Below are 72,089 nucleotides of genomic sequence, written 5' to 3' on the forward strand. Positions count from 1 at the left end.
TTTGTTTCCCTCCCAATACATGCATTATGATAGAGTATTCATGGCAGGCAGTGTTTAACCTGGCTTACAGCTGGATTTTAAGCAAGGCACTAACAATAGAAATCCCTAAAGCCCCCCCACAGCAATGAGTACTCTGCTGAGTGCGATAACTCACTAGAATCATAGAGAGAACCCTCCATGAAATTCCCTGAAATTGACCAACTTTATTGAATTTGTGGAAGAGATAACCAAACGAGGACAATGCTTTTGATATAGTCTACTTGGACTTCAGCAAGACTTTTGATAAGGTCCTGCATGGGAGACTGATAGCAAAGGTAACAGCCCATGGGATCCAAGGAAATTTGACAAATTAGATCCACAATTGGCTGAGTGACAGGAAGCAGAGGGTGATGGTTGAGGGGTGTTTTACCAACTGGACGTCTTTGTCCAGGAGAGTCCCACAGAGGTTGGGGCCTGTGCAGTTTGTAGTTTATTTAGACTTGAATGTAGTAGAGTCGATCCGTAGGTCCGTGAGACAGAAATACAAAAGTTGGTTGGGTGGTAAATAATGAAGAGGGTAGACTTTTATTATAGGACAGTATAGATGGGCTGATCAGAGACAAATGGAATTCAATCTAGGTAACAGTGACATAACACCTTGGGCAGGACCAACAAGATGAGGGAATGCATGATGAATGGTAGGGAAAAACCAAGGATCAGAGGGACCTTGGCTTGCATATACACCAGTCCCTTAAGATATCGGGACACATGGATAAAGTTGTTAAGAAGGTATTCAGTGTGCTTGCCTTTATTAGCCAAGGCATTGAATTTAAGAGCAGAGAAGTTATGCTGGGACTGGATAAGATGTTGGTTAGGCCATAGTGTGGTGTGCAGCTGTGGAATCTATATTATAGGAAGGATGTGATTACACAGGAGAAGGTGCAGAGGAGATTTACCAGGATGTTACCCAGGCTGGAGATTTTCAATTCTGAAGAGAGACTGGATAGACTGGAGTTGTCATCCTTACAGTGAAGGAGATTGAAAAGGGACATGATTGAGATATGTAAAGTTATAAGGGGCATAAATTTAAGGCAAGAGGCAGAAGGCTCAGAGGAGATGTCAGGGAAATATTTTCACCCAGAGGCTGATGGGATTAAGAACTCACTGACAGTAAGGGTGGTTGAGGGGGAAACTTTCGTAACATTGAAGAAGTATCTCGATGTACATTTGTGATGCCAAGACATGCAAGACCATGTGCTAGAAAAGGGATTTAAATATTTATGTGTTTATTTTTGACCAATATGGACACTATGTGATGAAGGACCTTTCCCTATGCTGTAGATCTCTCTGACTCTTTGTCACTCTGCCCAAGTTTTGGTGAAATTCAGCCCAGAGAAATATATCAGAACACTGGAGCAGAAGTACATCAATCAGTCCTCAAGCCTATTCTACCATTCAATCAAAATATGATGATCTGCATTTGAGATATACCCACCTTTGTTCTTTATACCTTGATATTTTAACATAACAAAAATTTAACAACCTCAGTTTTAAATTTAGAAATTGATCCAGTATAAATTTCCATTTGCAGAAGAACATTGTGAACACCAACCAGCCTTTGGATGAATCAGCGTTTTCCTCATTTCACTCTCTAAAGATCTGACACTATTTTTTACATTGCACTCTTAATCCAAGACTCCCAACCAGCAGAAATAATTTATTGCAATTTACTTCCTTGCGTATTTTGAAAATGTTGCTCAAATCATTCCTCCAATCCTTAAATTCTTGAGGGTGCAACCATTTTTTTGGTAATCTCTCACTTGGTTTCAGGAATCAATCTCATAATGAAACATTGCACTCCCTCCCTCCATGGCCAATACATTCTTCCTGATGTGTCTATCCAGAAATCTTGCAGTAGTGAGGTGTGACCTAATCAAAGTCTGTATAGTTAAACTATGACATCAACCCCTTGTGTCCCATTCTCCGAGAAATCAAGGCTAGCATTCGTCTAGACATTTTGATTATTTTCTGTACCAGTTCATATCAGTTTAATGATAGAGTCATGCAGCATGGAAACAGATCCTTCAGCCCAACTCATCCATGCTGACCAGGTTTCCAAAACTGAATGAGTCCAATTTGTCTGCAGTTGGCCCATATCTTGTATTCTAAATCTTTCCTATCCGTGTACCCAATCAAATAGCCTTTTACATGTTATAATTGCACTCGCCTCTACCAGTTCATTCCATGAACGTATCATTCACTGTGTCAAGAAGTTGCACCTCAGGTCCCTTTTAAATCTTTCCCTCTCACTTTAAACCAATGTTCTCTATTTTTGGACACCCCTACACTGGGGAAAAGACCATGGCTATTCACCTTATCTACACCCCTCATGATTTTATAAACCACGATAAGATCACCACCCCCCCACCCAGTGATGGGCATTTATGAAAGATTCCAGCTTTTCAGCGGCATTGAAGATCAGGTTGACAACAGCTTTGGAATTTAAAGCTCTTGGACATTAACAGCCCTAATTTCTGTGCATTGGAATCCACAAATTGAACTTCCAGAAGATAAAGCTATGGAGAGTCATAGGGTCACAGAGAGATACAGCATGGAAACAGACCCTTTGGTCCAACTCGTCCATGCCGACCAGGTATCCCAACCCAATCTAGTCCCACCTGCCAGCACCCGGCCCATATCCCTCCAAACACTTCCTACTCATAAACCTATCCATGTGCCTTTTAAATGTTGCAATTGTTCTAGCCTCTACCACATACTCCGGTAGCTCATTCCATACACGCTCCACCCTCTGCGTGAAAAAGTGCCCCTTGGGTCTCTTTTATATCATTCGCTTCTCACCCTATACCTATGCTCTCTAGTTCTTGACTCCCCCACTCTAAGGCAAAGACTTTGTCTACTTACCCTATTCATGCCCCTCATGATTTCATAAACCTCTATAAGGTCACCCCTCAATTTTCGACACTCCAGGCAACACAGCCCCAGCCTGTTCAGTCTCTCCCTATAGCTCAATTCCTCCAACACTGGCAACATCCCTGTAAAGGGTGGCATGGTGGCACAGTGGTTAGCACTGCTGCCTCACAGCGCCAGAGACCCGGGTTCAATTCCCGCCTCAGACGACTGACTGTGTGGAGTTTGCACATTGTCCCCGTGTCTGCGTGGGTTTCCTCTGGGTGCTCCGGTTTCCTCCCACAGTCCAAAACATGTGCAGGGTAGGTGAATTGGCCATGCTAAATTGCCCATAGTGTTAGGTGAAGGGATAAATGTAGGGGAATGGAGCTGGGTGGGTTGTGCTTCGGCGGGTCGGTGTGGCCTTGTTGGGCCGAAGGGCCTGTTTCCACACTGTAAGCAATCTAAATCTAAATCAAATCTTTTCTGAACCCTTTCAAGTTTCACAAAATCCTTCCGATAGGAAGGAGACCAGAATTACATGCAATATTCCAAAAGTGACCTAACCAATGTCCTGTATAGCCACAACATGACCTCCCAACTCCTATACTCAATATTCTGACCAGTAAAGGAAAGCATACCAACACCTTCTTCACTATCCTATCAACCTGTGACTCCACTTTCAAGGAGCTATGAACCTGCACTCCAAGGTCTCTTTGTTCAGCAACACTCCCAAGGACCTTACCATTAAGTGTATAAGTCCTGCTAAGATCTGCTCTCCCAAAATACAGCACCTCACATTTATCTAAATTGAACTCCATCTGCCACTTCTCAGCCCATTTTCCCATCTGATCAAGATCCTGTTCTAATCTGAGGTAACCTTCTTCGCTGTCCACTGCATCTCCAATTTTGGTGTCATCTGCAAACTTACTAACTATACCTCTTATGCTCACATCCAAATCATTTATATAAATGACGAAAAGTAGTGGACCCAGGACCGATCCTTGTGGCACTCCACTGGTCACAGGCCTCCAGTCTAAAAAATAACCCTCAATCACCACCATCTATCTTCTACCTTCTATCTTCCAGCCAGTTCTGTATCCAAATGGCGAGTCCTCCCTGTATTCCATGAGATCTAATCTTGCAAACCAGTCTCCCATGGGGAACCTTGTCAAATGCCTTACTGAAGTCCAGATAGATCACGTCCACTGAACCTCCCTCATCAGTCCTCTATGTTACTTCTTCAAAAAACTTTATCAAGTTTGTGAGACATGATTTCTCATGCACAAAGCCATTTTGACTATCCCTAATCAATCCTTGCCTTTCCAAATACATGTACATCCTATCCCTCAGGATTCCCTCCAACAACTTGCCCACCACCAACTCAGGCTCAGCGGTCTATAGTTCCCTGGCTTGTCCTTACCACTTTCTTAAATAGTAGCACCATGTTAGCCAACCTCCAGTCTTCTGGCACCTCACCCATGACTATTGATGATACAAATATCTCAGCAAGGAGCCCAGCAATCACTTCTCTAGCTTCCCACAGAGTTCTAGGGTATACCTGTTCAGGTCCTGGGGATTTATCCACTTTTATGTGTTTTCCTAGTTAAAATATAAATCCTGTTCAGTTAGAAGACCAGTCTTCCTTTTCACAAAAAAAAAGTATTATTTACTTATTTTCTGATTGAGAAATTAAATAGAAGAGAAAAGTTACTTACAGCTTAAATAGAAAGCTCTCCTGAATGAAATTAACACTTTAAAAACTGTGAAACCGTGTTTTTGTTTTCATTAAGAAAGCTTTCCTGCGTGAAGAGGCTAAATAAAAACCAATAAACTGCATAATTGGCGGTGCCAGTGTTGGTCTGGGGTGTACAAAGTTAAAAATCACACAACACCAGGTTAGATCCTACAAGTTTATTTGGAAGCACTAGCTTTCGGAGTGCTGTTCCTTCATCAGGTGATTGTGGAGTATTAGATCGTAGGACACAGAATTTATCTCAAACTTTTACAGTGTGATATCAGTGAAATTATATATTGAAAAAGACCTAGGTTATTGGTTAAGTCTCTCATCTTTTTGAACGACCATGTTGGTTTCAGTTCTTTCATATGTCAAGCCCAGAACCTTTTTTAGTTACATTCGCAAGTGAACTTTAACAATGGGTGCCATGTTGGCCCAGATAATGCATTGAAGGTGTGAGGGCCCCTGCGTGAGGCTGTCTGTGCCCCAATGTTCAGACTGCTTCTAATCCAAAAAATGGATTTACAGAATCTTACATGGATTCATGCAGTTATTGAGCAAAATAAAATATAATTCTACAAGTACAAATTCACCTCACAAACTTATATGTGTGTGCGTGTATGTGGGTGTGTGTGTGTGTAGGGGTGGCAGGGGGGAGGTTTGAGTGTTTGTGACAGAGTGTGTGCATGTGTATGTGTGGGAGTGTGAGTGTAAGAGGGTATAAGTTTGTGGGAGGGTGCATGTGTGCGTCTGAGTGTGGGAGTGTATGTTTGAGCATATGAGAGAGAGTTTGTGTATGAGAGACGGTCTGCAGGAATGTGTGCGTGTGTGTATGTCTGTGTCTGGAGGAGTGTCTGTGTGTAGTGCAGTGGGGTCACCTGTAGAGTGACATGAACCCAAGATCCCAGTTGAAGCCATCCCCATGAGTACTGAACTTGGCGATCACACCTTCAATGCATTATCTGGGCCAACATGGCACCTATTGTTAAAGTTCACTTGAGAATGTAACTTTAAAAAAGTTCTGGGATTTACATATGAAAAAACTGAAACTAACATGGCCATTCTAAAAGATGAGAGACTTAACAAACAATCTAGGTCTTTTTCAATATATCATTTCAGTTCCATCACACTGTAAACTTTTGCTATAAATTCTGTGTCCTACGATCTTACATTCCACAACCACCTGAAGAAGGAGCAGTACTCCAAAAGCTAGTGCTTCCAAATAAACCTGTTGGACTGTAACCTGGTGTTGTGTGATTTTTAACTTAATAAAACTACAGATGCTGTAAATCAGAAACAAAAACAGAAATTGCTGGGAAAGGTCAGCAGGTCCGGCAACATCTTTGGAGAGAAATCAGAGTTAACATTTCGGATTGAGTGACCCTTCCTCAGAACTAGGAAAATGTCGATTTATATGCAAAAGATAGGGTTGGGGGTTGGATAAGGAGTAATCAATAGATGGGGATAAAGCCCAAACAGTTGAACAGTTGTGTGTGGAAAGGCTGTTTGCTTATGCCATTTTGTCACTTCAAATCAGCACCAAACAGAGGAAAACACATGTGATAGCATAATTCCTTATTTGGTATGAATGCAATCCAGTGGCAGAAAACTCTTACCAGCCTGAATTCCTTAAATGAATAAGGTCAGAGGTAGCATGACACCAGCTTATAGTCCAACAAGTTTATTTGAAATGATAAGCTTTCAGAGCATCCTTCGTCAGGTGAAGCAACATTCCGAAAGCTTGTGGTTTCAAATAAACCTCTTGGACCAAAACCTGGTGTTGTGTGATTTCCTGAAGAAGGGCTTATGCCCGAAACATCGATTCTCCTGTTCCTTGGATGCTGCCTGACCTGCTGCGCTTTTCCAGCAACACATTTTCAGTTGTGTGACTCTGACTTTGTCCACTCCAGTCCAACACTGGCACCTCCATATCATCCTTAAATGAATAGTCTTCAAGTGATTAAAACCCAATAACGGAGTAGCAACCATCACAAATAAAGTAAATAGAGCAGAAAGAGGAAAACAAGAAGACAGAAATAAGAAACAAAGTAAAAGATAGAAGAAATAACAATCCTTATATTCTACTTCTAAAATACCTTCAACAAAAATGGCAAGCAAACATAAAATTATATAGTAAAGAAGAGGTCCTTCAGCCCGTCAAGTCTGCACCGCCAAGACTATGCTAAATCTATACTTGTCCCACTTTCCAGATCTAAGCCAATAGCCTTGACTGTTATGACATTTCAAGTGTTCATCCAAGTTCATTTTAAAGGTTTGAGATTACCTGCCCCAACTACCCTTGCAGGCAGTGCATTCCAGACTCCAACAACCAAACCAACAAACAGTTCATTATCGACTGGGCAATTAAAATGTTCTTGGTTGAATTACAACTATTCAAGCAACATTTCCAGTTTTTATTTTACAGAATAATTGATAAATGATTCTGGGAGGGGTTTCTGAAAACCTTGTGTAACAACAGCAATGAGAGTCTTCACAGATTAGTATATCCGGTCTTTCTGTGAAAGATCAAATAAAATCAAGAAAGGATTTAAAGGGCATTCAAAAGCTAAATCAAGATAAGAAGAAACTTCAGGATTAACAGACTCCAACTCATGTTTTACAGACAAAGACTCCAAGAGTTTGTTAAAGAGTTTGTTGCAAAATGCGACAGCAAAGGGTATATCTCATGAGAAGATCTCTTAGAAGAATTACTGAACTGGTAAGCACCACTGCACCAATTATAATCTTCATGGATGCTGTCTGGGGCAATGGAAATTACCATTGACCCATTACTTGAGGATAGACGCAAACATGAAGTCGTAGTGACAAGCCATCAGCAACTCCATGGTTTAAATACAGGTACACAGTAACATGATGCAGTTAACACCATTAGCGATGGTTAATTAAGTGCACAAACCAACAAGAGCTGTAACAGATGGGATTTGTCTCACCTACCCAAAATCCATCCAAGTTTTCATCATATAATAAAGAATGTGGCACCAAAGTACATTGGTATGTTTGTTCCAATGACCCAAGCCAGACTGCAGGACAAAACACAACCGACTGACAAGATGGTACAACAGCTACATCAGTTTAATTACTACCAACTAATCTCTCTGAACTTCAGTGACAAAGCTTCAGATGAACTGGCAGATAATATAAAGACTGTGCCCAAATTCAAACACAAAGGGCTTCATTTATCTGGTGCTATATTATTCATGAACACACACAAGCAGAAGGAGAGATAGCTTCTATTCAGAGAAGGTTAATGGAGGCAGTGTAGTTAATGCTCTTTTATATGAAGTTTCAAGGGCATGACATGAAATTTTGCAAAATGACCTTCTAGTGGCTTCACTCACACAGTTAATTATTGAAGTCAAGAGGCTGTTGTCCAAGTTGACCTGCTCCGCCAGAAGCAAAAATAATAATTGCTGGAGAAACTCAGTAGGTTTGGCAGCATCTGTGGTGATCTGAAGTTCTGAAGAAGGGTCACTGAACCCAAAATGTTAACCCTGTTTTCTCTCCACAGATGCTTTCAGTGCCAGATCTGCTGAGTTTCTCCAGAAATTTCTGTTTTCATTTCAGATTTCCAGCATTCGCAGTCCTTTGCTTGACTTAAATATTGCTTTTTTTTGGGTTATAATGGTATCATGTCCAGAGACTCAGCTTTAACTGATACAGAAGGGCATAAAGTTCTTGCATGATATATACCTAGTAATATTTTCAAAACAGTATAGTTCTTAATTATTTGGGTTTAAGTAAATTTTTAACTGCTATATCAGTTTAATTAATACCAACCAACGACTCTGAGCTTCAGTAACAAGGCTTCAGATGAACTGGTTAAGGAGTCATAGAGCTAATTTCCCTTCTCACACAGGACAATGCACTGAAATGGTTTTTGGATCACATCAGGTTCCAGGGCAAAACTGTGTAGAAAGTCTGTTGGCAAGTGTAAGTGCAATGAAAAATAGGCTGCATTCCTTAAATACTGAGAGAAAAATCCAGTCTGATAACTTTTACAGTGCAGCAATTACTCATTCTGTTTGTCGTCTGGCTGAGCCGTTTAATCAAGTCATTTTTAGATTGGGTAGCTCTCCATTTAGTCCTTAGCCAGCCAAACAAATGCCATTCACTATGAGTGACAATCATTCAATATAAAAGCATGACCTTTCCAATGCATGTCAATCTTAGAAATAAACAGATCCCTGTATCTTTCAATGTATTTCCAAACCATGTCCAGTTTCCTTATTATAAATGTCCTAAATCCTAAAAGTCGTTTCGTGTGAGAACTTTGAAATTAACAGTAACATAAATCGTAAGTAATTTCTGCTCTAAATACCAGCTGGTTTCCTCTAAAGTATTATAATTTCCAAAATTTAGTTGGTAGAATATTAGCAGCGCTGCTACCATTAAAATTAACTATTAACAAAATAAAAATCAAGAAAACAAATCACTGGAGGTAGGTTCAATAATAACGAGCAGCATAAACCAACTAATTATGCTCAAGCAAAGATGAATGTCTAACCACAACATGTACACATTTCTTTCTCGGGGAAAAATCCATTGGTCTGCAATCAGAAAGACAATGATGACTTTCACTTCTACATCAAATACCTTGCAAGTAATAAAATAATGATTTAATCGAGGAGAAATAATCAGTAATGAGGATGAGGGACATAAAATTTAAGTTAATCATTGCAAGGATTAAACAAGAGGAGAGGAAATATCGGGCTAGTTATAACTCTGGGTCAGTGAATGAATTCTGGGGGAGTCAAAAATTTATGCTTTTGCACAAAACATAGGTCTCCACAACACGTCATTATTGAAACACAGTCAATTTAAAAGAAAATTAGTTACTTAGAAAGTATAAATCTTAAGAGGAAAAGGATTTTCAAAAGAAGGGGGCATCATATTAAATGGTTCAAAGAGAAAAAGGTACAAATTTATGAGCCATTAGGCCTGTATTAGTGTAGGTCCCCTAGATGTCAACTCGTGCTCGCATTTCTTATATTCCTATGTGACCTGTGGATAAGTAATCCTAAGTGGATTTGCTTTGCAATGTTAGTTCAGATGCTCCATGTCAAAAACAATTTCCTCTTTACGCGATACAGTGTAAGGTATGGAAGACTGAATCAATGAGACAAATCAGTGACACTTGCATTGGAGTCCTCATTCTAGAAATTACCCCTTTTACTGCTACTATGAAAGGATATCATACTTCAAGACTGATGATGCAGAATGGATACTATCAACCCTGAGGAAAGGATTTGTAGACCTCAAATGAGCACAATTTCAATGTTCAAACATTAATAGGTATTGCAAGAAAATGCTCTTGTGCAAAAGTTGAATAATGTAGAAATAACTAATTGCTTTGCCGGTCGCTGCATGCTCTATCCCATCACACAACTCTGCACAAATATAAGTATATGATGTTTTTATAATCATATCAGTACATGGTGTTTCTTGAAGCATAGTGTCCACAGTAATGCCTACAAAGGTAATCCCAGATATTGATATGAGTGATCAAAATTAGTCATAGGTCGCAGAGAATCTTCAACACCTCATACAGGCCACCAGTTAACTTTTCAGCCATTTATCAGTGTTACATCTTTACCTGAGGGAGCATATATGAGAAGCATTTACTATCAATAATCACAAACATACCTACACAAGAGAAAACCATGGAAGCAAAATACACTCAATACATTTATCAATGACACTGAGAAAGGGTATTCACTTTTACTGTATTTGTAATATATTGTGCTATCATTGTATCTAGAAAAAAATGAGCAACCTTTCACTTTTAGCAGACCCTAAGGCAGAAGGTATTGAATCAGGTACCTGCAACACCCTCACTGAATTTTCCTTCCCACGGGTTTGAGGTAGTGAAAATTTGGATAATAATATGGGGAATCAACAAGAATGAGAAATGGTATGGGCTTCATGAGGGACATGGCATCAAAGATGATCATATATGAAAGGCTGTGAAAATGTGACGCTGCATTATAAAGAATGAAAGACCACAATTACATAACTGTAAATTTGGAAACATAGGTTGAATGACATTGGAGAGGCTTTTCTTTCAAGTGGAAGATGAAGAATGAAAGGAAGTTGGAAGAACATATGGTAGTATGGGATGTGAATAATATGCTTTTAATATGGCTAGGAATTCATTAAGAGATTGGCAATTGTCAAAGGAGGATGCTTTCTAACAGTATTATTTCCAAACATTCACAATCCACCTTTCTCCTCGTGTGAGTAAATTTCAAGGTATTCTGTATGTAAATTCTGGTGGTAGAGAATACATTTCAATTGTTAATAAAAAAAAGTGAAGAACTCTGGGTGCTGGAATTCTGAAACAAAAACAGAGAGCACCCAGAAACTCAGCAGGTCTAACAGCAGAGATAAAATTGAAGTAAGCATTTCAAATCAAGTTACCGTTATCAGAACAGAACGTACATTTCAATAATTAGCGTGTAATGATGTTGTCCAATTAAATATTGCATAGATAATGAATTTTGCAGCTCTTCTTTAATAACATTGATATAGAAAAAGTAAAATATAAAGGCTTTGTGCTTTTCTTTTTCTGTGTGATGTCCATGAATGTTCGGTAACTCACTATTTAACTTTATTCTATTCTTACAAGATCCAGTTTGGATCATGGGTGGATTTGCGGGAATACTTACCTTAGTACTGCCCTTAAATGTGCAAACCTCAGAAACGATATTAAAAAATGCTGAAAATGTTCAGCATGTCACTCAGCATCTGTGGAGTGAACCGACAAGTTATTATTTTGAGTATAGATCCTTCATTAGCACTAGAAAATATTACAGAAGTTACAAGATAGCCATTTCAGTATATTGTGGGAAGAAAGCATGGTGGAGAGGTAGAGATGTATAGGAAGGAAATTCTAGAGTTTAGGGACTATGAAACTGAAGATAGAACCACGAATAGTAAATAAATTAAAATGAGATACTCAAGAGGCCAGAATCAGATGAGTGCTGATATCTTGGAGGGTTATGGAGCTGCAGGAAATCAGAAAAGACAGGGAGGGCTCAGAGCATGGAGATGCAGTACGCTCTCCATCGCAGGTCTACTTGGGGAATGGGGCTGATGGTAACATGAATCTGCTAGTTGCATGAGATATATGCGTCTTCCGACTTCTTTAATGAAAATTGTTCGTAGCATGTATGGTCCAAGTCTTCAAGCTTAGAAGAATGAAGTGTGTAATGCCACTCTGCTTTGATCACTCTCAGATTTCACAAAGAACTCAAGTTTCTCACTTTAACATTATTGATCCTTAATAAAGCAACATTGAATTTGTGCACAGACACATTGCAATTTTGACTCTTTTCTAATTTCATTCGCTTTAGTGCTATCACGGGAGTTTTCTTTGGTGACATAGTGGATTGATGAGTGAAAGATTTTGGACCTAATGTAATCACAAATTCAATGAGCCACTTCTCTAGTGCCACCCACGTGAGGGAGGATAATGGAAGGCGCTACTGCTGGTGGTTGCCAGAGCTACCACAAGTTGGATAAATATATGTGCATTGGAACTCAGTGTGCCATGGTCAAATCGATACCTTGAAAGTAACTTTATAGAACGGTAAGTTTTTTTTGCTGGTTGCATGAGAATTCTGGATGCTTGGATACTGGATAATGGAGTTTACTGTCCTTGGAAGCAAAAGGAGAATTTTAATATCAAGATATCGACCACAAGGCAGTAGGTCAATGAGCACACCAGTAATAGATAATTGGAACATGATGAATTAACAGCAGAGTTTTTCATGACCTCAGATTTATGAAGGTGTTCAGTGGAAATCAGCCAGAAATGTATTAGAGCAGTAATTCTACCGATAATATAGGAATTAGTAAGTTTTGCACAAGAGTTGAAGTCGGGATGTAGCCTGGCAATGTTGCAGAGGTCAGAGTAGATGGTCTTACTAATGGCACATATAAATGAATAGAAACAAATCCTCAAGGGTAACTATAACCATGAGAGCACAAACAATCTGGTCTCATCTCAGGTTGTTACTTAGAAGCAAGATGGAGTCAGTAAGTAGCGAACAGAAATTTCAACAGGGCCCAAAACAATAAGAACATATGCATTTGGAGCTGGAGTAGGCCACTTTATCTATTGGAAGTGGAGGTCAGAGTTGAGCGTGTAGTGCTGGAAAAGCACAGCAGGCCCGAAATATTGATTCTCCTGCTCCTCGGATGCTGCCTGATCTGCTGTGCTTTTCCAGCACTACATTCCCCACTTCATCCACTGAGCCTGCTCTACCATTGAATATGATCATTGCTAATCTGATTACTCCATGTTCCCACCTAGCCCAAAAATGTTTCACTTGCTTACCAAGAATCTACTTACCTCAGCATTAAAAATAGCCAAAGACTCTGAGTTGAATCTTTTGTTTGTTTGGCTAAGTCTCATTTAGTCTTTTGGAGGTTTTGTGAGTTCTCTCACCCAATCATACCAAATTCATCTCATTAATTTGCTACCCCACCCCACGGCATCCCTCACATTTGATTTTGAACCAACCTTAACAAACATCGTTTCCACAATAGCTCGCCACTCACTGGATATCCATCAAGACTCAAACACCCTTATAACCCCAAGCAATTTTTGAAAGGCTGCTTTTTACCTGGACAAGCACTGTCAATCTGAAGATGCTTTGCCTAGTTCCTGACATTTGTCCTGGACATAGAAACAGAGAAAATAGGAGCAGCATTAGGCCACTCAGTCATTCAAGCTTACTCTGTTATTCAATATGATCATAGCTGATCATGTAACACAGTTTCCTGTTCCCGCTTTGTCCTCATGCCCTTTGATCCCTTAGCCCCCAAGAACTGTATCTAACTCCTTCTTGAAAATGTTCAATGTTTTGGGCTCAACTGCTTTCTCTGACAGAGAATTCTACAAGCTCATCGTTATCTGGCTGAAGAAATTTCTCCTTATCTCAGTCCTAAATGACCTATCCCATATCCTTAAACTATGACCCCTGGGTCTGGACTCCCCAGTCATTGGGAACATCCTTCTTGCTTTACCCTGTCTCGTCCTCTTAGAATTTTACAGGTTTATATGATATCCCTCTCCCATTATTCTAAACTCCAGTGAATATAGTCCTAATTGATCCAGTCTCTCTCCATACATTGGTCTTGCTGTCTCAGGAATCAGTCTACTGCCTCACTTTCCCTCACCTTGAGGTGCTGCTGGAATGGTGAAACCAAGACAGGGTTTGCTGTTCCCCAGGGCTAGGAGTGGAGGTTATGCCAACCAAATCAAGCCAGCCTGGTCTGAAGTGGCCACCTAGGCTAAAACAGTCTTGGCCATCTGCAGGAATGCCAGTACATTAGGAAGGAGATCAATATTTCTACTCTGTCAAGATTAAGTGCTGCCATCTTCTCTCAGATACCTTACACTCACTCTATCTCTGCTTCTGTACTTACCTCCCAATAAGCTCTACATTCTCACTATTGCCTGAAACATCTTCCCCTCTCACTCTCCCCCTCCTTATATACAAACACCACTAACCGTGCATGTCCTTGGTGCTGCCTACTCACTTGCTCAGGCCATCGCCCCACCAGCAGCAATAGCTATGCCACCCATTTTTATCTCTCTCACTTTCACTTTATTTCACTATTACGAGCTTTCTCTCTCGCTCTCTCTCGCTCTCATTCCAAGAAGAAAACAGCCCAAAATTAGGCAGACAGAGTCAAGACAGCTGATGTAATTCAGTTCCTCACACTTAACAAGGAGAAAATCCTGACTCACCATCCTGAACAGATCCCAGACTAGTATCAGAGGCTGCCTTTGACTTATTGTGCAGGTACCCCTGTGTGAAGGCTATTAGTCTGTGATGTGAGTAGGGCCTGCTAACACTCATGTCAGGCCTCTTGACTTTCTCTTTGCACTAACCAGTAAGACAAGGCAGAAATAATGCTAAAGTGTGATATCTCTCGTTGATGGGGTAAAGTGCAGAAAGACATGGTAAGGTAATGCATGACAGTAAAGGTGTGAACATCTACATAGGCACTGAGGCATTTAAGACAGATCCCACCCAGACGTTACTAAAGCTGTGCATCATGAAATCTTATTACCTCTCCGCACGTGATTTCAATTGTTCAATTGCTACTCAACCCTTGGTGGTTCAGTCCCTTCTCCCAAGATCTGGGTCCTTAGGACTCCTGATAAAGTTGCCTGACATCTTATTACTAGCACAATTTCAGCCTTTGTCAAAGAGCTAGCTTTCCTGAGCTGCTGCTGAATTTCACTCAGCTCCAATCTTACACAGCTTCATCAAAGAAATGCTGCTTGTGGGCTTCTTTTACTTCACACTCAGCTACTCTGAACTATCAATGGCTCCAAGGGACTTCTTCCTGAAGTGTGCTTACAGTGGCACCTCTTCTGCTTCAGCATCGTTTCAACTCTCTAACTGGAATTAACCTCACTGAGTAAGCATACACATATAAATTGAAAACAGAAAACCTTCGAAAGTTTCACCTATATGGCAACATAGCCTGCTCTGCTATCCCCAAATTGACATTTAAGGTTTTACTGAATGAAATTAATTTAGTTCTAAATTCTTCTGAACTTCCATGACTGCAAATGCCGCAGACCCCACATCTTTATTTAAGGAAGTAAAATCTGAAAAAACTGCGGATGCTGTACATCAGAAACAAAAACAGAATTTGCTGGAAATGCTCAGCAAGTCTGGCAGCATTTGTGGAAAGAAATCAGAGTTAACATTTTGAATTTGAGAAAAGGTCACTCGACCTGAAGCGTTAACTCTGATTTCTCTCTACGGACGCTGACAGACTTGGTGAGCTTTTCCAACAACTTCTGTTTTTGCTTCAGTTAAGTGAGCCTTAGTTTTACAGTTCCATTTCTTTTATTGTGATTTTTTTAAACAAATATGTAAGCATATGAAAAAGTTGTTTTAAATGTTTTAGTTAACATTAAAGGCCAGCATTTTAATTGCCTTAAGGTAATGTAATTATAGAATTATACAATACTAGAAGAGGCCCTTTGGCCTACCAGATCTGTACTAACAAGATTACTTTAAATCTACACTGCTCTCACTTTCTAATACTTGAGCCACAGCCTTGAATGTTATGACACTTGTAGTGCTCATCCAAGTACCTTTTACAGTATGAGAGATCTCCCACCTCCACTACCTCTCAGGTAGAGTGTGCTAGATCACTATCCCCTAGGAGAAAAAAAGTTTCCTCAAATCTGTCTAAAAGTCCTGCCTTTCACCTTAAAATTATGCTCCTTTATCGATCCTTCCACTAAAAGGGAGATTGCCTCCTATCCCCCCCTGTCAATGCTCCTTATAATCTAATTGGAACCCAGAATTACACCACTGGACATTGGCCTCAAACAGTCTTCTACCAACATCCTCTGTCTCTTGCCACTAAGTCAATTTTGGACTCAACTTGCCAAGGTAATCCTAAATCCCATGAGCTTTTACCTTCTTTTTCAGTTTCCAGTGTGAGTCCCTGTCAAAGGCTTTGTTGGAATCCATGTAAACTAAGGGGAGAAAGTGAGGACTGCAGATGCTGGAGATCAGAGATGAAAATGTGTTGCTGGAAAAGCGCAGCAGGTCAGGCAGCATCCAGGGAACAGGAGAATCGACGTTTCGGGCATAAGCCTGAAGAAGGGCTTATGCCCGAAACATCGATTCTCCTGTTCCCTGGATGCTGCCTGACCTGCTGCGCTTTTCCAGCAACACATTTTCAGCTCCATGTAAACTAAATCTACTGCACTACCCTCACCTACATGCTTGGGCACCTCCTTGACAAATTCAGTCAAATTGTTTAGGTATGCTCTCCCTCCTACAAAATCATGCTAATTATCCCCGATTAAACATTACCTCTTCAAGTGGAGATGAATTGTCTGTTTCAAAATTATCTCCAATAATTTCCCTACCACTGCTGTTGGACTTACTGGTCTATCATTCTCTGTTCTATCTCTACCATGTTAGCTGTCCTCCAGTCCTCTAGCATCTCCCATGTGGCCACAGAGAAATTAAACATTTGGGTCAGAGCCCCAGTAATTTCCTTCCTCATCTCCACAGCAGTCTCTCGATACAACTCAGCGGGCCCTGAGATCTGTTCACTTCTAATCCCACCAAAACCTCGAATATCACCTCACTCCCAATGTCAAAGTGCTCAAGACCCTCACTGTCTGTCTTCTTGAATTCTTTACCCTCCTTCCAAGTACAACAGATCTGAAGTAATCTGAAGGAGTTTTTGCGAGCAATTCAGGAGGCACAGCAGAAGTTCATCCCAAGAAGGAGAAACATTCTAAGGAGAGGAAAAGGCAACTATGGCTGACAAGGGAAGCCAGATACAGTTTAAAGGCAACAGAAAAAACATACAATATGCTGAAGATTAGTGAGAGGCCAGAGGATGGGGAAACCTGTAAAAACCAACAAAGGCAGCTAAGGAAGGAAAAGGATGGAAAAAATCAGCTAATTAGTGACATAAAAGAAGATTGCAAAATTTTTTTTAGTATATAAAAATATAAGAGAAAGGCAAGAGTGGACATTGGACCACTAGAAAATGAGACTTGCGAAATAGTAATGGGGAGCAAAGAAATGGCAGAAGAACAGAATGGGTGCTTCACAGAAATCTTCATGGTAGAAGACACCAGTCGCATACCAGAACTTCAAGACAGACAGGAGATAGAAGTGAGTGTAGTTGCCCTTATGAAGGAGAAAGTTCAGCGGAAGCTGAAAGGCCTGAAGTGGATAAATCACCTGGAACAGATTGACTACAGAGTTCTGAAGGATATAGCTGACGAGATTATGGACACTGGATTCGGGGAAAGTCTCAGAGGAATGGAAAATGACTGATGTAACACACCTGTTTAAGAAGGAACAGAGGTAGAAGACAGGAAACGATAGGATGTTTAGCCTGACTTTGCTCGTTGGCAAGATTTTAAAGTCCGTTATTAAGGATGAGGTTGTGGAATAATTGAAAGTGCAATGTATAATACGGCTGTATCAGCACAGCTTCATCAAGGGAAGGTCATGACTGTATTAGGAAGTTGAAGGTATGTACTGTACCTTTAAGAGAGTGTGAATGCTGTTCTGAACTGAGAGTTTACAAGTACCTGTGTCATATGATTAGATGGCAGTCTCAGAGTGTATTGGAAAATTGAAAATACATAACATTTGACTGTGAAATGGATACCTGAGTTAGTTGCTGTTTTGACAACAATTCAAGTTGTACCAATCAGTTTAAATTATGCCCCAGGATACTAAAACCCAATTGAGTTTGAATTTATTGTTTTGCCAACATCAAGCCAATGAGACGATCCAATGTTGGGGCTATGAAAAAGGCAGGCATTTTGAAATTAGGAAACACTCTCTATCAAAGGTACCTTTTCATGTGGAAGATATTCACAGTAAAAAGAAAGAAGATGACCCAGAGAGATCTTCAGCAAGAAGAAGACAGACACCAAAAATGACAGTGTCTGTATGGTTTTGAAGTTAAGTTGATGTAATTTTATTAACTCCCTTATTGGAACAGCATATTGTTATAGAGTTGGAGGCAGATAATAAGCAGTTAAGAGAAAAGGGGGCTAGAGTTGTGAATAATTGTTGTTTAATGTTCACTTTTAGAGTTAAAGAATAAATTGATATTATTTTCTTTAAATAGTGGAATCTGGGAGTTCTCTGTCATTCATATTTTAACAGATTATGAGGTGAAGTGAGCTTTTCTGGGTGGTTGGTTTAATTAACAGTGGGGTCACCGCTGTGTCCTAAGTTTGAATTCTTTGAGGAGGTAATGAGCACGTTAGACAAAGGAGAGCTAATGGACATAATCTGTTCAGATTTCCAGAAGGCCTTTGGCAAGGTGCTGCACGGGAGGCTGCTCAATAAGATAAGAGCCCCATGGTGTTAGGGGCTAGATACTGCCTGGATAGAGGATTGGCTGACTGGCAGGAAGCAGAGATTGAAGATAAAGTGATCCTTTTCAGGATGGCAGCTGGTGACTAGTGGAGTTCCGCAGGGGTCAGTGTTGGGACTACAACAGTCACGTGATACATTAATGATCTGAACAAAGGTACTGAGGGCATTGTTTCCAAATTTTCAGGCAACGCAAAGGAGGGTTAGGTGGAGGGTTAGCTTTGCTGAGGATGTGGAGAGGGGAAATTATTTTCTCAACAGAGAAATGCTCCAAACGTCTAAAGCACAAAGGTACTTAGGAGTTTTAGTTCATGATTCTCTTAAGGTTAACATGTAGGTTTAGTTATGCAGGTGAACAGGCAGTCAGGAAAGCAAATGCAATGTTAGCATTTATTTCATGAGGACTAGAATACAGCAGCAGAGGTGTACTACTGAGGCTGAATTAGGCTCTGATTAGACCATATGTGGAATATATTGAACAGTTTTGGGCCCCATATGTAAGGAAGGATGCGCTGGCTTTGAAGTGGATCCAGAAGTGATTTACAAGAATGATCCCAGGGATGAAGGTCTTGTCATATGAGGAACATCTGAGGACACTGGGTCTGTACTCTATGGAGTTTAGAAAGATGAAGTGGATCTTATTGAAACTTATAGAATACTGAGAGGTCTGGTTAGAATGGATGCGGAGAAGATGGTTCCACTAGTCTGAAAGACTAGAACCGAGGACACAAGCTCAGAGTGAAGGGACAACCCTTTAGAACTGAGATGTGGATGAATTTCCTCAGCCAGACTGTGATGAAATTGTGGAATCATTGCCACAGAAGGATGTGCAGGCCAAGTCATTGAGTGTATTTAAGGCAGAGATAGATAGGTTCTTGATTAGTACGGGGATCAAGTGTTATGGGGAGAAAGCAGGATGATGGGGTTGCGAAGCACATTAGCCATGATCGAATACAGACACGGAGTGCTGAATAGTCTAACTCTCCTCCTATAGCTTATAGTCTTATGGTTTACTAATTGCTTCCTTAAGAGATCAACAGATCTCCATTGATTTGTTCCCTCTGAACCTGTTTAACACCTCTCTTTTCCTTATTATCCAGTTCTGAATATTTAGACATCTCTGGGATTGTTCCTCTTACCTTTCACTCCTTAAAGGAATCTCTCCTAATTTCCTTTTTGAAAGTCCAGCAAAAATCGAACTCCTGATCCCTGATGTTCTGTCAGTTTGAGCAGTCTGAATTAGCAGCACAACAGTCGTGATCTGATGCAGGTATATATTTGCAAGGTCAACATTTTCTCAGATTTTCAAACACTGGCTGGAGAAAAAGGAAGGAGCAAAGGTTAAACTGAATTAATGTATTGATTAGTTTGAGATAATTAAATAATTTAAATAGTACATGTCAAGCTGGCAAAGGCATTGATTTATGTCCCATGTGAGCCCTGCAAGTAAATCCAGGTTAGGAAGGATGCCAAATATGACAGCTGCTGTAAGCTGCCACTTAAAATTACTTTTTAAAAAAAATGATTTAATCCTCTTTAGTGGTAAAATGGAATGAAACAAATTACCGAGTGTGACAGGCAGTAACTAAGAACGAGTAGTTACATTTGCATTTTCCTCAATTATTTAGATCCAGTTTATAAAACAAAAATTAAATATGTATTATACTTCATAATAGTCTTGATTTAATAATCTTGTTTAAGTCAGAAAAGCTTTTGCACATAACTGGTTTAGCTATCCACTGCCAAACCTTGTTCAGTTATATAAAATACTATGGTTCTATGTGCTCTTTTTTTAGAATATAAAAATAAACCTTCTTTATTCCGTGTTGTGACTATTTATTGTGGTTCATGTGACTTAGTTTTAGTTATTTAAGGTATACAGTCAGAGAGTCATACAGCATGGAAACAGACCCTTCGGTCCAAATCATCCACGTCAACCATGTCCCCAAATCAAACTTGTCCCACTTGCCTGCGTTTGACCCAGATCCTTAGAACTTTTCCTAATCACGTACTTATCCAAATGTCTTTTACATGTTGTAACTGTACCGCATCCACCACTTCGTCTGGCAGTTCATTCCACATACGAACCACTTTCTGTGTTAAAAGGCTCCCACTCATGTCCTTTTTAAATCTTTCACCTCCCACCTTAAAAATATGCCTCATAGTTTTAAACTTTCCCAACATAAGGAAAAGGTCTTTTTGCTTAATATGCCCCTCATGATTTGATAGACCTCTATAAGGTCACCTCTTAACCTTCTACGCTCCAGTGAAAAAAGTCCCAACCTGTCCAGCCTAACTTTATAACTCAAATTTTCCATTCCTGGTGACATGTTGGTTAATCTTTTCTGAATCCTCTCCAATTTGATAATATCCTTCCTACAGCAGAGTGACCAGAACTCTACACAGTACTCCAGAAGAGCCAAACCAACCTTCTCTATAATCTCAATATGACATCCCAACCTTACACTCAAAGGTCTGAGTAATGAAAGCAAGAGTCATTAAGTAATTTTTAGTTTTATGGAATTAAAGTTGAGCAGAAATTAAAGGTTAAACGCAATGGAACAACATGAAAATTTCATCAGCTACATAAGTAACATGGCATATAACAAGCTATAATCCCCCCCTAATTGGCATCTTTCTCATGCCTAGTAAGAAACTTGCCTCATTGCTCAGCAAAACCATCACAGGTGCAGTGAGATGCTCGCGATGTTGAGATGGGCCTTGCCAAATTTCTTGTCTGGTTCTTCCACAAATCTTGTCATGACCCATGTTACTCAGACCTCTATAAGATTCATGTTAAATATGATGTTGAATGGATTGCAATGCAGTAGACATCTTAGTGGGCACAGTGGCCTTTCTAATCGATCTCAATCTCTCTTGAGAATCATTTTCACTACATCTCATGCTCTGTGATCATGCACATTTCCATTGGGCCCCTGCTTCAATATTGTGGGCCCTCATTCTGGCATATTGAGCTGGTTTCTACTGCACGGACAAAGATGAGTGAGATAAGGCAATATATGTCTCTAAAAGAACATATGAGTTGCTGCCACCCTCTCAAGGATGATGCCCCAATCAGTGATGCTCAAATTCCATGAATGATTTTTTAAAAAATTGCTATCGCCAGCATGGCTTTGTGGCTGCTGCAACATTACATCAGTGGCAATGCCAGATTACCAACACTTCTTTGGGTGCCTTTCAAAGATGGTAAGGGCACAAAGGATAGCAGAGTTTTGGTGTGATGTTCTGGGAATGGTGCAAGGTAAGAGTATAGAATAATGGGACACCTTATGGCCAGAGCAATTAGTTAATTTTGTAAGATACAGAGAGATATCTCATTGTGCCTTGCTGGGACAATCTTTCCAAAAACCTTGCACTAACCAAAACAAGCAATTAAATTCAACACAAAATTGAATTGGAGGGAAGCCTCAGCATTTCAGAGGCTTTAGCTCACCTCGGTTAGCTCTTGTGATCGCTTTTTACGTCACACATAATTTCAGACTAATTTAAAATTAATAACTTTAGAGCCTGATTATATCTGTCAATTTTATTTTTATGTAGCCCACACCCATTCCTGTCATGATTGCTTTCAGCACAGCCTACCTATTCTCTCCTACTCTTAGCTTTCATTATCACTTATTCAGCTTCTCTTCTGTCCTATTAATACTTCCCTTCTCAGCCGATCCCTTTCATAGTTCTCCCTCTCTCTCTCTCTCTCTCAGCTCCATCACCACTATCCACTCACCTCTCCCTGGCACCCCATCTTCAGCATAATTAACTCTATACAGAAGCTAGGAGAAAGTTTTGCTGGAGATCAGAGTCAAAGGGTGTGGCGCTAGAAAAGTACAGCAGGTCAGGCAGCATCTGAAGAGCAGGAAGGTTGACGTTTCGAGCATAAGCCCTTCATTAGGAATGTCAGTGGGGAAAGGGCCCAAGGGGACTGAGAGATAAATGGCATGGGGTTAGGGCTGGGGAGAAGATAGCTAGGATTACGATAGGTAGATAAAGGTGGTGGGTGACGGTAATAGGTCGGAGGGGAGGATGGAGCGGATAGGTGAGAAGGAAGATGGACAGGTAGGACAGTTCAAGAGACCGGTGCCTAGTTGGACGGTTGGATCTGGGATAAGGTTTAGATTAGATTACATTACAGTGTGGAAACAGGCCCTTCGGCCCAACAAGTCCACACCGACCCGCCGAAGCAAAACCCACCCATACCCCTACATTTACCCCTTACCTAACACTACGGGCAATTTAGTATGGCCAATTCACCTGACCCTGCACATCTTTGGACTGTGGGAGGAAACCGGAGCACCCGGAGGAAACCCACGCAGACACGGGGAGAACGTGCAAACTCCACACAGTCAGTCGCCTGAGGCGGGAATTGAACCCAGGTCTCAGGCGCTGTGAGGCAGCAGTGCTAACCACTGTGCCACCGTGCCGCCCATGTGGGGGAGGAGAGATGAGGAAACTGGTGAAATCGACAATGATTCCGTGTGGTTGGAGGGATGATGAGGTTTTCTTCCTATAGTCATCAGGTGGCTAGGAATTTGCGGTGGAGGAGGCCCAGGACTTGCATGTCCTTGGTGGAATGGGAGGGGGAGGTGAATTGGTCAACCACAGGACAGTGGGATTGTTTAGTGCATGTGTCCCAGAGATGTTCTCTGAAACATTCTGCAAGTTGGCGTCCTGTCCCCCAATGTAGAGGAGACCACATCAAGAGCAACGGACATAGTCGATGAGCTGCTTGAATATGCAGGAAAACCTCTGCTAGATGTGGAAGGATCCTTTGGGGCCTTGGATAGAGGTGAGCAGGTAGGTGTGGGCGCAAGTTTTACACCTCTTGCAGTGGGAAGAGAAGGTACTTGGGGTAGTGGGGGTGTGAACTTAATGAGGGAGTCGCGGAGGGAATTGTCTCTGCAGAATGCTGAAAGAGCTGAGATGTGAAATATATCTCTGGTAGTGGGGTCTGACTGTAGGTGGCGGAAATGGTAGAGGATGATGCGTTGTATCCAGAGATTTGTGGTGTGGAAGGTGAGGACTGGGTTTTTTTTATTGCAGTTGGAGGGGTGTGGTTCAAGGGTGGAGGTGCAGTAAGTGGAGATGTGCTGGAGGGCATTGTCAACCACATGGGAGGTGTAATTGCCGTGTTGAAGTAGGAGGCCATCTGAGATGTTCTGGAGTGGAACTGATCCTCCTGGGAGACGATGCAGCAGAGGCAGAGGAATTGGGAGTAAGGGATAGCATTTTTACAGGAAGGGTGTGGGAGGAGATGTAGTCCAAGTAGCTGTGGGAATCAGTGGGTTTGAAGTAGATGTCCATGTTGAGTCAGTCACCAGAAATGGAGATGGGGAGATCTAAGAAGGGGAGGGAGGGAGGTGTCCGAGATGGTACAGATGATCTTGAGGTCAGGGTGGAAGGTGTTCATGAAGGTGATGGACTGTTCAACCTCCTCATGGGAGCACGAAGTGGCAATGACACAGTCATCGGTGTAGCCATGGAAAAGGTGGAGAATCGTGCTGATGTAACTGTGAAAGATGGACTATTCCACGTATCCAACGAAGAGGCAGGCATATCTGGGGCCCATGCTGGTGCCCGTGGTCTGAAGGAAGTGGAAGGATTTGAAGGAGAAATTGTTGAGGGTGAGGGCCAGTTCAGCCAATTGAATGAGTGTGTCGGTGGAAGGGGACTGGTTGGGTTGGCGGGAGAGGAAGAACCAGAGGGCTTGGAGGCCTTTGACATGGCGGATGGACCTGTGGCGAAGATGAGGCATTGGGGGTCAGGGAACTAAAAGTCATGAAGGAGGTGGCCTCCCCACAGAAGCTGTTAGACCTGCTGAGTTTCTTCAATAATTTCAGTTTCGCAATAAATGCTTTTTTTTGTTCAGTCATGGAATGTGGGTATACTGGCCAGTCCCAAGCCTCCAACTCGACACCGCCCTCTTGACCTGTCCATCGTCTTTCTCATCTATCCTCTCCAACCTATCAACTTCTCCCTCACCTTCATCTACCTATCGCATTCTGAACTACCTTCTCTCCCCCCCCCCCCCACCACAACCCCACTCCCGTCCCAATTATCTCTCAGCCCCCCAGCCTACAAGCGTCATTCCTGATAAAGGGCTTATGCCCGAAAAGTCGATTCTCCTGCTCCTTGGATGCTGCCTGACCTGCTGTGCTTTCCCAGCACCACACTCTCGACTCTGATCTCCAGCATCTGCAGTCCTCACTTTCTCCTCGTATACTGGCTAGATCAACATTTATTGCCCATTGCTAGTGGTGGTGGTAGAAAGTGGTGGTGAGTTGCAACTAAGGACAGCCAATAAATAGCTAACAACACCCTTGCCCCTTGGAGCTCGGGTTGATCTTCTTCTCTGTTTACTGCTTCTAACACATCCTGTATATATCTTTCCAGTCCTGAGAACCAGTGTCAGTGTTATAGGCCAACAACGTCTCTTAGAGCTGAAATGTGTTGCTGGAACAGCGCAGCAGGTCAGGCAGCATCCAGGGAACAGGAGAATCGACGTTTCGGGCATAAGCCCTTCTTCAGGAATGTTGGGGGTATGGGGTAGCCAAGAGATAAATAGGAAGGTGGGGTTGAGGGTAGACGAAAGGTAACTGGGAAGGCGATAGGTGGATGCAGGTGGGGAGTGATAGTGATAGATCAGAGGAGAGGGTGGAGCGGATAGGTAGGAAAGAAGATGAACAGGTAGGACAGTTCAAGACGGCAGTGCCATGCTGGAGGGTTGGATCAGGGATGAGGTAGGGGAGGGAAGATTAGAAAACTGCTGAAGTTGATGTTGATGCCGTGTGGGTGAAGGGTCCCATGGTGGAAGATGAGGCGTTCTTCCTCCAGGTGTCAGGTGGCTTGGATTTGGCGATGGAGGCAGCCTAGGACTTACATGTCCTTGACAGAGTGGGAGGGGGAGTTGAAGTGGTTGGCTACAGGGCGGGGAGGCACTAAACAACCCCACGACCCTGTGGCCAACCACTTCAACTCCTCCTCCCATGCACAAGTCCTGGGCTCCTCCATCCTCTATCCTTAAACAGAACAGTCACTGTGCTAGATAAGCAACAATCTTTCAGTAACATTACTCTCATTGCAGGCCTCATTCCATATCAGCTTATCGTCTTTGTTCAAGAGCTTGGCCTGGATTTTATTGTTCTTTCAGTCTCCTATGAACATGTCTCTAAGGTTGATTGCTAAGTTCGAGAATGTAAATTTCAGAATCTAATCTACTATAGTTGGCAAATACTTCCTGTGACAGAACATAACTCTCAGTGCAATTTCATTCTTAGTTATGCTATAATGAGTGCAGAATCTCATTAATTTCAGGATAATCTGTGCTACTGGGGTCTTGTGGCCAACACTGTTTTGACACCACCTCAAAAGCACCTGGATCCATCACAATGAGAAAAACATTCACTTTAACTTCACATTTTATTTAAATCATTCTGCGTCACATAACTTTCATTGGTAATTACACCAGTCCTCTTTCTTAAGATTAAATCCCCACACTGTCTCCAAATATGTTTTTTTTCTCAGTTACGTATTGTGCTGACTCACTGCCTATTTGAACATGACGTGCGTCCGGAACAATCTTTCAAAATGCTCGAACTTCTATAAAATCAACATTAGAAGTTCCAAAAACGCGTAACAATTTTTTCAGTCCTTAATTTCTCAAATGAAATGCAAGATACAATTCAAATCTCAACTTGGTTTCCATCTTTCTTTTGTGTATCATACAGCATAAAATGAATATACTTTACTAACACCAAATCAAATCAGATGCTTAGATATTGCAATGTCTGGCAAGAAGTGCAATGATTTGACATAAAATGGCTTTATAACTGACTGCCCTTTTGCTGCCATATTATCAGAACAGGGTGTGAAGTAATACACCTGCTCTTTACTGTTTAACAGTTAACATCTATATTATCTGCCAAATACTAAACTAATTCTAGCTGCTGTGGTAGGAAGACTTGTCCGTTTTAAAATTTGTCAACATCTATCAATTATTTATTCTAGTGCTGAGATTTAAGGTGGAATCTTCCAGCACACTGGAGCCTGGAATGGTAACAGGTGGGAGCTGAAAATTCCCACACCTACCGTGGGATTTCTCTTGGCATTCCTACTGCTGACCATTTTAAAACTGGGGCATAGGTAGAGCAGCTCCACTATCTGATCCAGTCAGTAATGAAGGTCAATTAAGAAGGTTAAAGTATTCATTAACAGTCCATTAAAGAGAATATTGTATTTTCACAGAGATGCAGATGCTGCATGTGCTTTGTAGGAGAGACCGGTTAAATGGAGTTGGGTCTGCATTGGGAGCCAACTAAATAGCCGGGCCCCACAAAATGCTGAAGGGTACCAAGAGAAAAGTTGACATTTGGAAATAGCTGCCAGATGTGCAGTGCAGGTGGTAAGTAGATTGAGCAGTGGGCTATTTCCTTGATTGCTCCAACTAACACCTCAGAGTATTTGCCAATTCTGCCAGTATGTGGTTTAGAGGAAGTGATGTTTGAAGTAGTTTATTGCCACCTATCCTCCTTTTTCTATATTTTACCTAGGGCCTGTCCAGTGCTCAGTGGTAGAGAATACACCAGAATAGTCTTTCCAGAAGTGGCACTGTTCTTTGTTAACAAGATGGTTAATTGCACAATAGCAATAAGTACAGTTTAATTACTAGTCAAGAGAAGGCACCTGAAAATGTCCAACCCTCTCAGAGGAGAAGAGTGCTCCATCTCTCCTAAAATGGAGATTGCTAATTTTAGAACAGTATCCCCTACCTCTGAACTTACCCACGAGAGTAAATAATTTTTCCACATCCACCTTTTCAAGACCATACACTAATTCAGTCAAACCAACCCTCACTCTTCAGAAGTCAGAGTGTTGAGTATAGGAGTTGGGAGGTCATGTTGCGGTTGTACAGCACATTGGTTAGGCCACTGTTGGAATGTTGCATGTTGCATGCCGCCCAACATTTGGGTGGCACGGTGGCACAGTGGTTAGCACTGCTGCCTCACAGCGCCAGAGACCCGGGTTCAATTCCCGACTCAGGCGACTGACTGTGTGGAGTTTGCACATTCTCCCCGTGTCTGCGTGGGTTTCCTCCGGGTGCTCCGGTTTCCTCCCACAGTCCAAAAAATGTGCAGGTCAGGTGAATTGGCCATGCTAAATTGCCCGTAGTGTTAGGTAAAAGGGGTAAATGTAGGGTAATGGGTGGGTTGCGCTTCGGCGGGTCGATGTGGACTTGTTGGGCCGAAGGGCCTGTTTCCACACTGTAAGTAATCTAATCTAATCAACTCTGGTCTCCTTCCTATTGGAAAGATGTTGTGAGACTTGAAAGGGTTCAGAAAAGATTTACAACGATATTGCCAGGGTTGGAGGACTTGTGCTATAGGGAGAGGCTGAATCGGCTGGGTCTGTTTTCCCCGGAGCGTCGGATGCTGAGGGGTGACCTTATAGAGGTTTATAAAATCATGAGGTGCATAGATAGGATAAATAGAACAAAGTCTTTTCCCTGGGGTGGGAGAGTCCAGAACTAGAGGGTATAGGTTTAAGGTGAGAGGGGAAAGATATAAAAGAGACCTAAGGGGCAACTTTTCCATGCAGTGGGTGGTACGTGTATGGAATGAGCTGCCAGAGAAGTGGTGGAGGCTGGTACAATTGCAACATTTAAGAGGCATCTAGATGGGTATATGGATAGGAAGAGTTTGGAGGGATATGGGCCAGGTGATGGCAGGTGGGACTAGATTGGGTTGGGATAGCTGGTCGGCATGGATGAGTTGGACTGAAGGGTCTGTTTCCATGCTGTACATCTCAATGACTCTAAGTCCATTGGAATAAAATCCAACCTGTCCAAATCTAATCTATAATTGTTCACCCTTGAAATAATACTCCTTTTTTTATTCTTCTTGTCAAAGTAAACAACTTCACACTTTCCCCCATTATTCTCTATCTGGCAGATATTTTCCTATGAGCTTAAGCCAGTTACATTAGTTTGCATCTTTGTAATATCACTTTCTTTGTGTCATCTACAAACCTGGCCACTGTGCCTTTGATCCCCTCATCTCAGTTATTGATATAAGTTGTAAGTGTTGAGGGCCTGATGTAGAGCCATGCAGGCCTCAATTGTAACATCCTGTCAGTCTGAAACAGACCCACATGTTCATTCTCTCGGTTTCTGTACCAACCAATTTTGGCCCCCACCACGAGCTACTGCTTTGCACATTAACTATTTATGTCAAACCTTGCCAAATATGTTCTGGAAATCCAAGTAAACATTAATAGCTTTTCCTCTTCCACAGCACATTTATTACTTCAAAGAAATCAAATAAATTTGTCTATCAAGATTTCCAATTCCCAAAACCATGCTGACACTTCTCCATTACCTTGAATTTTTTCCACCTAATTCAAATAATTGATACTAAAATCTTCTCCATGACAGATGCCAATGTCATTGGCCTATAGCAGCTTGTTTTCTACCCATTCCTTTCTTGAATTGATGGGTTATATTTGATCCACTCCAATCTGATGGAACCTTTCTAGAATCTAATACATTATGGAAATTTAACATCAATGTATCCAGTACATCATTAGCTACCTCTTTTAAGACCTTAGGGTGAAGTCCATCAAGATTCAGAGACTATCTACTATTAACTCCCATTGTGATATGTACCCTTTGGAATTTATATGTATCATGTTTTACTGTTATTTTGCGATAAGCTTGGATTTCTGCTTTTAAGCTACCAGTTGGCGGGTTTTCTGTGTGTCTGAAGTTAATAATTAACTTGTAAGTGTGTCTGTAAGCAAGCAATTTCTTATAATGAATATATTTTGAAGCCTAGCTGTGGAGTGAATGGATTTTGTGCACTAATGGGCTTTTGTTTACTTCATATTGTCTGTGATCCAACTTGGTAAATAATGGGACCTCTACAATGGTTTGTTAAAGAATTCTGGAATCAGTTTTTTTTAGCTTAGGGCAACATACTTAGCTGAGAGAAAGAAACTTTTAGTTTCACTTCAAATGTAAGTGGGTTAGTCCTGTGAAGAGAAATCGGAGTTAATGTTTTGAGTCCAGTGACCCTTTTTCAGAATATATCAAGGAATTAGGTACAAGGATTTTGATATGAGTATTATACAAGTGGTTTTATTTGGGAACTGTGCCAGGACTGGTCATAAACAAAAGCTCTGATGATTCTTTTCAGTTCGTGTATGAGTGTTCTGGGATCTCTTGAGTGCTTAAAACTTTTGAATGTGTATTATGAGTAGATAGCTTGGATTATTCTATTTTATCATTTTTTCATTTATCATAAACCTCCATTTTGTTATTAAAGCAAAATCTGCGGCATTGCATGTTTATGTTTCAGTGGGAGAACATTTCATTAAAATGAAAAGAAATTGAATGCAAAGCTCAGTTCCTGATTGGGATCTAACTTGTCTGATAATAACATCTGGGATTATAAAACCATTCTTATACATGTGAGAACCAACACTCACTTTTCTTCCTCTTTTCCTTTTAGAAACTCTTGCCATCTGCTTTTTCATTTCTAGCTGGCTCATTCTAATGCTCTAACATATTTGTCCTGATTAACCATTGAGTCATTTTTTGCATTCTTCGTAACCAGTCATGTAACCTGCAACTAACCCTTGTATAATTAAGTGTTTTTCTTAAGGTTGATGGTCTCTTTAACTTCTTCAGCTAACTCTGAATGGTGGGTCCGCCCTTCAAAATTTTTCTTTACACAATTCTTGTATAACATAATGGTTGCATTCTTGTGCAAGTCCGTATTAAAGAAAGATCGCACTTTAGAAACAGCGCTTAAAGTGTTGGCGATGTAATTGAGTTGCGGCCGACACGTTTAAAAAAGTTTGCACTTTAGAAACAACGTTCCAAATTCGTCAATCGTGTTACAGCAAGTTCACTTTGATGAAACACGTGTTACAGCAGAATGATCTGTAGTAGGATTTTACTTAGTCTGAGTATTCTGAAATATGGGCTGTTCAGCTCATCGAGTCTGCTCCAATATTCCATCATGGCTGATAGGTTTCTCAACCCAATTGTCCTGCTTTCTCTCCATTTTCGTTGGTTCCCCTACTAATCAAAAACTGTCAATTTCTGTCTTAAATAACTCAATGATTTGGTCTCCACAACCTCTAGCTGAAGAAATTCTTCCTCATCTCAGTTAGAAAGGGTCATCCTTCCACCCTGTTCAAGTCCTTCTGCAGCCTCCCTGCTTCCTAAGCCCGTTCCTTCAACTATTTACAAACTTTGTAAAAGGTTGTTAAGATATAACATGAATAATTGTAGTCCCAACACTCACCTCTGCAGAACTCCATTAGTCACTGGCTGCCATACAGAAAAAGATCCACTTATCCCTACTGTCTGCCTTTTGCCAGTCAGCCAATTCTATATCCATGCCAATATCTTGCTCCTAATACCAAAGGCTTTTTTTAGTAGCCTCTTGTGAGGCACCTTGTCAAAGCCTTCTGGAAATCCAAACTGATCACCTCCACTGTCTCTCCATTATTGAACTTGCCCGTTACCTCCTCTAACAGGTCTAGCATGACCTCTCCTTGACAAACCCGTGCTGACTCAACCCTCTCTTATCATGCACTTCCAAGTATTCTGGAATCTCATCCTTAATAATGGACTCTAAGTTCTTACCAAAGACCAAGGTCAGGCTAACCAGCCTATGGTTTCCTGTCTTCTGCCTCCCTCCCTTCTTTAACAGAAGTATTACATTAGCTATTTTCCTGTCCTCAGGGACTCTCCCTAATTTCAGTGATTGCTGAAAGGTCATGACCAATGCCTCTATAATTTCCTCAACTATCTATTTTAGAACTCAGGGTGTAATCCATCTGATCCAGATGGTTTATCCACCTTCAGACTTTTCAGCTTCCCCAGCACCTTCTCTTTAGTGATGGCCATTATACTCATATTTGCCTCTTGACTCTCGAAGTTCTGCTTTGTTGCTGGTGTCTTCCACTGTGAAGAACGATGCAAAGTACCTATTCAGGTCCACCGCCATTTCCTTGTACCCCATTATTACTTCCGCAGCCTCATTTTCCAGTGGTCCAATGGCCACTCTTGCCTTTTTCTCACAATCTTTTTATAGTATGAACTAGCTTACTCTCATATTTCATACTCCTCCTCCCCGCATTGCCTTTTTTTAAGTTATCTGCTGCTGGTTTTGAAAGGCTCCCCAATCCTCTGCTTTCTCACTAATTGTCACCACATTGTTTTTCCTTTTGTTTTATGCTGTCCCTGACTTCCCTTGCTGGCCATGGCTGCCGCATCCTCCCCTTAATGTGTTTCTTTTTCCTCAGAATCGATTTCTGGCTTGCCTCCTAAATTACCCCCAGAAATTCCTACCCTTGCTGCTCCATCATTTTCCCATTTCACTTCAACTAACTTAACTTTCATGTCTAAATAGTTGTCCTTTTATTAAATTTAAAATACTAGTCTGAGAAGTACTCTTCTCCCTTTCAAACAGGATATAAAAATAGCTACTAGCTAGGGATACCATGACTATGTGGTCATTCGTAAATCATGTCACATTATGCAATGCCACGTTTAGCATAAGCCCTTTTTTTGGCCAGTTCCTAATGCAGTGTTGTAAGAAGTGTCTCTAAAGCATTTATGATATCCTCAACAAGACTACTATTACCAATCTGATTTCTGTAGTTTATACAAAATCTCTCATAATTCTTTCTAATGCTGTGGTCATTTTGTATATCCTCCCTTTAGCCTTTGCCCTTGTCCACATTGGAAGTAAGAACCTATTGGACAAAGGATCTGCCTGAGGTTCGTCCAAAGCTAGGTTCTGGATCCCATACCTGCCTCACTTGCAATCAAACCTTCCTGGCCCTGACCATAGACCAAATTAAAAACAATTCATCTAAGGGATGTGATTGCCTCCTGAAATGTAGCATCCAGGTAATTCTCCCTGCCCCTGATGAGTCACAATGTCTGCAGTCTGGAATGTAGTTCATCAACTCTGAGCCAAAATTCCATCAGCAGTCAAAGCTTTCTGTAGATATGGTCACCATGGATTGCACCAGTGTTCCATTAGCTTCCAATACAGCTGCAACACATTACCTGCTCAGTTATCTCTGTTCCACTTATTTAATCAATTTGGATGTTAAATATTTTAAAAGCGAATTTCTTTACTGTATTCTTCAACATCTACTGCTTGGTCAATCTCTATTTCCCATATTCAGCCCTCTCTATTTCCCTACTTATGTCCTAGCATAGTTGAGTTGGAGACCAAGCAGATGCTACAGATGTTTCTAAAATCTTCCACATTTGTATCAATTTGGATCATGAGTGGCTGCTTGAAATGAATCAACATAAGAGTCCCAAAATGCAAAAGGAGGCCATTTAGTTATATGATGCTAGCAGCCTCTTTGAGATAACTTTCCAATTCATCCCAATTTCCTGATCCTTCTCCATAGCCCTACATTGTTTTTCATTTCATTTTCCAAACATTAAGATAATTTTGTATTTCTGTATCTGGAGAATAGAAGTCATTATGCTTATACGCTTCGTCAAAGTAACAAGCACTTCTATAGGAACCATAAACAAATTTCATGGAAACTGTAATAATATAAAATTATTGCTGCCCTTTCAACAGTCTACACAAATTCCTAATGACAGCAACGACTGAAGATTGTAATACAATCTGTGGGCGGCACGGTGGCACAGTGGTTAGCACTGCTGCCTCACAGCGCCAGAGACCCGGGTTCAATTCCCGACTCAGGCGACTGACTGTGTGGAGTTTGCACATTCTCCCCGTGTCTGCATGGGTTTCCTCCGGGTGCTCCGGTTTCCTCCCACAGTCCAAAGATGTGCAGGTCAGGTGAATTGGCCATGCTAAATTGTCCATAGTGTTAGGTAAGGGGTAAATGTAGGGGTATGGGTGGTTTGCGCTTCAGCGGGTCGGTGTGGACTTGTTGAGCCGAAGGGCCTGTTTCCACACTGTAAAGTAATCTAGATGTCAAATTCAGTAACATATATCACCCAACTTTACAAGGTGAGTTTGCAGCTGCTGCTGTCCTCCCTGGCAACAAGTAAATGACTTATGCTTAGACATTGGAAAGTGTTCCTACACAAGAATGTTAAGTTAGTTGTTTTTATTCAGCAAAATGAGGAAACCTTTGTGGACAGATTTTGGATAGAATAAATAATTCAGAATAAAAACAGAAAATGTTGAAAACATTCCACTGGTCTGACAGCACTGATGGAAAGAAAAACATTAGGCTGAATTTTACACAGGCATCTGAAGTCCCACTATTTAGACCTAAAGTTGGGAAATGGTCCTGTTTAGGCCAGTAGTGGGATCCAGGATAAAGCTGTTGGTAAATTTTCATGTTTCAGAATGAAAGGTCATCAACCTCAACCTGTAACCTTTCTTTTATCTTTCTACAAGTGTTTGGAGAATTTTAAAATTTCATTTCAGATTTCCAACATCCATGTTGCTTTTGCAAAATAATTTAAAGCCTAATATTCCTATTTTCACCAATTTTAACAAAATAAATGTTATGCTTCCTTCTCACGTTATAAAAAACAATGTGGACTGTACAAAAATGCCCTTATCCATAATTCATTCAATCATTTCTCAGTTTTATAGATTACTGTTTGGACACTGAAAACAAGTCACGTTGCATGTCCATATATCATTTAGCTTGCAAAAAAGTATTCGACTTGAATCTAACATCTGTCTTGTAAACTGACCTTGGCAAGTTATCAATTACATCTAATTAGTTTGAAACCACAATCAGTGACTCAACTAAGAGCCAGAACAATTTAGAATTTGAAACAGGAAGAACTGATTCAAATTCAATGTTGAAATCTCAAATGTCTGAACAACTGCCCTCCATTGCACTGACCATTTGTCACCTGATAGCCATGTTTCAGTTATGTTTACCCATATGAAGAACTTCAAATGAAAGACTGGCTTCAACTGTACTTTCTTCAGGTAACATTGGCATGGCAACCATGCCAAAAGGAACAACTTACAACAAATGGGGAGGTAGCAAAGGCCATTTTGTACCCTAACTTGAACTAGACAGCTTCTTAGACATACAGCAAAGAATTAGCTTCCATTTTAATCTTGTACTAAGCATCATGTGGGTTTTCTGTCCATTCATCTACTTGACTGTGGTTCACCCCTGTGCATTATTGTCAGGCAGATCAATTTAGAAATTGTTAATCCTCAGATAATCTGGAGAACCCACTTTTGGTGTTCTTCTTTCATCCTCTAACCTAGGATGCTCTATATACTTTTACAATTTGCATCACAAAGTGCATATACACTGATATTAAAAAAGCTCCTTCAACTGCACTTTCAAATATGGATTTTTTCCCCCCTTTTAAGAAACAATGGCTCTTTTATCTTCCACTTATTTGAATTATTCATTAACTTCCTTCCAGCACATTTTGCTTTTCGTGCATGGTGTATCACAGTTAAATCATACTTTCTTGGGTGTCACTACCACAAAGTGATGTGAATTACTCCTATATATGTCACTCCAACAAAGTGCTTTGTTTGGACTACATTCATTTGCCCTAATCATGTTTGCCCTGCTTATTCCAACAACATCTCAATGCAATCCTAGATAGAAAAAGATCGATCACCTCTTGCACCTAGAAGACAATTCACAAACATAAAACAAAGGCATATGGGTAGTCTGGTGCTGTCAATAGTGTCTAGTACTGCAACAAACCAGTTTAGGACCATTAACTTTGAAATATGACCAGTTAGACAGGGAAACCACTTTAAAGTTAAAGTCAACATTCTTCCTCCTGTTTATGATTTCTAACAAGTGATTGACTGCAAGCATCTTGTAAATATTTTGTGGTACAAATTAGTTATTCCAGCAGCAATTGAAAAACACTAATATCAGGAAACTGATTTCTGATTTGATGAGGAACAGATTAGCTATCCTCTGTAATACATCAGAGTGAATGCTGTTTAAAACATTTAATTTTGTTCACTTTACTGCAGCTGCCTTAGGCATTTGACGGATTTATGACAAAAATAATTTACACTTAAGATGAGGCTAATGGTGACACCTCTGAGCAAAGCAGACCTGCAAATCTCACTGAAAACTGTGCTTTCATTGATAGATGCTTGTTTTTGAAAATTCATTCTTTTTCAAAATATCAATTTTTTAAAAAGCTAACAAAGACTTGAATTGTTATAATCTGAAATAATACTGCTTGATAAGGTGGAAGAAGTAAATTGAATAACAGCGTTCAAAGGAGAATCTGATATATGTCTGAAAGGGAACATATTGCACGATTATGAAACAAAGAATAGGAGAGGTGAGACACATTGAGCAGGTCTTTCAAAGAGCTAGCACAGGAAAGACAGAGTGAATGGCCTTCTGATGTGCTGTATTATTTGAAGATTTTATGAACAGCAGTACTTTTCTTGCTGAACTAATTTGTGCAGAATAGTAATATTGTGTTGAACTGCCATGGGCATTTGGATAAGAAGTTAGTTTATTTTCAATGCGACCAATGGATGAGGAAGATCAGGTGTTCCAAATGCTGCCCTCAGGCAGCAAGAGAAAGCTAGAGGGAATGAGTGTTCATAACATGTCATAGCTGGAGTTGGAGCAGGAAGATTGGGGTGACTGGAGGCCCAGACTTTCTTTGGAGAGTGCAAAGGACCCCTCCTGTTCCTCATTGATTCATTTCCCTGGAGGAGCTTCACTGGTTTCCCAGTAGCTTTACCGAGCAAGGCACCTGTCACAAGTAGCGCATTCCGTAGTGACTTAATATGGCATCAGGCATCAAAATTCTTTGCAAATTCTCCGGTTCATGGACTGGCATTTATCAATCAACCTCCTGAGAGAATTCAGTTGAACAACATCACTTAAATTACAGATCAGCAAAGCAAAAAAAAATTGAAGCTACTCCATTTTAATTGTTCCTCATTCCCGTCTCACAAAACTGGCAATAGTAGCTGTCATCTCACTTCTCCAGTTTGGACATCTTGGACCATCTAAATGATGCTTACATGTTCGCAATGGTTTCATCTGAAATGTCAGCAATAGTGTGTAATTCACCCTGAGGTTTTCATCCCTGTCCTGTGTAGCACAGTAGAGAGGACTTCCGATAATCTTCCTCCTAGGTTATAAGTGCTGCTGCTTCAACCCTGCATCACCCAGATGCTGGATGTTTCATCACATGCAAAACAGGAAGGGGGGAGATGTCTAAGAGTTGGTTTCAAGCAGAGATGCTGCAGATGTTGCCAGGAAGTTAATATCTCCTGAGTTTCACACTGTCCAGTTACACATTCTGCTGCCTCCCCCCACCCCTGCTCTGCATTAACCCCAGTCCCACAATTCAGACCTGTACTGCACTGAGATAAAAATCAAGTCATAATCTAAATTCTGAATCCTAAAGTTAAAAAAAAAAAGCATTTTCACATTTCTGCATTTTCATGAATATGTAAAACTGACATTGAAATATTTAGGAGACTATTTGAAAAAATTGGGTCATGAATCATGATGCTTTCCCAGATAATCAATCAAGCTATTTCAGGAGAAATGTTTAAATGCATTCTGTTTGCACATCGATTCATCTATTCCCTTTGCCAATGATGGCCTGTTACACAGTTCTTATTAAAGCAAGGATAAGTCAGAGATTTTAATTTAGAGTGGAAGTGGATTCATTGGGTGAATTTGAAACCTGTTCTCTTCCGGATTCATTAATTGGAAGTGTTTATTCAGTTGGTAATTTTAAGTTATTTGGAAATAAAGATCTGCCTTCTCAAGGAACAGTTTAACATGCTATAAACTGGAGCCAAGTGTGTTCTCGGCTCAAAGTCCCTGCACGCTCTTTGAAAACAGTAATGTTTCACAAACACTCCAGAACACAAATATGCCGTGTGGAAGCGTTATTTTTAATGTGCCTTGTCACACCACCAACCCCACCCCTACCTGTCACTCCTCAGCATCCCATTAGCTTGAAAATCCTGTCTTCACCAGCAAGGCCTTGCTTTTAAAATGTTTTTCTTCATTTCTAAACCCCTAATTCAGGTTGTTTTTAAATTCCTCCTTAGTCCCTGTGTTCCCTACTTTTGTAACATTCTTCAGTCCTTCAACCATCTGAATTCTTTCAGCTGCTCCAATTCTGGTTCCGGTCTAAATTTCATAAATGCTATTGGCAGCTGAGATCCTAATAGAAGTCTCTACCTTACACTTCTCCAGCTCTCTTCCTCTTTCTCTACATTTTAAGAGGTGTAGTGATTGTACCAATGTCAGCCAGGTGGACCTCATAGAATATGAGTTCCCCAATTAAGGCTGTTAATCTGGTCCAATCAGGGGGTTCTGGCTGACAGATATAAACAGGAGTGTCAGAAGTTCTGTCACTCTGAGAGCTGGTTCTGAGGGAGCTGGATCAATGTCAAAGGCTCTCTATATGTAAATAAAGTGTGACTTAGTGATGGAATAGTGGTTTCTGGGGTATCAAAACAATGGCAATGAGAGAAATGCACGCTTCTGAAGAAATCCACCAGCACCAGTCTTCTTTGAGTTGTGGTGAGCATTTCTGGCATCATGCTGTAACTTGGGCAGCTTGACACATTTGATCTTGCCTATGAAGATTAGGGTGATAGGCCGGAGTGGGAGTGGGGGTGGGGGAGGAGAGGTCAGGAAGAAGATTGCAGGTTAAGAAGGTGGTGCTGAGTTCGAGGGTTGGGACTGAGACAAGGTGGGGGGAGGGGAAATGAGGAAACTGGAGAAATCTGAGTTCATCCCTTGTGGTTGGAGGGTTCCTAGGCGGAAGATGAGGCGCTCTTCCTCCAGCCGTCGTGTTGCTATGGTCTGGCGATGGAGGAGTCCAAGGACCTGCATGTCTTTGGTGGAGTGGGAGGGGGAGTTGAAGTGTTGAGCCACGGGGTGGTTGGGTTGGTTAATCCGGGTGTCCCAGAGGTGTTCTCTGAAACGTTTCGCAAGTAGGCGGCCTGTTTCCCCAATATAGAGGAGGCCACATCGGGTGCAGCGGATGCAGTAAATGATGTGTGTGGAGGTGCAGGTGAATTTGAGGCGGATATGGAAAGATCCCTTGCGGCAGTGGAGGGAAGTAAGCGGAGAGGTGTGGGTGCAAATTTTGCATTTCTTGCAGTTGCAGGTGAAGATGCCGGGAGTGGAGGTTGGGTTGGTGGGGGGTGTGGGGATGAACTCAGATTTCTCCAGTTTCCTCATTTCCCCTCCCCCCACCTTGTCTCAGTCCCAACCCTCGAACTCAGCACCACCTTCCTAACCTGCAATCTTCTTCCTGACCTCTCCGCCCCCACCCCCACTCCGGCCTATCACCCTCACCTTATCACCCTCACCTTAACCTCCTTCCATCTATCGCATTTCCAACGCCCCTCCCCCAAGTCCCTCCTCCCTACCTTTTATCTTAGCCTGCTTGGCACACTTTCCTCATTCCTGAAGAAGGGCTCATGCCCGAAACGCCGATTCTCCTGCTCCTTGGATGCTGCCTGACCTGCTGCGCTTTTCCAGCAACACATTTTCAGCTCTGATCTCCAGCATCTGCAGTCCTCACTTTCTCCTATGAAGACTAGGCCAACATGTGCAAAGAATGTGTTACTTTTACTGAGCAAATTACATTGGGGCAGATGAAAAGAAACAAGTCATTCTCCTGACAGCTTGTGGACCTTATCAGTTCTTTGGAGCCTAACTTTCGCTGAGGTACCAGATATTAAAACCTTTCAAGAGCTGATGAATTACTTAAGGAACACTGTGACCCCAAGCCTCCTCTAACTCTGAGATGCTATCAATTTCATCAGCAATTTGAAAACCATGGGAATCCATACCAGGATTTTTGACAAGGTTAATACGACTGGCAGAGGCTTGGGACATTGGTTTAACCCTTAATGAGATGCTGAGAGACCATTTGGTGTGTGGGATTAGTGATGTAAACATGCAAAAGTGGTGAGTAGCTGAAGCCCAACTGGAGTTCAAGCAAGCACTACAACTGACTTTATCCTTGGAAAATACTTCAAATGGAGCACGTGAGTTGCAGGATATTCCAATGGAAGTGGACAACCTCCTCAGTCCAACTGAGGTTGGGAATTACCACATGAGTGACAGCAAGTGCATAGCCTCACTCAGGACATGTCTTGATCAGAGGGACTCTGGGACAGTGCACAGCAAAAACACAATACAAAGCCAGGCCTCGGCCAAACGGATAAAATTTTCTTCAGGATCCAGGCCGGCAAATGGACTTGAGGTAGCAAAAGAATCCCACAAGACCTAAATTGAGTAAGAGTACTCATTGGCCAGTATACAGGAGAGTTCACACCCTGGAAAATCCACCTACACCTAATTTGGTTAAATTGCATGGCAATAACCAAATAAGAAAAAGCAAAATAAATGTCTGGTTAAATGGTCACCTATTTCTGATGGAGGTCAAAACTGGTGTGGTGTTTCAGTGATCACAGAACCAGTCTTTAACAAACTTTGCTCTGGTCTCCACTTTGGCTATTGCAGAGTGTAAATACAACCAGAAAGAGAAGGAATTTTGGTGGTCATATTTGAAGTCAGAAGTTCCACCAATAGCTTTATGGACATAAATTTGTAATGATAACGGACCATAAACCCCTGCTAGGTCGACTTAAAAAGGACAAGACAGTGCCGCCCATAGCTTCTGGCTGAATTGTACTATATGTGTATAAGAATCAGTTGGAACACCATCCACAAGGTCAAGTAGCGAATGCAGATACATTGAGCCACCTCCCACTGGCAGATACACCACTGATGGTACCACCACTGGAAGAGTCTGTAATGGTTTTAAATTTTATGACACACTTCTAATCACAACTGACAATGTCAGACTTTGGATGCAGAAAGACCTGGACTTGGCAAAACTGAAACAGCTAACAGAAACAAGGATCATCACAAACAGAATTGAAACTTTTTTGGATTTGGAGAGACCAAATCACAACACAGGGCAGCATGTTATTTTGGGGAGCAAGAGTGATTGTCCTGAGCAAAGATACTGGGTGAACTTCACTTGGATCATCCAGGAGTTTCCAAACTGAAGATGTTGGTGACAAGTTATATCTGGTGGCCAGGCTTGGATACAGACATAGCTGCATTGGTGGGACAGGGCTCAGAGTACCAACAAGGACAGAAATTACCACCATCAGCTGCCCCACATTGGTGGGAATGACTGGGTAAACCCTGGACTCGGTTACACGTTGACTGCGCAAGTCCTTTCATAGGTTCAATGTTCTTAGTCATTGTGGACCCCCACTCAAAGTGGCTGGAGATGCGCCGAGTTCATTTGTCTAATACAGGGACAGTGATTGAAAAACTGCGCACATTTTTTGCAATACACAGACTCCTGATCACAGATAATGGACCATCGTTTACCATCAGGGAATTTGAGCATTCCTAAATCCAAATGGTATTCAGCATATGAAGGTAGCTCCATACCATCCATCATCCAATGGTCTGACAGAAAGAGCAGTCCAAGCTTTGAAGGCAGCCTTAAAGAAGCAGTCTACAGCTTCACTCGATACTAAACTGGCCCAGTTCTTATTTGATTGCAGGACCACTCCTCATGCAACTCCAGGGATACCTCCAGCTGAGTTGTAATGGAGAGAAGAATCCACACCAAGGTTAAAATTTGAACTTCCTGGACCTCGGGGACATGGTGAAATGGCATCAGGAACTTCAATGTATGACACAAGATTCTCATAAGCGAGAAAGACAGTTTACTCCAGATTTATGAACCATGGGAGTAGCCCTGCATGGCTAAGAGGCATGGTCATCATGAGGTCAGGTCCAGTGACATATATAAAGTTCAGTGGGTGCAACGATCCTGAACAAGCATGTGGACTATATGTGAGCTGCAAACACGCAAACTGGTTGGAACAAAACATGTCCCGCTCCTCGACAGTCTTTCCAACTGTTCCAGAACCCGTGGGTTCTCTATCTTCATCAAGTGTTGAAGGTACCTTAGAATCAGAGATGGAAATGGCGAACATTGCAGCTTTGATGCCTTTGCTGCCTGAAGAAGAAAATGAATTTCTTCTGAGAAGCTCCGGGCTCAGGGGGCAAGTTTCTGGGTCTTACACACTGTCTGTATCAGAGGCAGAGTGGGAGAAACTGACTTGGTGATAAAATGGTTCAGGAGAGTTTCAAAAAGTAAGAACTGCCCTATGGCCTCAGACTCCGAGGAGGAGAGAGGTAGTGGCAGTCACCAAGTCAGCCAAGTTGGACATTTATATAATATGAGTACCCTGATTGGGATTGCTGATCTGGTCCAGTTAGGCAGCCCTGACTGACAGATATAAACAGGAGTGTCAGACATCCTGTTCACTCACGTGTAAATAAAGGGTGATTTTGTAATGGGGTACAAGTCTCCGTGGAGTTATTTCAGGAGGTTATTGATCATCTGTCCTGATGCCTTCAAGCAAATTGTACAATTGAGCCTTGCATCCTTTAGGATGAGAAGCCCATAACAGTGATTTTCTTTTAATACCAAGAAGATTCAAATGCAGAAAAACTGCAAGGAAATACATTAATACTTGTTACCGTTACAATTATAACAGCCGAAGAGAGGGGAAAAAACATGCAAGTGAAAAATAATGAATAAAGCTTACAAAAATTATATTCTGTTTTAGCCTCACTAATATTTTTTAGATCTTTAAACAAATTCAATACAATAACAAATGATATGGTTTCTTAAGTAACTGACACGAGCCAGGACGTAATTAAATGAAAAATAAATTCCAAAAGAGAGAGATTTTGTATTTGGATGTTTAAATGAATGCCAGCTATATTTCTGAGGCCAGAGGGTCAGTGTAATATAGTTAGGAGCTAGACAGTAAGCTGCCAGGGCATTTGATCATCTGTACTGGCTAGTTCTTACCTACCGCAACATTACCATTTACTGCGAGACTATCAAATTTATTACCACTTATTGACTGAAATAATTGTTAAGCTGCAGATGCTGCAGGCCAAGTATGACACAGAATTTATGAGCCGATGTAGTACAAGAGCTCCTAATATTGTTTATATGAAGAAAAGTTATTTGTTTGCTCTTTGGCCTTACTTCCAAAGTACTAGAACCTGAAATGAGAAACAACAGAGGATGATACTGTAATGATAATTACTTTTTGGTGCCATGATAATAAATATTCAGTTGTTTCTGTGCACACAACATGCCTGACTTCAAGGCATTCTGCAAGTCAAATTTAGAATATTGTCACTTGTGGATACAAGAAAGCAACGAGTGGATTTTTAACAGAATAATCAGAGGATATTATCGCCTGCTTCCAGCAATGAGTGACCTATGGAGCATTGAATATTTCATAGAGAAATTATCACCTGCACAGTTATGAAGGTGTTTTACCACTGTTGATCAATGCACATTTTGACATCATTAGTGACATATCATTGACTGCATTACAGTTTGAAAATAAAATCTTTCCCTTGTTTTCTCTCGCTGCTTGCCTTGTAGTTAACGGTGATGTGCATGATACCTGTGATCTCCCTATGGCAGATGTGGCATTGTAGGGACATTTAATCAGATCAAGCAGTGGCAGATGAGGACTACTCATATTAAACCGAAATTAAACAGTAGGTCAAGGAAACCCATGGAGTCCTTCCCCTCAATCAATTGACGAATTAATTGGTCAAATATTGCTCACTTAAGCAGCTAACCCAACTGCCTCTGGTTTTAACCCAGCTGCAGGCATGGCAAGCAAATCTTGACTTTTTGTTTTGGGGTTCCTGGGAGTGGTGAGAGTCAAGGGGCACTTGTAAAAGGCACTCAGTGCTAAATTAAGTGATTATGATCAGGGAGAGAGGGGTCACTGAAGGTTCCCCACTTCCCCACTTCAAGTCCCTGTTGCCAAATATCCTCCCACACCCTCCTCTGCAATCCCCTTTGCATCATTATACACATGCTCAGATCCCTCCTCAATCCAAGGCTGCAGATAGTGATCCAATAAACAACAACCACAGCCTATCTGGTAGTGCTGCTAAATACAAAAACACTGCAGGGCTCTATGTGGACTGTAGCTCTCTGACGGCAGACTGTTGCCCTTCCAACCATGCCCCAGCCCACCCCTCATTCACTCAGAACACCATCCGATCCTGATGCAAGGAGAAAGCCCATTATTGGCCTATTAAGTGCCTGTTTGGAACAAGAGGCAATGGACACTCTCAAGAATGGAAATATGGAGCTCTTGTTGGCTCTCCCATGGCAGCCTGTCATCGCCACAATATATATCCTACATCCTATCTTAAAAGAATCCTATCCTAAAAGGATAAGATTTGAGCAGAATGGATAGCAAGAGGCGATGCATAGCACAGTTCCAAAGAACATACAGGGACATGGGAAAAAAGGAGGTGTTTGTGTGCATAGATCTCTGAAGATGGTGAGACAAATCAAGTGAACAATTAGCAAAACATACGTGATCACAGACATAGGAAATTAAAATGTTGAGTACAACAGAAGGTTTGTCAAATCTTTTTAAAACTCTCTTTAGGCCACAGTTAGAGCAGTTCTGGATACTTTGTTTTTGAAGGAAAGTGAGGGTCTTTGAGACAGTGCAGAGAAGATTTGTTGAAATAGTTTCAGGGATGAAGGATTTTCCTTACAAGGTTAAGTTTGATAATCTGTGGGAATGTTTCACTGGGAGCATAAGTGATTGAGTGGAGATTTGATGGTGGTGTTCCAGATTATGGCAGGTTTAGATACAATAGACAATGAAACTCTGTTTCCATTCGTTACTGGTAGACAGAGATTAATGATTATGGTTACCAGATGCAGGGAGGATGTGAAGAAGAACTTTTTGTCAGAGTGAGTGGTAATGGCTCAGAACTCATTGCTTGTGAGGATGTCAATCAATGATTCAAAAGAAAATTAGATGGATACATACAACCAAAGGATTTAGTCATTAGTCATAGACCTTTGCTCCACCTCACCACTTTATCCCTCTACTTGTATACCATCGTTAATAAAAAAATTCACATATCTGTCTTCACATGTTAATATTTACATAATGCTACAAAAGACATAAGAAGGTGTACATTTACAAGTGAAGGAAACCACAGTGATTCTACACAATGCAGTGACCTCTCCTGGCAGGCACTTCTTGACGATGTTCTGTTGTGACCTCCAAAGGCAGTTGAGGCAGCTTCTTCCCCATTCTTGACTTGCAGCTAACATAAATGTGGTGGCTGTTCCATCATGGGTGCCACTCAGAAACCTTCTATAGGTGGGCACACTGTTATCAAAACAAGGTCATCCTCGATCACTTGGCTCTGCTGCATGTATGCATCCTCGATTGGAGGCCTTCATTGAGGAAGGCATTCTCATGCTTCTTGATGACTGCTTCAGCATATGTCTGAACTCCAAATAGCCACAAAGCCAGAACACAATTAGAATCCCCGCCAGATATCACTACACTATCAAGGTTACATAATGGGGTATGCAGGCTTTGCAAGTAAATGCATGATCCAAATGTGCTGCTACATAAGTTTAACCACACCCCCACTGAAGGAATTTCTGAGTTCAAAGCCCTGAGTCATTATGGAATACATGAGTTGAATGGATTCATCCATTCTCAAACCATGACCTTGCACTATGGTATGGAACTCCAACATGTTGCAGCACGTCTGTTGTTGCTTGTCTTGGTAGAATCTCCTTACACGTGACTCCTGAATCCTTGCATCTATACTCACCTGAGCCTCCATCTTCTGAGAGAAGTGCCTTCAACTGCATGATGGTGACCTGGTCATGAAACAGTACCATCCCATCTAGCCACATGAGGTTGCCAATAGTAGAGGATTTGTTTGAAATGTGTTACAGTTTTCTTTTCTGAGTTCTGCTTGCAGTGTCCCTGGCCCAGTGATGGTGAGGGAGGTGGACTAACTCCCTCAATGTCTGCCCCTCTGGGAGGCACAGGAAGAGACCATAAGAAGCAACATTCACAGATCTCCTCATCATCTTATTAACTAATGCATGTTGTATCTGATTGTTATTATGACAGAAACTACACCTGTGAGGACAGTAGCCTCTTCCTGTTAAGGTCAAAAGTCATGGATACTCTACCATTGAAAAATAATTAGGCTGTTAAACCCAATTTTAAAAAAAAGAAGAATAGTGCCAACATCATTCTACTCACAAACACCTCATGGTGATCAGTGGTGGGTGTTGTTGTTGCTTGACGTCACAAAGTATATTGATCCTTTCTTTTGTGGGCGGCACGGTGGCACAGTGGTTAGCACTGCTGCCTCACAGCGCCTGAGACCCGGGTTCAATTCCCGCCTCAGGCGACTGACTGTGTGGAGTTTGCACGTTCTCCCCGTGTCTGCGTGGGTTTCCTCCGGGTGCTCCGGTTTCCTCCCACAGTCCAAAAGATGTGCAGGTCAGGTGAATTGGCCATGCTAAATTGCCCGTAGTGTTAGGTAAGGGGTAAATGTAGGGGTATGGGTGGGTTTCGCTTCGGCGGGTCGGTGTGGACTTGTTGGGCCGAAGGGCCTGTTTCCACACTGTAATGTAATGTAATCTAATCTAATCTAATCTAATCTAAAACATCTGTTGAACCAATGAAAAGAAACTTCCAGAAGATCAAGCGAGTTTAGGCCTTTAAGGAATTTACCACTTGACTACTCACACAGACCATTAGCAGCTGCAAGAGCTTGAACTAACTGATGTCAGCAGGAATTTGCGGTAAGAACTTTAAGGGAGAATTTGCTTACAGATTAGATTAGATTACTTACAGTGTGGAAACAGGCCCTTCGGCCCAAAAAGTCCACACCGACCCTCCGAAGAGCAACCCATTCCCCTACACCTAACACTACGGGTAATTTAGCATGGCCAATTCACCTAACCTGCACATCTTTTGGACTGTGGGAGGAAACCGGAGCACCCGGAGGAAACCCATGCAGACACGGGGAGAATGTGCAAACTCCACACAGACAGTCGCCCAAGGTGGGAATTGAACCCAGGTCTCTGGTGCTGTGAAGCAGCAGTGCTAATAACCACTGTGCCACCGTGCGCCCATTTTTTTTATAATATTCTCTTGAGGCTAAAGCCTTTACACTTGGTGTGGAAGCACAAGAAGGTGTGGGCCAGAAGGATTTTACAAGGGCATCTTCATGTAGTTAGATTCCAGCAAAAAGCAAAGAAATGTAGGAAGACTCCTGTTTACAAGTTCCGCCTGGAAGTGAATGGATCAACATCCTAGAAAGGATAGAAAGGTGGTCAGCAGAGGAGGGGAGTGGTGTTTTTGATTAGGGATTACATTATGGCTATACTCAGGGAGGATGTTCCTGGGAATACATCCAGGGACGTTACTTGGGTGGATCTGAGAAATAAGAAAATGATGATCACCTTATTGGGATTATACAATTGACACCCCAATAGTCAGCAGGAAACTGAGAAACAAATTTGTAAGACGAGCTCAGTTATCTGTCAGAATAATAGGGTTGTTATGGTAGGAGATTTTAATTTTCCAAGCATAAACTAGGGCTGTGATAGTGTTCAGGGCTTAGATGGAGACGAATTTGTTGTATACAAGAAAATTTTCTGATTCAGTATGTGGAAATACCTATTAGAGAATGTGTAAACCTTGACCGACTCTTGGGAAATAAGGCAGGGCAGGTGACTGAGGCGTCAGTGGGGGAGCACATTGGGGCCAGTGACCATAATTCTATTCGTTTTAAAATAGTATTGGAAAAGAAAAGACCGCAACTAAAAGTTAAAGTTCTAAATTGGAGGAAGGCCAACTTTGATGGTATTAGGCAAGAACTTTCAAAAGTTGATTGGGGCCAGATATTCGTAAGTAAAGGGAAGGTTGGAAAATGAGAAACCTTCAAAAATGATAGAGCGTCCAGAGACACCATGTTCCTATTGCGGTGAAGGGCAAGGCTGCTAGGTTAGGGAATGCTGGATGACAAGAGAAATTGAGGCTTTAGTCAAGAATAAGAAAGAAGAATATGTCAGGTAGAGACAGTAGAGATTGTGAAGCCTCAGAAGATTATATGGCAATAGAAGTATACTTAAGAGGAAGATCAGGAGGGCATAAAGGGCATAATGAGATAGTTTTGGCAAAAAGGGTTAAGGAGAATCCAAAGGGATTCTACCAATACATTAAGGACAAAAAGGTAGCAAGGGAGAGAATAGGGCCTCTTAAAGATCAGCTAGGCCACGTGTGTGGAACTGCAGGAGATAGATGAAATACTAAATTACTATTTTGCATCAGTGTTTAGTGTGGAGATGGATATGGAAGATTGAGAACATGGGGAAATAAATAGAGTCATCTTGAAAAATGTCTATTTTACAGAAGAGGAGGGGCTGGACATCTTAAATGCATAAAGGTGGTTAAATCCCCCGATGAGGTGTAACATAGAACTCTGTGGAAAGCTAGGGAAGTGATTGCTGGACCCATTTCTGAGATATCTGTATCATCAATAGCCACAGGTAAGGTGCTGGAAGACTGGAAATTGGCTACCATGGTGTTACTATGTAAGAAAAGGTGGTAAGGAAACACCAGGGAGCTACAGACACTTGAGCCTCATATCAATGGTGGGCAAGCTGTTGGAAGGGATTGTGAGGGACAGGATTAACATGTATTTGGAAAAGCAAAGATTGATTAGAGGTTGTCAACATTGCTTTGTGCACAGGAAATAGTATCATACTAACTTGATTGAGTTTTCTGAAGAAGTAACAAAGAGGATTGATGAGGGCAGAGTGATGGATGTGAACAATATGGACTTTGGATTAGATTAGATTACTTACAGTGTGGAAACAGGCCCTTCGGTCCAACAAGTCCACACCGACCCGCCGAAGCGCAACCCACCCATTCCCCTACCATTTACCCCTTTTTTACCTAACACTACGGGCAATTTAGCAGGCACATCTTTGGACTGTGGGAGGAAAATGGAGCACCTGGAGGAAACCCACGCAGACACAGGGAGAATGTGCAAACTCCACACAGTCAGTCGCCTGAGTCGAGAATTGAACCCGGGTCCCTGGCGCTGTGAGGCAGTAGTGCTAACCACTGTGCCGCCCACTTCATTAAGGCATTTGACAAGATTCCTCATGATAGACTGTATAGCAAAAGTAGATCACATGGAATACAGGGAGAACTAGCCATTGGGATACAGAAATGGCTCGAAGGTAGAAGACAGAGGGTGGTGGTGGAGGATTATTTTTCAGACTGGAGGTCTGTGATCAGCAGTATGCCTCAAGGATCAGTGTTGGGTCCACTGCTTTTCATCCTTTATACAAATAATTTGGATATGAACATAGGAAGTTAGTTAGTTTCAGGTAACCCCTAAAATTGGAAGTGTAGTGACAGTGAAGAAGTACAATGGGACCTTGATCAGATGGGCCAATGGGCCGAGGAGTGGTAGATGGAGTTTATTTTAAATAAATATGAGGTGCTGCATTTTGAAAAGGCAAATATGAGCTTATGGTAATGTCCTGGGGAAGTGTTGCTGAACAGAGACACCTTGAAGTGCAGGTTCATTGTTCCTTGAAAGTGGAATTGCAATTAGACACGGCATTGAAGGCGGCATTTGACATGCTTGCCTTTATTGGGCAGTACATTGACTATAGGATTTGAGATGCCATGTTGCAGCTGTACAGAACATTGATTAGGCCACTTCTGTAATACTGTGTGCAATTCTTGGCTCGCCGCTATAGGAAGGATGTTGTGAAACTTGAAAGGGTTCAGAAAAGATTTACAAGCATGATGCCAGGGTTGGAGAGTTTGAGCTATAGGGAGAGGCTGAATAAGCTGGGGCTATTTTCCCTGGAGCAACGGAGACTGAGGGGTGACCATGTAGAGGTTTATAAAATCATGAGAGGTATGGATAGGGTAAATAGATAAGGTATTTTTCCCCGGGGTAGGGGAGTCCAAAACTAGAGGGCATAGGTTTAAGGTGAGAGGGAAAAGATTGAAAAGGGACCTAAGGAGCAATGTTTTCATGCAGAGGGTGGTACGTGTATGGAATGAGCTGCCGGAGGAAGTGGTGGAGGCCAGTACAATTACTGCATTTAAAAAGCATCTGGATGGATATATAAATAGGAAGGGTTTAGAGGGATGTTTGCCAAATGCTAGAAAATGGTACAAGATGAATTTAGGATATCTGGTCAGCATTGGATGAGTTGGACCAAAGGGTCTACCTCCATGTTGCACAGCTCTAAGACAATGATTCTAAGTGAAGTTAAAAATCTTCCCTGGGCATAAGTAAAACCTTTGCAATGACTGTTGCAAAATAAACAAGCTTAGAAGGCTCGAAGTCAAAAAATGAATACTGACACTGAGTGACACGGCTATACAAGTCTTGACCTCAATATTCCAGAGATAGCAAGTTGTGGTGTAAAATTATGTCCCAATACATGTGTGAATCATAATGTAACACATGTATTGGGCCAAGCAGTGGAATGTGGTGAAACGGTTAAAAATTATGTCCCAATACATGTGTGAATCTAACCGGAATGGAGGTGTTGCTTAGTCCCGTGTGAATCTTATTACACACCTCCCCGTGTGAATCTTCTTATCTGTATGTAACCAGAATGGAATGTGTTTTTTAGCCTTGCTCTGCTGTTCACATGAATGTTTATATCTGGAAAAGAGTATATCAGCTGGAAAAGTCTCCAGTTCGGTGAGTCTGCTCCGGGGTTACGTTTAACCGCTGAGCGTGGGTTGTTGGCAACCGCTCTACGAGAACTGACGGCTCCCAGTTCTGGTAACATGTAGAGTGAGTATAAGCCAGACCCGTTGTAAGTATGAGACCTGGTTGTGGCGACGCTGCGGGGAATAAAATGCTCATATTCTAGCAGACTCGCCTCTTGGTCGTTTGTTCTGTGTCAGACTACTCTCCTACGAACCTGACCTTGAGAATTTTTTAAAACATTTGGCGCTGCGAGCAGGGTCAATCGCAATTGAGGAGAGATTTTGATACAGAACAATGTTTTGGAAAAAGACTAAGAAACCAGAAGAACAAACTGTGGAGGTCCCGACCGTCCCGGGATGGCATGGACCGTGGCATGACGTGGCAGTTTGTTTGAGAAATGGCGGGGGGCGACCGGAGGAACCCCAGGGTCGCTGCTGTCCACCCTTGAGAGGATCCCAGTCCTGCCGAAGAACCCCTTGCCTGGGGTACAGCGGAGGATGTGGGCATGTCCAAAAAGCTGAAGCGGAGTTAACAGAATTGAATGGGATTGAACTGAACTGAACTGAGTGGAACTGAAGTGAATCAAATTGAACGGAACAAAATGGAACTGAGCTAAATTGAATTGAAATGGACGGAACTGAATTGAACACAATTGAATTGAACTGAACAGACCTGAACTGAGCTGAATTGAACTACACTGAATTGACTGAACTGAAATTAACTGAAACGAATTGAACTGAATTAAGCATAATGTAACACATGTATTGGGCCAAGCAGTGGAATGTGGTGTAAAATTATGTCCCAATACATGTGTGAATCATAATGTAACACATGTATTGGGCCAAGCAGTGGAATGTGGTGTAAAATTATGTCCCAATACATGTGTGAATCATAATGTAACACATGTATTGGGCCAAGCAGTGGAATGTGGTGAAATGGTTAAAAATTATGTCCCAATACATGTGTGAATCTAACCGGAATGGAGGTGTTGCTTAGTCCCGTGTGAATCTTATTACACACCTCCCCGTGTGAATCTTCTTATCTGTATGTAACCAGAATGGAATGTGTTTTTTAGCCTTGCTCTGCTGTTCACATGAATGTTTATATCTGGAAAAGAGTATATCAGCTGGAAAAGTCTCCAGTTCGGTGAGTCTGCTCCGGGGTTACGTTTAACCGCCGAGCGTGGGTTGTTGGCAACCGCTCTACGAGAACTGACGGCTCCCAGTTCCGGTAACATGTAGAGTGAGTATAAGCCAGACCCGTTGTAAGTATGAGACCTGGTTGTGGCGACGCTGCGGGGAATAAAATGCTCATATTCTAGCAGACTCGCCTCTTGGTCGTTTGTTCTGTGTCAGACTACTCTCCTACGAACCTGACCTTGAGAATTTTTTAAAACACAAGTGTTCACCTGTTCTAAGAGGCAGCACACAGGTGAAGAGAAACAGACTGATGCCACGTTTATTCAAAGTGCAGTCAGTCAGAGAAAAAAAAGTCCAGGGACAAATTGTTGTCATTCAACCAGTCAGGGGGCAAACTGTCGAAAGTTTCAGTGGGATTTCCCGATACATAGCAGAATCCAGATAGATTAAAATTATGTAAATTGGCATGAGAATTATTTTATACTGTCAGCATGAAAGGAAATCTGCAACTGCACAGGAGGAATGGAAATTATTTTCTTCCCTATGACAGAAATCAACAAAGTTTATGAGCAAAAGCTAATACTAACAACAAGAATGAGTAGAACAATCCACTCAAGATCACTGAGGAATCTTTAGCTGAAGTCATTCAGATAGCAAAAGCATCTGCAGAGAAAAATTGCAAGAGCAGCATTGAATTTGATGTCAGCTGATGAGATGGGACAAGTTCAAGAGGAACATTTCAATTCTGAAGCAGAATGATCAGTGCCAGTGACAGAGATAATCCACACTAGTCAGCAATCCTCCAGTACCATACTGAACACAGGAAAATGCCTGCTGCACCAAAGGGGAGGAATAAAGATGTCAAGCCTAATGGTTTAGATTATGAAGATTTACTTGAACGAAATGGAGATGAGTTCCACAGAAGCCAGACAAACACTCAGAGTTAGGACACAGTCAAGAAGAAGAAAATACAGGGCTCAGAAATGTAGAATACTGCAAAAGAAGAAATTACATGTTTCCACTGAGCAGACATCTTCCATGATGAAAATTCATGAGAATAAGTGTCCCTGAGATATTGTTGGGGGTGGTGTAACTGGCTTACTCAGGAGAGTAGACTGCCTTTGTGCATGATATTCAGGAGGTTAAAGATCCCCAGAATAAAGTTATGGATCATTGACCTGAATTAATAGGAATAAAGTCCTCCTCTAAGGACAATGAAGAAATCAAAGGTTCTGAAGCAAAAAGAGCCTTCAATGACCTCACAAGGTCAAGAACCGAACCAAGGTCAACAGTCCTCAAGCTGAAGACTCACCAATCGTCCAAGTCCAAGGGAAAACATTCAAAAAGAATTGTGAAAGGTCCAGACTGTCTGAATTTGTGAAATCAGGGACTGGACAAAAAATGGGGAAGTAGTAAATATATTTATATACATGATTGAACAAATGTTAACTAAGAGAAAAGTGCTTGTGCGGAGGTGATGTGCAAATTATTGATTCTGTAAAGCTTAATTTTGGAGACTTGATTGAGTCCTCTCCAATGTTGTGGGGGAGAGGAGGATGATCTTCTTGAAGGGTGAGAAGAGGAAGCCATGTTCCCGAAAAGCAGGCTTTGGTGGAAGTAACTGACTAAGTCAGGAAATGTAGATCATCCTATTTGACGATGTCATACAGCCCAGATGTGGTAAAGTAGAACATCTGATGATCTCTTGGAGTGCAGGCTTATATCATCATGTAGTCTCCTAGACTTAGTAACAATATCTAATGAACTGATTAAATCTGCACCTAACTGTTAGCACACTATTTTGTTAAGACCCTTTTCTTATTAACACTCAATAATGGTTGATCCTCTACAACGTTTTAGATTAGATTAGATTACTTTACAGTGTGGAAACAGGCCCTTCGGCCCAACAAGTCCACACCGACCCGCCGAAGCGTAACCCACCCATACCCCTACATTTACCCCTTACCTAACACTACGGGCAATTTAGCATGGCCAATTCACCTGACCTGCACATCTTTGGACTGTGGGAGGAAACCGGAGCACCCGGAGGAAACCCACGCAGACACGGGGAGAACGTGCAAACTCCACACAGTCAGTCGCCTGAGGCGGGAATTGAACCCGGGTCTCTGGCGCTGCGAGGCAGCAGTGCTAACCACTGTGCCACCGTGCCGCCCACGTTAACTCAAGTAGACCTATAGACCCAGTCAAAGGAAAAAGAATTGGCGGCAGTATTATTCTACAACAAATACCACAATGTTTAGGAGAATAAATGGGATCATGGAACCACTCCCTACACAGGATCCGGTTTCTGCACCCCACTCTACATTTCCTGACTTAGTCAGTTACTTCCACCAAAGCCTGCTTTACGGGAACATGGCTTCCTCTTCTCACCCTTCAAGAAAATCATCCTCCTCTCCTCCACAACATTGGAGAGGACTCAATCCACAAATTGAGGAGCTGCCTAGCCCCATGTTCCAGGCCTCTGCCTCTGCCAAGACAATCTCCCAACAGTATCTGGTGCACTGAAATGGCAGCCAAATTAATACGGTAGAGAGCCAGCTAAATTAATACGTCTGACTAAATCAAGACAGCGCTTACACAACCCCGCTTTTATTCCTGGATGTCCAGCCACCAATTGGCTCCCTAAGTAGCCTCCAAACCAATTAAGGGTTTATCTAATCTAGATCAGATTTCTCATCAGGGCAGTTTCTCATCAGGGATGCATATATACTCTAAAACAGCAGGTCAGCTTCTCACCTCTCCACAACACTACCGGCACCTTTCCCCAACCCCCAAAAAGCAAACTCCTGCCTTATAACTCTATAAATGTCATCATGTTTATTCAAACACCACCACAGTAGCAGTGTGAAGCAGTTTGCAAAGTAACTTAGAGATATTCGGAAGTAGGTTTGTTTCCAACGTAATACAAAATGGGTAGCAATTAATTGACAGCACGTTTTGTAATTAAATCGTGTTTTCTTGGCCTCAATTGAGATAACAATTAGGCAATATGTCAAACTGGTTCCTGATTTATTGAGGCCCATTAGTGCTGGTATCCAAGACAAATATATCCCCTCATAAGACATTACCTGTAACCTACAGGGCTTCAGTTATGTAAATTAAACAGACCCCAAAGAATGGGTCTGATTGTTACAATAAGTCCATGCCTATTGATTGAAATGCAGACAGTGCACCAACGTCGTGCTGCCATCTCATTGAAATGATTAATGCTCCCAGCACTAACTACAACTTTCATTGGTCACACACATTAGCAAAGGACTAACGTTGTAATTTCTCAGCACTTTGTCAAGCTAGCCTGTACTGTTTAGAGTGGCCCTATATTCTTAAACATAAGGTGCATGTTGTGGCTAGTACAAATGCTGACAGTCATTTGAGAAGTATATCTGACCAGTGAAATAGTGAAGAATGGCACAACATGCAAAAGAAGTGGGCAGCAGGGCCATCACACACTGAATACCTAATTGGTGGACAAGGGAGAAAGCAGGAGAGACTTCCACCAAACACTGGAGTCAGGAGACCTCCAGGCACAACTTAAAGGAGTTGATAGTTGGAAACCATATATCAGGATTATAGCCCAAAGGGTTTGGATGCAGTGCTTCACAAAGTTTAATAATGCCTTGGCAGTTCTACTCAATCAAGACATAGATCTGAATTTGGAGGCCACGAGTAAATTTTGCAGCAAGGGATCTGTGTTTGCCTCAATATAGGGCCATTTGAAGTTGCAGCCCCTCTCCCATGAACTGAAGGACTTACACATCATTCCCATGTTCCTGATCTTTGGCTCCCTGCTACATAGAGAAGTGGCCTCATCTGCACAGCTACTGTGCAACTGCTCCTGGGCCAGGCCACAGTGGCCATCATCCATCAATCCAACACAAGGGGATGGCTACATCCACCCCTGAGTGGACGTGGAAACAGAAGATACACAGCCCCAGATAGAAGTTAAACAGAGCTAACAGACAGGTCTACAACAGAATTAAGTTGTAACATTACTTAATTTTGTTGAGACTAACTTAGAGAATTTAATGGACCATGCAGGCAAGAGACCATAGGATCAAAATTAGACATTCAAAATTGACTCATAGCTAGAGAAATCAGGCCCAACAGAAAATTGGCCAAACTAAATTAAACAGCAGCCAGCCACTAACAGTTATAGAGAACAGTGGAGACCAAGGTCAAAGAGGTCACAAAGATTCAGGGGAACTGGTTACAACCTGCCTAAAAGTTGTGTATTAGAAAAATATCAATCAGACTTTCTAGCACCTTGATTTCCAGCCAGAGCCAGAGGACATGAACATTGCATACACTTCCCCATGCCACCATAGCAACGGTGAAGGGTATTGGTACAACTCCAATATTGGATGCTTTGAGCCCACCTCATGACCCCGTTGGCCGAAGGCAATAGAACTTTGTCAAAGGTCTGGGGTGAGAGGGATAAAAACACATAACTGGAAACTACCCCCTCAGCAAAGACTCACAGAAAGACTCATGGTAGAAGACAGTGCAGCAACCCAAAAAACCCAGAAGAAGATCCACCCTGACCTGTGAGATCCACCTTTGCAGAAGAGAGCCAGCTCTACACCAGAGCAGAAGGAAAATCCAACGGCCCAACTCAAACACGTGAATCATGGTAGATAATATCCTTTCTCAGACAGATAGAGCTGGATAGAGAGTAAATATTGGGGGAAGTTGGGAAATGCTCATATGGTGTGAGGTGAGACACTGAAGACAATTCGGTTGCGGCCACAGGAAGGGCAAGGACAGATGCCAAGGTAGCAACTTGCAGAAAGCTAGGTCATTATGCACTCAGATCAGGACTTTGTTTGGGCTACAGAAGTTGACTAATGAGTATGTACAATGAGGCATTTTGTGTGTTGAAAGCCTGAATTAAATTTTAAGGGACAGGGAGGAAAGCTTGCAGTAACTTGACAGGACTTTACACTGAAGCTATCCTTACCATGGATACAGGTAACCATTTCATTGGCACATTTGTGGATTAAACTATGATGCAGTGTCTTATAGCCAATGCTCAGCTTTTATTGTGGCACACGTAGCTTCCATTAGAACTCTATAGACTATAGTGAAAGCTTAGCCTGAATTCAGCTTGTCATCATGCAGTTTTAGGCTGCTGCCAGTGACTATGGATACTAATGTTCAAAGGACTTTCAGGTTATTGAAACAGTTCAGTAATTGTTCTCCAAGGCCAGCTATGAATCTGTAAGGAACTAATGTTCCCTTTTTTTAAATAATACCAGTGGATTGGTCGAGTAGTGTTGGTCCTTCCTGGTGCTTAACATATTTTCAGCCATGTGCAGTTGAGAGGGGATATCTGTTGGAATGTTGAACTCCAAGATGGCTGTGCTAGTGTCAAATCAGCACTTTGCATTTGTTAATCTTATGAGTTGCCTGCTCTACAAATATTATCGGTGTATGCATGAAGACACTCATCAATCTGGTCTCTGGCATAATTTACAGCATAAATACACACCAGATGGCAAATTTGTCCCAAAATGTTAACCATAGCATCTAAACAATGGGTAGTACTGATCTCGACTTTAAAAAGACATTGCTACCAAGTAGATGGTTAACTAAATAAAGGAGGTGTTGAAAAGATTAGAGAAAAAGCTCAAACTAATACAACTTTCCATTACATTTTATTGTGTCAGGAAACTAACAAGTGCAGTGAGAGATGTATGAGTTTCTTTGGATAAGTTAACTTTAATACTTTGGGAATACCCTCTATGTAATATAAGAGCTGAAACTGTTCAAGTGGCGGATTCAACCAGCCCAGAAGTTTTCCTTTGAATAGTCTCTGAAAACTCGCTAGAAAATCTTGCAAATGCTCTTCAATTGATGACAAATAACCAAGGAGTGGTGTTCTGAAAATTCACTAGTTGTCACCAGTCTAGGCTGGCACCATTATGCCCATTCAGTGACAGAAATTAGGCAATTCAGATATTTGGACTTCTTTGCACAGGTGGAATATCTGGCAAAGTATTGCTGTGAAAAAAAAAACAACTGCTGTGATGTTATCTGTGAAGTGAACCAGACCAGATGCATCAGACTACAAATTCTGCAGGACACCTTCAGCAATAGCTACCTCAGCCAAAATATCTTGTCTGCATCCTATCAGATTCTAGATTAGAGTGGTGCTGGAAAAGTACAGCAGGTCAGGCAGCATCCGAGGAGCAGGAAAATCAATGTTTCCTGCAAAAACCCTTCATCAGGAATGTCTACAGCACGAAACCCTTTGTCAAAAAAAAATCCAAAGTACTGTGGACATTGGAAATCAGAAACAATTAGAAATTGCTGGAATGCAAGTCTGGCAGCATCTGTGGAGAGAAAGCAGAGTTAACATTTTGGGCCCAGTGAATGTTCTTCATAAACTTTGTCTTTGGTTTTGACAGTAACAGCCAGCCTCTTTCAGATCAGTGGAATAGATTGCAAACACATTGATAACTCCCAAAAAAATGAGTGGCCTTTATTTTTTGTAAACAGGGATTTTTAATAGAGATGATCACTGGAGTTGGAAATTTTGTGGCTTGTCATTTTCAATGTTATCTTCCCTATTTTGGACCAGGTACAGTCTTGCCAGGATAATATCAGATATAAGTGGATGATCTGAAATGTAAAGAAGTCCATATCTTGGGGGCGGTGTTGATTTGCTCAAAGATATTTCACATTTATGATTCTAGAAGAGGTAACTACACAGAGAGTGAACACATTGATACAGCGGTGTTTTCCCTTTCACAGAAGGAGCGGGAGCAGCGGAGGAAGTGATGAGGACCAGAGGAGCAGCCGGGAAGGAAAGCAGTGACTATTTATATCAGCAAGGTGGCTAAGCCCGAGACTCAACAACTGTAGTGTCTCCCACCCGCTCTCCTCCTCTAACCTAGTTAATAAGGTAAGGTTCATTCTAAACTTCCTCTATTGAACATAAGTTTGTTATTAATTTTATAGCAACTTGAACTAAGCTTTCTACTTTAGTACTGAGTGGGTGTTCAGATAAGTCAGGTATGGATGCTAGGGCAGTTGCTTGCTCCTCCTGCAGAATGTGGCAGGTGGGAGACATGGCACACGTCTCCGCTGGCTACATCTGTGGGAAGTGCACCCAACTCCAGCTCCTTGAAAACCGTGTTACGGAATTGGAGCTGGAGCTGGATGAACTATGGATCATTTCGGAGGCTGAGGGGGTAATTGAGAGGAGTTACCGGGAGTTGGTCACTCCTAAGGCTCAGGACAAGGATAGATGGGTTACAGTTAGGGGGAGGAAAGGGGACAGACAGACAGTGCAGAGATTCCCTGTGGACATTCCCCTCAGCAATAAGTAAACCGTTTTGGATACTGCTGGGGGTGATGACCTACCAGAGGAAAGCCATAGCAGTCAGTTCTCTGGCACTGAGCCTGACACTGAGGCAAAGAAGGGAAGGGGGCAGAATAGAAGAGTACTTGTGGTAGGGGACTCGATAGTTAGGGGAATCGACAGTGGATTTTGTGGTCAGGATCGGGATTCCCGGAAGGTATGTTGTCTCCCTGGTGCCAGGGTCCGGGACGTCTCCGATCGGGTATATAAGGTTCTAAAAGGGGAGAGCAAACAGCCAGAAATCGTGTTAGATATTGGCACTAATAATATAGCCAGGAAAACAATCGAGGATATAAAAAGGGGTTTCAGGGAGTTAGGATGGAAGCTGCAAAGCAGGATGAAAAGAGTAGTGTTCTCTAGTTTACTACCGATGCCACGAGATAGCGAGGCAAGGAACAGGGAGCGGGCGCAGCTTAACACGTGGCTGCGCAGCTGGTGTAGGAGGAAGGGCTTCAGATATGTAGATAATTGGGATGCCTTTTGGGGAAGGTGGGACCTGTACAAGAAGGACGGGTTGCACCTGAACTGGAAGGGGACCAATGTCCTGGGTGGAAGGTTTGCTCGAGTAGTTCGAGAGGGTTTAAACTAGTATGGCATGGGGGTGGGAACCTGAGCTGTATACTGGAGGTGAGAGTTGAAGCAGATGAGGCAATAGCAAGAGGTAGACCAGCTAGTGGGAAGGATTTTCCTGGGATGGAACCAAGGGATCAGTTAAAGTGTGTTTGCTTTAACACAAGGAGTATCAGGAATAAAAGTGATGAACTTAGAGCATGGATCAGTACCTGGTGCTATGATGTTGTGGCCATAACAGAGACATGGGTTTCTCAGGGACAGGAATGGTTGCTGGATGTTCCAGGGTTGAGAGCATTTAAAAAGAATAGGGAAGGGGGAAAAAGAGGAGGGGGTGTAGCACTACTAATCAGAGAGGGTATCACAGCTACAGAAGCTTCCATTGTCGAGGAAGATCTGCCTACCAAGTCAGTATGGGTGGAAATTAGGAACAGCAAGGGAGCAGTCACCTCATTAGGGGTTTACTACAGGCCCACCAATAGCAGCAGGGAGATGGAAGAAAGCATAGGTCAGCAGATTTTGGAAAAGTGTGGACGTAGTAGGGTTGTTGTAATGGGTGACTTTAACTTTCCCAATATTGATTGGAACCTCCTTTGAGCAGAAGATTTGAATGGAGCTATTTTTGTAAGGTGTGTTCAGGAGGGTTTCCTAACTCAGTATGTTGACAGGCCGACGAGGGGAGAGGCCATTCTAGACTTGGTGCTGGAAAACGAGCCAGGGAGTTATCAGATCTTGTGGTGGGAGAGCATTTTGGTGATAGTGACCACAACTGCCTCACATTCTACATAGCTACGGAGAAGGAGAGGATTAGGCAAAATGGGAGGATATCTAATTGGGGAAGAGGAAACTATGATGCGATTAGACATGAGTTAGGAAGCATGGACTGGGAGCAATTGTTCCATGGTAAAGGCACTGTAGACATATGGAGACTGTTTAAGGAACAGTTGTTGCAATAGATGAATAAATATGTTCCTCTGAGACAGACAAGAAGTGATAAGATAAAGGAACCTTGGATGACGAGAGTGGTGGAGCTTCTCGTCAAAAGGAAAATGTAGCTTACATAAAGTGGAGGTAGCTAGGGTCAAGGTCAGCTCTAGAGGATTACAGGCAGGCGAGGAAGGAGCTCAAAAATGGTCTGAGGAGAGCCAGGAGGGGGCACGAGAAAGGCTTGGCAGAACGGATTAGGGAGAACACAAAGGCATTTTATACTTATGTGAGGAATAAGAGAATGGTCAAAGAAAGAGTAGGGTCGATCAGGAATAGCATAGGGAACTTGTGTGTGGAGTCTGAGGAGGTAGGGGAAGCCCTGAGTTTTTTGCTTCTGTCTTTATGAAAGAAGTGAACTTTGTAGTGAATGAAGCCTTTGAAGAGCAGGTGTGCATGCTGGAATGGATAGAGATAGAGGAAGCTGATGTGCTGAAAATTTTGTCAAACATTAAGATTGACAAGTCACCAGGCCCGGACCAGATTTGTCCTCAGCTGCTTTGGGAAACGAAAAATACAATTGCTTCGCCACTTGCGAAGATCTTTGCATTCTCGCTCTCCACTGGAGTCGTACCTGAGGACTGGAGAGAAGCAAATGTAATTCCTCTCTTCAAGAAAGGAAATAGAGAAATCCCCGGCAATTACAGACCAGTAAGTCTCACGTCTATCGTCTGCAAGTTGTTAGAAAGGATTCTGAGGGATAGGATTTATGACCATCTGGAAGAGCATGGCTTGATTAAATGCAGTCAACACGGCTTTGTGAGGGGCAGGTCATGCCTCACAAACCTTATCGAGTTCTTTGAGGATGTGACTAGAAAAGTTGATGAGGGTCGAGCTGTGAATGTGGTGTATCTGGACTTCAGCAAGGCATTTGATAAGGATCCCACGGTAGGCTCATTCAGAAGGTCAGGAGGAATGGGATACAGGGGAACTTAGCTGTCAGGATGCAGAATTGGCTGGCCAATAGAAGACAGCGAGTGGTAGTAGAAGGAAAATATTCTGCCTGGAAGTCAGTGGTGAGTGGTGTTCCATAGGGCTCTGTCCTTGGGCCTCTACTGTTTGTAATTTTTATTAATGACTTGGATGAGGGGATTGAAGGATGGGTCAGCAAGTTTGCAGATGACACAAAGGTTGGAGGTGTCGTTGACAGTATAGAGGGCTGTTGTAGGCTGCATCGAGACATTGACAGGATACAGAGATGGTCTGAGAGGTTGCAGGTGGAGTTCCACCCAAATAAATGTGAGGTGATGCATTTTGGAAGGTCGAATATTAAAGCTGAGTACAGGATTAAGGATAGGATTCTTGGCAGGGTGGAGGAACAGAGGGATCTTGGTGTGCAGGTACATAGATCCCTTAAAATGGCCACCCAAGTGGACAGGGTTGTTAAGAAAGCATATGGTGTTTTGGCTTTCATTAACAGGGGGATTGAGTTTAAGAGTCGTGTGATCTTGTTGCAGCTCTATAAAACTTTGGTTAGATCGCACTTGGAATACTGCGTCCAGTTCTGGTCACCCTATTATAGGAGAGATGTGGATGCTTTGGAGATGGTTCAGAGGAGGTTTACCAGGATGCTGCCTGGACTGGAGGGCATATCTTATGAAGAGAGGTTGACTGAGCTCGGACTTTTTTCATTGGAGAAAAGGAGGAGGAGAGGGGACCTAATTGAGGTATACAAGATAATGTGAGGCATAGATAGAGTCGATAGCCAGAGACTATTTCCCAGGGCACAAATGGCTAACACGAGAGGTCATAGTTTTAAGCTGGTTGGAGGAAAGTATAGAGGGGATGTCAGAGGCGGGTTCTTTACACAGAGAGTTGTGCGAGCATGGAATGCGTTGCCAGCAGCAGTTGTGGAAGCAAGGTCATTGGGGACATTTAAGAGACTACTGGACATGCATATGATTACAGAAATTTGAGGGTGCTTACATGACGATCAGTGGTCGGCACAACATCGCGGGCTGAAGGGCCTGTTCTGTGCTGTACTGTTCTATGTTCTATTGGTTGTAATTAACCCAAAAATATTGGATTCAGGAAAAGTACCAGAGCGTTGGAAAATTGCCAATGTGACACCTCTATTCAAAAAGGGAGGTAGGCAATAAGCAGGTACCTATTGGCCAATTAGCCTAACATCTATTGATGGAGAAGTTTTGGAATCAATCAGCAAGGAAATAACAGCAGAACTTTTGGAAAAGCCATAATCTAATCAAGCAGAAACAGCATGGTTTCAGGAAACAGAAATTGTGTCTAACTAATTTATTAAAGTTTCTTGAGAAAGTCTCAACCAAATGGATAAAAGCGAACCAGTAGATGTGTTTTATTTGGACTTCCAGAAGGCATTCGTCAAAGTACCTCGCAAAACATTAATTCGTAAGAGCCCATGGTTTTGGATATAGTATACTGGCATGGACAGAGAATTGGCTCATGAGCAGGAAATAGCAAGTGGGCAAAAGAGGTTCTTTTTCAATATGATGACCCATGACCAGTGTGGTTCCACAGGGCTCAGTACTGGGACCACAACTGTGTACAATCTATATTCATGACTTGGAGCCAGGAAGCTAATGCATTGTAGCCAAATTTGAAGATGACACTAAAATAGCTGACAAGGTAGATTGCGAGAAGAATACAAATGGGTTAGAGAGAGATATAGATTCATTAAGTAAATATGCAAAAAGTTGATAAATGGAGTATAATGTGGTAAAATGTGAAGATATTGATTTTGGAAGTAAGAACAAAAGAATAGAATATTATTTAAATAGACCACTACTGCAGAAGAGATCCTCTCTGGCTATGTCGAAGGCATCTTGAAACCTATTGTACAGGGGATTCCCAGCGTCTGTCGCGACACTATAGATTTCTTACAGAAACTCAGCACCCACGGAATATTCCTCATCACAATGGATGTTTCCGCACTCTACATCAGTATCCCCCACAATGACAGCATCGCGGCAACAGCCTCAGTACTCAACACCAACAACTGCTAATCTCCGAGCACTGTCCTACAACTCATCTGCTTTATCCTCGATCACAACGTCTTTACTTTTGACAACCAGTTCTTCATCCAGACACACGGAGCGGCCATGGGGACCAAACTTACACCCCAATATGCCAACATTTTCATGCACAGGTTTGAACAAGACTTCTTCTCTATGCAGGACCTCCAATCAACACTATACATCAGGTACTTTGACGACATTTTCTTCCTCTGGACCTACAGTGAGGAGTCACTGATAAAACTACATACAGTGATATCAATGAGTTTCATCTCACCATCGAACTCACCATGGACTATTCTCTATCTGTTGCATTCTTGGATACATGCATGTCCATCAAGGATGGGCACCTCAGCACCTCACTACCACAAACCCACTGATAACTTCATGATGCTACACTTCTCCAGCTTCCACCCAAAACATATTAAAACATCCATCCCTCATGGACAAGCCTTACGCGTACACAGGAACTGATTAGATGAGGAGGATCGTGACGGGCACCTGGAAATATTCAAGGATGTCCTCATAAGAACAGGGTACGATACTCAACTCATCGATCGCCAGTCCCGGTGTGCCACAGCAAAGAACCGTAATGACCTCCGCAGGAGACAGACACAAGCTGCAACCAACAAGGTACCCTTCGTTGTCCAATACTTCCCAGAAGCTGAAAAATTACACCATGTTCTTCACAGCCTGCAACACATTATCAATGAGGCTGAGCACCTCTCCACACCTCCACGGCTTGCCTTTAAACAACCACCAAACCTCAAATGAATCACTGTTCATAGCAAACTGCCTGGCTTTCAGCATGACCCTGTCATGGTAGACACTGCAAGACATGTCAGAGTATGGACGTGGATACCACCATTACATGTGGGGACACCTCCCACCATGTACATGGCAGGTACTTTTGCAACTCAGCCAACATTGTCAACTCATACGCTGCAGGCAAGGTTGCCCTGAGGCATGGTAAATTGGTGAGACTGAGCAGAGGCTACAGCAATGGATGAATGGGCACCGCACAACAATCAATAGACAGGAGTGTTCTCTCCCAGTCGGAGAACACTTCAGCGGTCCGGGACATTCAATATTGGACCTTTGGGTGACCATTCTCCAAGGTGGACTTCAGGACAAGCAGCAATGAAAGGTGGTCGAGCAGAGGCTGATAGCCAAGTTCAGTACCCATGGGGATGTCCTCAACCGGGACCTTGCATTCATGTCACACTACAGGTGACCCCATTGCACTCTACAAACACTCCTACACACACAGACACACATGCACCCTCTCACAGACTTATACCCATTTATGCTCACACTCACACACATGCACCCACTCTCTCACAGACACTCACATTGCCCCTACCCCACCCCAACCCCCCCCAATCCCCCCAACCCCCACACACAACCACACACCCACATGCACACATACACATATAAGTTTGTGGGGTGAATTTGTAATTGCAGAGTTACATTTTACTTCACTCAAAAACTGCATGAATCCATGTAAGACTCTATAAATTCATTTTTTTTTAGATTAGAATTGGTCTAAACATTGTGAAAAAGATAGTATCACACAGGGGAACTAATACCTTCAATACATTATTTGGGTTGACAGACACCAAATGTTAAAGTTCACTTGAAAATGTAATTTTTTAAAAATGTTTTGTGATTTACATATGAAAGAACTGAAACCAACCTGTTCATTCTAACAGATGAGAGACTTAACAAGCAAGCAAAGTCTTTTTCAATATATAATTTCAATTACACCACACTGTAAACTTTTGCTATAAATTGTGTGTTACAATCTTATACTCCTATAGTGGAAAATTAACAAAATTAACATTTACTCTGAAATCTGAAAGACAACGCTTCACTATATTTAAAACTTTCTGACACTTTGCAACTTTGCTGAAGTCTGCAGTCGAGGGACAACTTGTCTCTGCGGAACTTTGTAAACATTCAACAAGAGAAAAATATAAGAACAGTATGTCCACAACAAGGGAATGAAAAGAATAACAACTTAAATCTTCACAGTCTTTGTCCTTGAGAGCGTGATAAGAAACAAGATAAGACGAGTATCTGAATTATGCTCAGGGCCCTTGCAGAAGGCATTTTTGTCATGTGGTCCCTCTGCAATGCAAAGATTAAAAAAAGTTAATAAAGCTTTTTGGCTGCTCTTGCTAATAGTTGAGTCGAGTCCATTTGATTTCCACAACAGTAAACTTGGGGGCTCGCCCAGGACCCCACGACTGGATAAGGTTCTGAGGATTCCCAGGAAGTGCAGGCGCCAGTGCCTTGAAGGTCTTTCACTTCATCTCGAGTGCTGAATTGGTCCCTTTGCGGGAGAGGACTGGGAATCTGTGGATCGCCTCAGCACCAGGGTTCAAATCGAATAGGGTCGGGGTAAGAGTTGTGGCTTAAGTATTCCTACACAAAGACTCATTCTAAGAGAATAAATGAATCAGGAAGAGCGTTCAGTGAACTCTCGTGCGGTATTTAAGCAAAACTCAAGGGAAAGGATTGCTGCCTCTAGAGTGTTTGAGAGACAGCAAGTTTAAGGGTGGTTTTAGACTTGGAGCCACCACTGGCTGAGTTGGACTCACCAAAGACGTATCAGGTACATGGTTTCTTGGTTTACGAAAACCAAGGCATTAAGGCGGACGCACCCAATGAGAGAGGAGACCTCCGGAGGTAAAAAGCAAGTCAAAGGGAAAAAGATAATGGTACCGCGAGAGAGAATAAAAAGAGGGTCCACAGAGCACTTGGAATGGCCAACCAAAAATACAATACATGCTAAATAATTATGGTGCAGAGTCTGTAAAGCAGTTAGAATTGTGGATCAAGGAATATGATTTTCCGGAGGGGGGATGTTTTAGTAAAATGCAGTTGGAAATATTGAGGTCGAGATTGGAGGAGAGAGAGAGAAAGAGAAAAGGAAGGGAAAAATAGAACCTGTGCATTGGAGTGCTTATAACATGTGGAAGGCTGAGGTTGATATCAGAGAAAGGAAATCTCAAGTAAAAGATAGAACAAATACACATACAAACACCAGCGCACATGCAGACGTGCGCGGAAAACAACCTAATGAAGCTGTACAGTGTCTTAAGTCTGTTTCAGTTCCTGACCTTGATGACTGCCATCCAAGACCTACAGCCCCCTTACGAGATCCGCCTGGCGAAGGTTCCACGTCAGCGGCCGCCACCTCAGGGTCTGCTGAATCACTGGTAGCATCTCTTACCTGCAACAGATTGAAGCAAGAAGCTCAAGAGAAGTATAAATGCCAGCCGCAAACGTCCATGCCAGAGCACCCAACCCTCAAGCAGAGCAGAACAAAGACTTTAATGCTTTTGTTGCAGTGCTGGAGACCGCCTGGGAGGCATTCCCAGTGTGAATGGGCATGACCAAAATTGCAATGTGTAAACAACAGGAAGGTGAGACAGTGTCCCAGTCCCTTATGCACCTCACTGTAGTCCATAACGCTCGTGGTGGACTGAGACCACCCAACAACATAACGATGGCAGAGATCACTCCGTATGAAGCACACCTGAGGAACAGCTTCATCAATGGAATGAAAGACGAAATAGCGAAGAAGGTAAAGGACACAGGTATTACTTGGGACACGGGAAAACTGAATTTGATAGAACAACATGTGATACATGCTGAAAAATTGCTGACCCAAGAGAAGGATAAGCGGAAACTAAAGATGGATTAGCAAGCACGTAAAGCTCAGCTTACTATGATGCAAATGGTCACCCAGCCGTAACAGAGAGGTGTTGCGGAAAAAGAGAGGGGAAGAGGTGCTGGTAGAGGTACATCTGGTACATCTGCTTTGTTTGCAGAGCAATGGACCACTTGGCGAGACAGTGCCCGTACAGACAGCCTCATTTGGAAGCTGGACAGCAGAGTGACTGACAGGGGAAGGCTGAGGTGGAGGTGGCAGCCCACAAGGGACAGGCAAGCCTCTTTCCTTTATGCTTGGCAACGAAGACTCGCTTATGCTAATCTCTTCTACTAACCTTACAGGCACTGATGCAAGTCCCACCCCCATATTGAGCGCTGAGATTGCAGAGCATGGACCATATGTTCAGTACAATGATGATGAGTATAAGTCAATGCCTACCTCTATGTTATATGTGGATAGATACAGGGGCATCCCTGAAAGGCTTAGTAGTGACAATGGGACACTATTTGTCAATAATGCCTTACAGCAAGATCAGTGATTATTTGGGAATAAACATGAGACAACACTGTGCCTACCACCCATTGAGCTGTGGGGCAGTAGAAAGAGAAAATGCCACCTTAAAAAAAAATAAATTGACAAAATGTTGTGAGGAACTCGGGGTGGCATGGACAAAGGCACTTCCAATTGTGCTGATGTATATGAGATGTAGAAGGAGAGGAAGAGCTAATCATTGCCCGTTTGAGATTTCACTTGGTAGGCTGCCCCATACAGGAATTGACCCAAGACATAAGGTAAGACAAATGACAGACCACTCTGAGGATGAGATGTTATGTTACTGTATGAAACACTCTGCACTTTTGTCTGAAATACAGAATCAAGTGAAAGCAGCACTACCCCAACCAGCAGAAGGGAAGCTGCATGATCTAAAACCTGGAGACTGGATAGTGGTGAAAGACTTCAGGTGGAAAAACTGGAAAGCGAAGAGTTGGCTGTGACCATTTAAAATGGGCCTTCCAACACAGACAGCTGTTAAGATCGCTGAGTTTTAGCTATCTGGCTCGGTAGTTTTTTTAATCTGGCTCTATTTTTTTGTTGTCCTGGTTGTCATAAAATGCCAAAAAGGGGGAAAATGTAATGGAAAATTAACAAAATTAACATTTACTCTGAAATCTGAAAGACAATGCTTTACTATATTTAAAACTTTCTGACACTTTGCAACTTTGCTGAAGTTTGCAGTCGAGGGACAACTTATCTCTGCAGAACTTTGTAAATATTCAACAAGAGAAAAATATAAGAACAGTATGTCCACAACAAGGGAATGAAAAGAATAACAACTTAAATCTTCACAGTCTTTGTCCTTGAGAGCGTGATAAGAAACAGTATAAGACAAGTATCTGAATTATGCTCAGGGCTCTTGCACAAGGCATTTTTGTCAAGTGCATGTGGTCCCTCTGCAATGCAGAGGTTAAAAAAAATTAATAAAGCTTTTTGGCTGCTCTTGCTAATAGTTGAGTCGAGTCCATTTAATTTCCACGACAACTCCACAACCATCTGAGGAAGGAGCAGTGCTCCAAAAGCTAGTGCTTCCAATTAAACCTGTTGGACTATAACCTGGTTTTGTGTGTTTTTTTTAAACAGCTGCAGAAGTTTGCAACATACATGAACTTGAGAGTACTTGTGCATGAAACACAGAAAGCTAGCACACAGGTGAAGCAGGAAATCACGAAGGCGAATGGAATGTTGGCCCTTATTTCAAGTGGTTTGCGATATACGAGTAGGAAAGCAAATGTACAAGGTGCTGGTGAGATCACATCCAGAGTGCTGTAAGCAGTTTTAGTACCCTTATTTAAGGAAAGGTATTTCATTGGAGGTAGTTAGTAGGAGGTTCACAAAGATGATCCCTGGTATGGGAGGGAATGTCTTCTAAGCAAAATATAAACAGGTTGGGACTCTACTCACTGGATTTAACAAGAATGAGAGGTGATCTCATTGAAACATACAAGATTCTTAAGGGGTTTAATGGAGCAAATGCTGGGATGATATTTCCCCTGGTGGGAGACTCTCTGACGAGGGGAAATATCCAGAAAGCATTGTCTCAGAATGAAGGGGAGTCAATTTAAGACTGAGATGAGGAAGAATTTCCTCTGATTTGGGAGTCTTTGGAAGTTCCAGTCACAGAGCTGTGGGAGCAGAATCCTTGTGTATATTTAAGGCAGAGATTGATAAATCCTTGATCAGTAGGAGGATCAAGGGTGACAGTGGAAGGGGAGCAAAGTGAACGTAAGGAATACTGTTGAATGGTGGAGCAGGCTTGTGGAACTTAATGCCCTACCCCTGTTCCTATTCCTTATGATCTTACAATGCACTTTAATTTCTCTGAAACGGCAAGTTTATAATTAATTTTATTTTTATAATAAATTACAAAATTAAGTGAGCTCCTTGAAAGTGGTGTCGCAGGTAGATAGGATAGTGAAGGCAGTGTTTGATATGCTTTCCTTTATTGGTCAGAGTATTGAGTACTGGAGTTGGGAGGTCATGTTGTAGCTGTACAGGGCATTGGTTAGGCCACTGTTGGAATATTGCATGTAATTCTGGTCTCCGTCCTATTGGAAAGATGTTGTGAAACTTGAAAGGGTTCAGAAAAGATTTACAAGGATGTTGCCAGGGTTGGAGGATTTGAGTTATAGGGAGAGGCTGAACAGGCTGGGGCTGTTTTCCCTGGAACGTCAGAGGCTGAGGGGTAACCTTATGGAGGTTTATAAATCTATGAGGGGCATGGATAGGATAAATAGACAAAGTCTTTTCCCTGGGGTCGGGGAGTCCAGAGCTCGAGGATATAGGTTTAAGGTGAGAGGGGAAAGATATGAAAGGGACCTAAGGGGCAACGTTTTCACGCAGAGGGTGGAACGTGTATGGAATGAGCGGCCAGAGGAAGTGATGGAGGCTGGTACAATTGCAACAATCAGTACATTTAAAAGGCATTTGGATGGGTATATGTATAGGAGGGGTTTGGAGGGATATGGGCCGGGTGCTGGCAGGTGGGACTAGATCGGGTTGGGATACCTGGTCGGCACAGACGGGTTGGACCAAAGGGTCTGTTTCCATGCTGTACATCTCTACGACTCTATGACTAAGTACAGTGATAACAGAAGAAAACCTTGACAAACCTGTGTAATGGTACAACAACACGCGTTCCTGAATTACAATCATATATATTTGCAGTCTTCTCCATTTTCATTTCTGAAACTCTCCAATACCGCTTTGAGAAGTCCCAGTGTAGAACTCTGAGCTCAAAAACTGCATGAATTCATGTAAAACTCCGTTATCTCACTTTTTAGATTAGAATCAATCTAAACATCATGGCATAGAGAGAGAACACAGGGGGCCAACACCTTCAACATATTGTCTAGCTATCACCATTGTTAACAGCTAACCCGAGAATGAAAGAAGTGAAACTACAATGGTATTCTAACAGATGAAAGGCTTAACAGACAATCAATTTTTCAAGGTATAATTTCAGTTACAACGCATTGTAAATTTTTGCTATAATGTCTGTGTTAGGATTGAGCCCTCCACTACCACCTGATGAAGGAGCGACGCTCCGAAAGCTAGTGTGCTTCCAATTAAACCTGTTGGACTATAACCTGGTGTTGTGTGATTTTTAACTCACTTACACCTTCATTGTTACAGGCTTGGAGGAGCATTTGTGGCACTTGGTTAAAGATCACCTTCCCGACAAATTCACTTTATATTCTGAGAGACAAACTAGAAGTCCAACCTTTAAATCATAGTGAAACATTTTCCAATACATACACATCTGACAATAAGAAATAATGTTCACGTTCCTGGTACTGAGGAATAAGTGTCAGGACCTTTATAACTTTGTCAGTGCTTTAAATTACATTTAAATTTAAATATACCAACATATCACAGCAAAAGGAGAACTTTGCAAACATAGATGGAAAATGTTAATGCAGATTAGATTTTACAACAGAACTGAGATTAAACCTTTGCTGCAATAACACATAGAGAGGATTAAGGAGCTTCAAAATATAACTCAGATACTTAACAATGGCACTAGGCTACATCATAAGGGGATGATGAATTCTAGACAGTATTATGAGGCTACTCAGCGATTATCTATGTAATTTTTGACTTTTCAACTCTATTAATGATATTGTATCCTGAGGCTGAGGCTCTATATTCCATTCTTTTTTTTTATTAGACATATATATCTTGATTTACGTCATCATTACCAGGTTGAACATTATACATTTGTGCTTTAGTCTGAAAGAAACAAAATCTATTGAATACAGAAATTGAATTATATACAATTCTTAATTCCATGTAATTTTACGTTTTAGATATCTCTTCACGTTCTATTTGTTTTTGCAAAGCAGATAATGCAACATCCTCACAGGAGTGCACACAAAGGCAGCAACGATACATAAACAGCAATTGGAATGCCCGCAGGCTGACAGGGAGATAGCGAAGAGGCTGCACAATGGAATAACTCTGTACTGTGCACTCTGCTAAGTTGGAGCTGGGCTCCTCCATGCTTGTTGACAGTAACAAGAGGATGTCAAGGAGGCAATCACTGCACTCAGAATTTCAGTCAATCTGCACATCCGCACTTTCCTCTAAATTGCCACATCAGTGTTCTCAATTTAATCCTTTACAGAAGACCAAGCCTGTGATCTCCTGGTCTAACTACAGATTGTAGTGATTGTAAGGTCAGCAAGAATATGAATTCCTTGATTGAGGCTGTTGATCTGGTCAAATCAGGGAGCCCACGCTCACAGATAAGAACAGGAGTGTCAGAGGTTCTGTTCACTCAGAGCTAGCTCTGAAGGAGCTGGACCAGTTTCAAGGACTCTCCTTCCTTTGTTGCTGCAGCAGGAAGAGCTGGAGCGTCGACCAGGGGGTTGACGGGAAGGTAAATCACTGACCTCGTGAATAGGTGGAATGCACGCTGAGCAGGAGCGGAAACAGGATTGCTGGGTTAGTAAAATTATATATTTGAATGGTTGTGTTAGCCGAAACACTACTCAGGTAGTGTCTCCCATCCGTCCTCCTCCTCTAACCAAAAAAACTTTCAGTGCGCCAGATTGTTAAGGTAACTAGTT

The sequence above is a fragment of the Chiloscyllium plagiosum genome, unplaced genomic scaffold (genome assembly GCF_037043375.1).
Source record: "Chiloscyllium plagiosum isolate Xiang-an unplaced genomic scaffold, Cpla_swu_hap1 HiC_scaffold_4, whole genome shotgun sequence".
NCBI classification, from domain to species: domain Eukaryota; kingdom Metazoa; phylum Chordata; class Chondrichthyes; order Orectolobiformes; family Hemiscylliidae; genus Chiloscyllium; species Chiloscyllium plagiosum.